Raw genomic sequence first — 72,089 nt, 5'->3', positions numbered from 1 at the left:
TATATGTTAAAGAAGATAAACATTAGGCACATTGAGTAGATGCATGGTAAATACTATGATAGTTGAACAATGTTTGAGATGAAATCCGGATTGGATTAACACTGCTGAAGATGGGACAGATTTGGTGCTGCAGAAGAAACATTTGTGAGCTTGAAGACATAGTGAAAATGAAATACAGGGAGAAGGAAAGTAATGAGCAAAGAATAAGTGAATTGTGGAACAATTTCAGGTGGTTTGTTATATGCATAATTGAAAGGGGAAAGGGCAGAAAAATTATTTGATAAAAATGTATTCCCAGTCCTTTCAAATTGATGAAAACTATAAACACACACCATATATTTAAAACACTCAATGAATCACAAGCACAAGAAATATGAAGGAAACCAAAGCATACTATAATCAAATTACTTAAATTTTTTTAGTTAAAAAAGAAACTGTGAAGGCAGACAGAGGAAAAAAGACACCTTATGTACAGAAAACAAAGGTGAGGATTTCAGCACATTTCTCATCTGAAACGGTGCGAGTGAGAAGACAAAGCAATATTTTCCAGTACTAAAACAAAAAAAGAAACAAATTTTAAAACCTGTCAAAACAGAATTTTTTTCTCCTGTGTGAAATCTTTTTTAAGATGCTCTGGTATTAATATATATTTAATAAGTAATTAAATATTTACAGAACATATACAAACATTTCTAAAACCTGTGGCATAGATTGTCAGTGTATTTGAACAATATTAAATCACATTTGACTTTTCTTTGTTTTCTACTTTTTTACAGCTTTACTTAAATATAATTGACAAATAAGAACTGGATACTTCAAAGTGTACAATGTGAGGGGCTTTTTTGACCTAAGTATGCATTGTGAAATGATTATCACAAACAAACTAACATAACTGTCATCTTACATGGGTATCTTCTTTGCAATGATAACATTTAAGCTCTACTCTCTTAGCAAATTTCAGATATATACTACAGTAGTATTAATTGCATTGCATATTAATTATACTACTCAGTATAGTAGGTACACTAGAGCTCCAGAATTTACTCATTCTGCATAACTAAAACTTCATATGCTTATATCAGAATCTTCCTTTAAAGGTGATTGTGGGACCCTTTGCATGCTGGTTTTAAGGTGGGCAGTTTCTTCCATTAGAAAAAGGAGAAAGATCTAAAATCAACTATCTCAGTTCCCCCTTTGAGAAAACAGAAGAAGAGGATCAAATAAAACCCAAAAATAAGTAGAAGAAACAAAATAATGAACTATCATTAGTTAGATATAATAATGAAGTATCAGTATCACGAAGATACTGATAATAATATATAAGACATAAAGCAACTGAGGTCAATGAAACTAAAAACATTGTTTCTTTGAGAAGATCAATAAATTATAAATTTCTCAACAGGCTGATCAGGAAAACCAGAGAAGATATAAATTACCAATAAGAAAAATTACTAATGACATTTGTTATCACTATAATCCTATAGATGTTAAAGTGATGATAAGAATATTAAAATAACTTTATTCTGATAAATTTAACAACAAAGATGCAATGTACAAATGTCTTGAATGGTGCAAACTATCACAGGTCATTCATGGAAAAATGGATAGTTTGAATAGTTCTATATTATCAAAGAAATTGAATTTATAATTAAAAAGTCTTTCTAAGTACATACAAAAAATCTAAAGGCCTAGGTAGCTTCACTCTATTCTGTTAACAATCTGAGGAAAAACTAATATCAGTTTTACAATCTGTTGCAGAAAATTGAAGAGAAGAAAATAATTTCCATTCATTGTATGAGGTCAAAATCACCCTCATACAAACAGAGATTATTCAAAAAGCATTTACAACTCAAATCCCTCATGAACAGAGGTGGGAAATTTTTATAAATATCTAGCAAATCAAAGCAATTCCTCTGAAGCCTTCAAATGTCCCCAAATAGTTGACTCCATATTCTGTATTAATAAAATTAATTTTGTAATTTTAGTCTCTGCTTATTCAACCTTCTCTACAATGCCATCCGATAATGGGGACTGCTTTTTATTTTAATGATTTATTTTTGCAGTACTGTAGATTGAACCCAGTGCCTTCACACTGAACTCCAACTCTAGCCATTTTAAAATTTTAAGATCTTGACAGAGGATCTTGCCAAGTCAGTAAACTGCCCAGTGTCACCTTGAATACTGTAACCTCCTGCCTCTGCTTTCCAGAGAACTAAGATTACAGACATGCACCATCATGCCCAGCATGGGGACTGTTTTATTTATATCATTTCTAATTCTCATCTTAAAAAACTATTGAAGGTAGATATTATTAATGCTCTTTCTAGACAAGAAAAATGAAAATCAGAGAGATTCAGTCTCACGGTCACATTACTGTGGAATGGATTGATTTCATCCCAGTCTTCTATAATATTCCTCTTGCTAAGGAATAGAAGACCTTTCCTTTGTGAGTGTTCCAATTATCTAACTGCAACATAGTGTGAAATGTTGGCCCCATTCTTTGTCTCTCATTAAAACATTAACATCAGTTTTGTTCTCCATAAAACTTTGCTTAAACCATCTTGTATGGCATATCTCCCACCAAACACAGTAGGTTAACCTTACCTCTAGGCTACAAGACTCCCAGGGGATGTCTGAAATCATGGGCAGCTCCAAACCCCAGATCTACTGTGGTTTTGCTTATACAAACATACATACCATTATAAAGCTTGATTTATAAATTAGGCACTGTAATTTGGTGACAATGGGGCAGCTAACACTAACTAGTGCTTCACACACAGCAGCTGCTCCATCTACACACGTGGAATGGATCAGAATGAAAATAAGAAACAACCAGGGTAAATGGCAAAGCCTTCAGAAAAATCAATCAATCAATCAATCTTGCGTCCAGCATTAACACCTTACCTTATAATTACAAGTAGAATAAGGAGGGCCTGAAAGAGTCCAAATTTTAGGGAGCACGGTAGATATAAAACATTATTAACTGACATTGGAAATAGCAGGAGGACAGAAATTTTCACAAACTATCAGTTCATGAACATTGTATTCCTCTAGAGCCAACTATATGAGGCAGAAACCCAAGAAGAGAAAAATTGTTTCTCAGATAAAAATTGATGTTCATATTTTATTTCAATTACACTAACTTATTTTTCTGGATAGCTTACTATTTGGTCTGATTGAATGAAGAATGTTCAGGCTTCACCACAAAAATATAGATAATTTCCATTTATGATGGTGCCATTTACAATTTTGTTTGGACTTTATCATGGTGTGAAAGCAGCACAATTCAGTAGAACCCATACTTTGAATTTTGATCTTTTCTTGGGCTCATGATCTGGGTTATGATTCTGCCTTGCAGTGCTGGGCAGCCATATGACAATGGAGGCATAAGCCCATATTCTAAGGTGTACTATGTTATCTAGTTTTGTTTTGTTTTGTTTTGTTTTGAGACAGGGTCTCGCTATGTAGCCCAGGCTGGCCTTGAACTCGCCACGATCCTCCTGCCTCAGCCTCCTGAGTGCTGGGATTACAGGTGTGTGCCACCACACCCAGCTTTATTTTTTGAACACAGATAATTCCATAAATTACAGAAGGCATTCAATGGTTTACAATAAGATAGGCCTTGAATTAGATGATTTTGCCCATATTTTCATCTTGCAATGAGTTTATCAGGATGCAGCCTGTATTAAGGTGAGTCTATATAGTTTATGGGGCATGTGCATGCCTATAATGGTATAATAGGTTTTGATAACTTAAACACCACAGTATTGTAGTTACAATATAAAATATCTAAAATAGGATAGTTTTAATCTGCTGGGGAGCAGTTCTTCAGGTGATGAAGTATGTCAGTTACTTTTCTTGTTGCTAAGACAAAATAGCCAACACCCAAAATGAAAGGAAGAAAGGATCATTTAGCTCATAGTGGTTTCAGTTCATAATTGGCTAGCTCTAAGGCAGCAGGGCATGGCGGGGTGGGGGGCATCACAGAGGAGAAACAGTTCATGGCAGACAAAAGGCAGAAGACAGCAAGGCAGCATGCTACAAGTGACAAGTAGTGACCCTCTTAGGGTCGGGAGCACTGACACCCTTAATCCTAGCATCATGTCCTTGATTCCAGAACACCTTAGACCCAGCTACCCCCAAAGCCTCACCTATGACTGCATGAGGCTTTGGGCGCTATCAAGGTACAAGCCTGTGATGGATTTACCAATGGTCAACTTGTAACACTAGGCTGAACTGAGTCCGCGTGGTTCTGGCTGTGGAAGGCCCACCTGAGGATCATTGCCAACAGCATAAAAAGAGAACTGGAGGGGAAGATAGTGTGCTATTGATTCTCCTCAAGAACCTTGTTACATTGCTTTTTCTGGTATGAACTCAGCTATAGCCAAGGATGGCTGCGGTTCTCTTTGGGGCAGCTCTGGTCCTTACCTTGAGCGTCACTTCCTGGCTCCAATGCAGATCCCTCAACCTGCTGGCACAGATCCTTCATCCCACTGGCACAGACTTTTAAGTTTCCAACACTGACCTTGGGACCCTCCCAGCGCAGGTCCTTGATACAGACTTGCATGAGACATTGTCATGGGGTCCAGTTGGACTTGGGAGGACATTGCCCCATGGGATCCAGGCCCTCAGCTGGATTCTTTGGTTCTCTAGTGTGCAGAGAGATCTTCTGCACTCTTTTGCATTTGAGTCCTTGGGTGAATATTATAAAACATTCCTATAAATAATGTGTCCTGACTTGAAATTATACTACAAAGCTACTGTGATAAAATCAACATGGTGCTGGCAACAAAACAGACCTGAGGATCAGTGGAAGTTAGAAGACGTAGACACAATTCCAAACACACTCAGCCACCTTATCTTTGACAAAAGTGGCCAAACATGTTCACTGGAAGAAAGCTAGCCTCTTTAACAAATGGTGCTGGAAAAACTGGCTTTCCACATGCTGAAGACTAAAAATAGACCCATGCCTGTCACCATGTACTAAGCTAAAGTCAAAATGCATCAAAGATGCAAATATTAGAACAGAAACACTAAATCTATTGGAGGAGAAAGAAGGTAGAAATCTTGAAATCATAGGGGTAGACAGAGAGTTCATGAACAAAACCTGACTGCATGGGAAATATTTCAAAGAAATATTTCAACAACTGGGATCACATCTTATGAAGCAGCTTTTGCACAGCAAAAGAAATCACCAACAGAGTGAAAAGACAACCTGCAGAGTGGGGAAAAATGCCCTAGCCAGTTGCTCCTCAGACAAAGGACTTACATCTAGAACATATAAATGTAAACATTCAGACCTCCCAAATTCAAAGACCCAATCCAAAAATGAACATCTGAGATGAATACACACTTCTCAGATGAAGAAATACAAATGGCAAAAAAATATATAAAAGAATGTTCAACATCATTGGTCATTTGAGAAATGCAAATTAAAACAACAGTGAGATTCCATCTCACTCCAGAAAGAATGGCTGCCATCTAGAAATCAACCAATAACAAATGCTGGAGGGCTGTAGGGAAAAAGGAAGCCCTCTCCAATGTTGGTGGGAGTGTAGACTGGTGCAATCACTGTGGAAATCAGTGTGGAGATTCCTCAAAAAATTAGGACTAGGAGTCCTGTTCAATCCAACTATTCCCCTTCTGGGTATCTTCCCAGAAGAATTAAAAACATAATACCACAGCAGTATAAGTGGACTCATGTTTACAGCAGCACAATTTGTAATAGCTAAATCTTGGCAACAACACAAATGCCCATCAACTGAGGAATGGATAAAAAAGATGTGGTATTTTTATACAATGGAGTATTACTGAGCTACAAAGAGGGATAAACCTGAGACTTTTATAGGTGAATAGATGCAACTAGAGAGTATACTCATAGCTAGAAGAAAATTAATTCAGTGAGAAACAAACCTCAGATTTGGCAGAGATGGTTAAATTATTAGAAAAGGGCATTAAAAGGCATTATAAGTATGTTCCATATTGGAGAGAGAATTGAAAGATATAAAATGACCCAAATTGACCTTCTAGAGATTAAAAGAATATATCTTAGGTAAGAGAAGAAGTACTGTGTGTGTGTGTGTGTGTGTGTGTGTGTGTGTGTGTGTGTGTGAGAGAGAGAGAGAGAGAGAGAGAGAGAGAGAGAGAGAGAGAGAGAGAGAGAAAGAGAGAGATTAAGAACAAGTTAAATACAGCAGGAAAAGTAGTTCAGTAGACTTGAGGACACAGTAATAGAAACTATCCCCAAACAGTCTCAGACAGAAAAATGTTTGGCCAGGCATGGTGGTGCATACCTGTTATCCCAGCACTCAGGAGGCTGAGGCAGGAGGATCATCATAAGTTCAAGCCCAGCCTGGACTCCATAGTGAACTCAAGGCCAGCCCAACTACATAGTAAAGAATACTATAAATCAGTGATAGAAGCTCAACAAACCTCAAGTGGAATAAATATCAAGAAAACCACACCATAGGACATCATAATCACATTTGTTGAAGCCAATGATTAAAAAAAAAAAAAGTTGCTGGAGGAGGAAATAAACCTGACTGTACACAGAGAAACGGTGATAAGAATGACAACAAAACTGAAGTCACAAACTATGCAAACTGTTAGAAAGTGGGGGAACAGTACCGAATAAAAATCTTCACCATGTAGAATTTTATACTCAGGGAAAAGATTTTTCAAAACACAAAGGAAAAAATGAAAAAGAAAAGATAAGAGAATATATTCCCAATAGACCTGCACTACATGAAAGCTTAAACGAAATTCTCCTGAAAAAGGAAAATGATAGCAGATGGAAATAGTTTTCTACAAGGAAGAGAGCTGCAGATAACAAATATGTAAAAAGACAATGGTAGAAGTCTTATCTCTATAGACTTGCCATGCGTCTGTGTCCAAGGCGTAGCCTAAATGGATCCACGGCTACTTGTGCAAGACTGAGTTCTAGGCACAACCAGGAGACCTGTTGGGAGCCAAACCTAGGGTCTAAGACTTGCGTCAAAGACTGAGAAGGTGCCATGGTCCTAGTTGTGGATGTAAGTAGAAAACTACAAGCCATTGCTGCTGGGTGTTCTGTTGTTTGCTCCTGACTTCCCCAGTGACATTTTCTCTCTTTTTTTTTTTGTACTGGGAATGGAACTCATGACCTCGCGTTTGCCAGGCAGGCACTGGGCCACTGACTCTACCTGAAGCCTTCCAAGGACATTTTCACCCCCAGTACTAGGGGAAGTAATGGGAGCATTTGTAGCCACCATGTTTCAATGTGGGGTAAGAGAGATAGGGGGTAGGCATAATGTGAATGTATATTCCCTGCCCAGTCCTCACATGCCTCCTTCTAGTTAACCTTCACACAGCGTTGTTCCCATGTTACACATGGGGAAACTCCACAATTAAATAACTAATGGAAAAAGCAAGATGCAGAATGGTATATTTAATACACTATTATGTGACAAAGAAGGGGAAATAAAAACACATATGCATATTCACACATATACATTATTGCTTAATTTGCAAATAGAAACATAGATTTAGTAAGAATGATTGCCAAAGAGAGGTGGATAGAAGTATGTTAAGAATAAGAGTGGCAACAAGCATTGTTAATTCCCTACCACTCTGTTTGTAACTCTGTACTGTCTGTACTGATCCTTTGCTATTTTGTAAAATGTTGTCTGTCTGTTAGTATTTTTCACCTTTTATTTTTAAAATTAAAAAAAAAAAAAGAATAAGAGTGGCAAAAATTCCTCCCCCTTTTTAACAGCTTTGAGTTTTGATTTATATAAATGTCTTATGTATTCAAAACTAATATTTACTTTGGAAAGAAATTGATAAAAGGAAAAAAGCATGCTGAACATAAAGTAATGAATACCATATCAAGCTGATAACCTATAATACAGAGAAAATAATTAATCTGAGTAACAAATTTGCAGCGCTCTGACTATATCCTTGGAGGTGAGTTAATAGTTTGTATCAGGAACACTAATGTTGTAAAAAGAGAAAAGCAACAAAATTATACTACAATAATGCACATAGTGGAAAAGTTCTTGAATAGAAGCTCTATTCTGTTCAATCTGTTCCTTTATAGACAAAGAACTTCCTTTGCAAATCTTAATTTCTTGTGTAAACCAAAAACTTAACAGTAAGAAGAAACATGAGGTATCATTGTAATGACTATCCCCTGAATGGAGAAAATATAATAACATAGTGCTAATTAAAACATTGAAGATGACAATTTAAGTAATTTAAAGGGCCAACTGGCAGAGTTTGGAAGAGGCTATTCCAACAAAGCTGTTCCTATGGTCAGTAAATATGAAATAGTTTAAATTATTTAATTTTTGCTCTGAAACTAGAGAATTTTCAGAGAGACTAACAAAAGAGGAGGGTCCAGTTTTCAATATTGGGTATTTGTAGTAGGTGGGTTATAATTTCATGTTAAAAATCTGAGGAATATGATTGCACTAGATTAGTGGATAAAAGTAATAAAGTAATTGGAAAAAACTTGTGATGTGGGTAATAAATATTTATGTGCTAGATGTTACCACAATCTATAAATATTTAGTGAATAAAAATAATGAGGGCTCTGGAGAGTGCTAAATAATATCTGCCAAGCACTTACCATTTGTCATAGACATCACTTAATTTTATGGCAATTTGTTTATAGTTAGATCAAAGTGACTGGGAGTTTTTGAACTTTGGCATTTTCCATTGTCAGGCATGAATGTTATTTTCCAGAATTTTGAATAAAGTTAATTATTATTGCAAAAAGAAATGTTTCTTATTTTTGATTTTTGAAAGATAGTAAAAGATAAAAGGAATATATTGTGGGTCTTATAACATATAGCAGTAAAATATCTGACAATTGTAACATAAAAATAGGAGAGTAGAAATGAATTTATACTTCCATAATTCTTATACTATGTTATAAAATATTATTTAAAATTAGATGAAGAGAATTTTAATAATTGTAAATACATACATATGTAAAAACACTCATATTTACATATAATCTGTACATACATACACATATTTACATATATACATGTACACCCATATATAAGAAACCCTGGAGCAATCACTGAAAAACTGAGATCAGAGGGTATAACCAATAAGCTGATAATGGAGATATAAAGGGATTGTTAAAATATGAATCCAAAAGAAAGCAGAAAAAGACAAAAATCAGATGGAACAGCAGTAAAAATATACCAAATAGATTGAAACTCTATCATGTTGATGCTTATATTAAATTTGGATGGTTTAAACATTCTGTTTAAAAAGCAGAGAATATTAGATAAAAGAGCAAGACTCAGATATATGCTGCCTATAAGATACCCACTTAAATATAAAGTCACATATTCTTTAAAAGGATAGAAAGCAATATATGTGCAGAAAGGTGTTTGCAGAGACGGCTTTAGGTGGCTCTCCCTAGGCTTCTTGCAAGGCTGGCCTTCAGCTGTATGGAAGAACTTGTATCTGGGGAGTGTTAGTACCATTTTCAAAACTGACAGTGGCTTCCTGAGCCTAAACTATGTATACAACCAGTGCAGTTTATGGTGAACAACTGATTACAATCTCAGAATCTGCAATTTTGACACCCACTAGGCATAGTGCCTATGTGAACAACCAGTGCCTGGACAACACTTGAAACTTTGGATGCTGACTCGGTAATGAACTTCCGCGGCAGGCGTTTTTTGTGTGTTTGCAGCTTATTGCTCCTGTTGTCCTCTTAGTGAATCACTGAAATCAGGAGTTGTTTGGGGGGATACAACAGCAAAACGCTGATCAAAAGAAGGTGGAATAGCTATATTAGCATCAAATCACCAGGAAGGAAAAAGTACATTTCATAATTATCAAAGGGTCAAGTTATAAAGAAGACATGAGAATCTCAAACATGTATGCAACTAGTAACATAGCTTCAAAATACAAGAAGCAAAAGTTGAAATAATTGAAAGCAAAAGTAGACCATCCATCCGTGTAGTTGAAAATATCAACATTCTTCTAATTGTAATACAAGAAGTAGATAGAAAGATATTAAAGAACAATCTGATCACAAAATCAGAAATCAATAATAAAATATTTGAGAAATCCTCAAATATCTGGGAATTAAACAAAACGTTTATAAATTTAAGAAGAGGAAATCACAAGGGAAATTAGAAACTATACAGAATTCAATAAAATAAAATACCACACATTAAAATATGTGAAATGTAGCTAAACCAGTGTTTATATGGAAACTAATAATATCAGATATTTATATTAGGAAAAAGATTAATATGGTTTCAAGTAATTCAACCAAGGAAAAAAAGAATTTCAATAAATGCTATGGGAACAACTGACCACCCAAATACACATTTCATAATGGACTCAAATAGGTATAGGATTATGGGTGCTTTTATGATTCCTCTATAATTTCATAATTTCCAACTTTTCAAAACTAAGAATGTAATACTTTCATCCCTTAAAAAAAGTTGTAACAAAAAGTTCTCAGCCAGATGGCATGCTATAGCAAAATCTGGCTACATGAGAGGAAAACAGTGGGAAAAAATTATTCGTAAGATAACTTCTGATCTAAAATCCCACGATTCTCTGTTCCCAATAGCTAGCTACAACTCAAAGCAAATGAAGTACTGTTTCTATTGCAGGGTACCTCACGCCGCTCTGAAGCTGGTGGCTTTGCATCTCTTACCCAGCACCAACCCCCCTGCTTCTCTCCCATCCATGCCCTTATCTTGAAGAAAGCTGCAGTCTATTATTTAGTCATTTCAGAATGTGTCTTTTGTTATATGAGTTCTGGGATAGTATCTTTAAATACTTGGAAGACATTTTCTTAACTGAGTGAAACTATGAAATATATAAAAGATTCTCCAGCATTATCATATGAATAATACTCTACACAGGATTATCTGGACCAGACATTTTGATTCATTACTACAGATTTTTTTCCAAAAAATTATAAGGTAAAAGTAACATGACCTTTGTGTGCCCTGGTTTTTTTTTTCCCTGTCAGGAATGTTCTTTTCCCTTTTACCCAGATAACCTCTTTCCATCCCTCAAAATTCAGCTGAACCAACACTACCTCAGCAAAGTTTTCTTCACTTTTGAGACTAGATTTGGGGCAGTTAGATGTGCATATGTCCTGGTTCTTCCCAGTACTGCAGGAGGCAGCTGTATAGCTATAACTTCACTCTGTCTATCGGTCTCCCCATAATGTATGTTCCATGGGGTGAGGACTATGTCTGATCATTCACCTTGGCATCCCTACTTTCTTATTCCATGCCTGACACATAACAAGAGTTTAATTTGTATTTATTGAATGGGTAAATGAATTTTTCATCAAAAGCAGGGTGTTGACTTAAGACCATGGTTCTACTGTTATAAATAAGCAGACCATGATGTAACAACATATTCATTTAACCCCTGTGTGAATGGCCTTTGTAATATTTTTCTGCAAATATGTGCTAGCTCCGAACCCATATGCACTGATATCACCAAGAATACATTCACCTTTGCCAGGTCCACCTTTCTACATGAGTTCTCCTTCTTATTGAATGTCTCCACTCTCACTTGTATCTACTTATACTTGCTCTAAGTGTTCTGAATTTGTCTTAACCCTTTTCCTTCTGGACTCAGCCAACAACTCCTGCAGACCTGAGCAAGTTTTTGTTTCTTTCATGTCTTCACTATGTATTCAACACAATAGACAGTGTTTGAGTCTTGGTGGTTGACTGCCATTAATTTATCTATACAATATTCCAGTATACAGTGGAATATTCAAGTTTCTAAACATATAAAAATAACTCAACTATCATGAGTGCACCAAAAAAGAACTGAGTTTGTCTGAGGTGGTTATTTCTAACTTTTGAAGACTGCAGTTTCCCTTTATAAGGAGAAAAGCTCTCTACTTCATGGAAAATGCACATCTATAATTTGCAGATTCAGTGACCTTGAGCTGAGGTTTATATCGAGTGGAAAGCGTAGAATGTAGTATAAAATACGTTTGTGGCACCCAATCCAACAATACTTGTGATACGCTATGACTTTGCACTTATGAGATACTATGTAGATTCTGCCTATAGTGGCAGTTACAGTATTTTAAGTAATTTGGAAAATTAAAAGAATCATTTTGGAAAAGGAATTTAACACTGAGTACCTAACATGTGACTGTATTGTGTTGGGACCTGTGTTTACATCATTATACTTCATGACAAATCAACCCTGGAGGCAGCTTACCTTGTCTCTGTTTCCAGCATTGAGTAGACTGAGGCTCAGAGGGCTAAACAAATGGCCTGAGATAATTCAGGTACTCAGGAATGGAGCCAGGATTCAAGCCCTGGTCTATCTAGCACGTAAGCCCCAGAAGTCTCTCTTAAACGCTAGACTTTGTACATAAATACAGTGGCGCAAATCTCACTTTAGGTTGTTCAGTTCAAGTTTTACTCACAGCTGGTAGTGTAACTTTTACTTTGAACCATTAAATTTTTTAAACACTGGTGACTGAACCCAGGGCCTTTGCACATGCTGCCCAAGGCCTCTATGACTGAGCTACATCCCTAACATGAACCCGTAATATTTTGAGTGCACGAAGGATTAAAAAGTACCGCTGGGTGTTTAGAAATGAGCATTCTTGCAACAAGAATAAGATTTTAAGATCTTAGAATAAACATAAGAAATATCTTATTTCTTTTGCCATTCACCTCAGACAAGGCTGTAAAATTCAACTCTGCTATTAGGTATGCCACTGTGTATTCTACTGTAATATTATGTTATTATTTTCTTATCGTTCAAAAACAGAGAGCAGGTAATACAGCAATTTTAATCCCTATTAGACTCAATAACTTCCTTTAAAACAAAAATTTTGTTTGTCTAAGATCCTGTAACAAAATTTGTACATAACATACCTATATATATAATTTCAAAATAATTAATATAATATATCAACTGTAATATAAAGAAGAAAGCAAGAAGAAATTAATTTACAATGAAATAATGTGTATTTCAATTTGTACTTATTGAGGCATGTCTAGACTGGAAGATACAATAAGCTAATCAGTTTTTTGCACCAATATATAGCATCACACTTACAAATACACGCCAAACCAGGAGTATTATGTAGAAGATTTAAATACCATGAGCAGGGTTGTTAATGAAGATGTCATTTTTTTCTGAAAACATCAATAACTCTCAGAGGAGTTTCGAGTACAATACAATACAGTCTTTTCTAAATTTATGTGAGTGTTGCATTCCTGGAAAATTCAGTGCATACTAAGTCTGTCCAAATGTTACTTTCTGCTTATACGTAAAACAGAATATTATGAATGCAGATAATTGCAAACAGATTTCCCCCTACATCAGCATCTGGTAGGTTATTCTCAAGTTGTGTTGGATATAGGACAATTATTTGCCTTGCAGGGTTGTTCCCTGGACCTTTTTTTACGGTTTCTTGCTCCACTCTAAAGTCTGGTTTTGTCTGCCCAATTGAAAATAAGCACAAACAAATCCTATTCCCACATACTAGATTGCCAAATCCCCCATTATGAACCCTAATCTAAAATGTGCCAGGTACTGTAAGTTACCTGCAAATATCATTTAACAATTATTACTTCCTCTTCAACAAACATTGTCACATCCCCTCTAGATGCCAGACGTGGCTCAGTGCTCTGGATATATAGCTGTAAAGAAAACCATCAGTGGCTCCTGACCACACATGATCTAATAGAGGAGACAGATGAATAATTGAACACAAACAAATATATAACTACAAACCATAGAAAGTATCATGGAGGAAAGAACTGGTTGCTGTGTAGCCAAGTAACACAGTTGAATCTATTTTAAAGAAGAGTATCAGGAAAATCTCTTTGAGCTGATCGATTTAAATCTGATGCAAAGGATGGGAAGGAAGCAGCTGGGCGAAATTATTCTATGCTTTTCCCAGAAGAAGAAAACGAAACCTGGAGAAATAACGAGCCCAGGTCACACTATTTCTAATGAGATGAACCTGGTTGAACTGGAGTTTCTCTAGTTCTGAAGGCTATTAACGTTCCAGATAAAAAGTGGATAGATGATTTTCTCAAGCTAAATGAACTGGCTAACGTTATTAGTCACTAGGGAAATGCAAATCAAAGCCCAGTGAGACACCCCGTATGCGAGAAGGGCTACAATAAGAAATACGGAAATGGCAAGGGTGGGCAAAGATATTTCTGGAGAAATAGGGATGCTGGGTCATCGCTAGTGGGCCTGTAAACTGGTTTAGCAATAAGGAGTCCTCAAAAAGTTAAATGTGGGATTATTATATGCCCCAACACTTCCACTTCTAAGTGTCTGTTCTCCAGATTGAAAGTAGACATTCAAATCCTTTTCCATGAATATTTGTAACAGCACTACTCTCAATAATCAAAGGTAGGAAAACCTAAGTATTCATCAACAGATGAATGGAGGAATAAATTATAGTATGTAATAAAATGGAGTACTATTTGTCAATGAAAAGGAATAATAAAAATTTAGAGACATGCTACAATGTAGATGAATCTTTAAAAGGTATGCTCACTGAAAGAAGGCAGACACAAAAGACCATATAATGTATGCTTTCATTTATATGGAATATCCAGACTAGGTAAATCTCTAGAAAGAGAAAGCAAATAGATGGTTTCCAGGGCCAGGGGGCTAACAGGAGAGGAGGGAGGAGCTATTTAATGGGTATATGTTTTTTACTTGGGAATGATGGAAATATTTTGGAACTAGGCAGAAGTGTTGGTTGTACAATATTTTGACTCTATTAAATGTCACTGAGCTGTTCACTTTAAAATGGTTAATTTTGTGCTTTGTGAATTTTTACTATTTTTTAATGGATAGATGAATCCTCTGGCTTTTTTAGGCTCACCTTCATCTGCTTTGGAAAAGCCCTGACTTGTTTATATATTTTTTGCCAGTGTGCAGGTATATGGCTAGGTAGAGTATGTCACCCACCAGATATTTTCTCTGAGAAAAACAAATACAATGAAGAAGAAGCCACACTTCTTAACCCCGGGCCTTCCTGAGCATCCCTGCCTGGGAGGCTGGAAAGGAGTAGGATCTGGAGCTGCGAGTCCCACTCGCAGGCATGGTGGACAGATAAACAAAGAAGCAAAGCAGACATCTTCATGGGGCCCTCCTAGGGGAGAGAGCTCTGTGGGTGGGGAGAAGGATGAAGAGGGGGCTGCACGGAAGGAAGGCACCACAAAGGCAGTGAGAATGAGCAGGGAGACTGCTCCTTGGGGTTGGTTGGGGGAGAAATGCTGGGATGGATCTGAGAGAAACTGTCTGTGGCTTGTGCTGGGTAAGACTCCTAAGACCCACTCTATAGAAATACCTAAAGTAAAACTCTGTAGTATTTATAAAGATTCGCAATGCCAGACTTATTTTCTTTTAGAGTATAAAGGAACACGTAAGGACAGAGAACTCATCTGATTACAGGTAACAAGGAAAAGGCAAAAGAATATACACCTCCAATTTTCCCTGTGGAGGTGGATGCCATGCTAGCTAAGAGGGAGAAGGCGACAGCCAAAGAGGGTTTGGACAGAGGGCAACCCATTCCAACTTGGGAGGACGCAGCTGAGACTAGGCTCCTGTCCAGTCCCTGTTTTCTAGGTCAGGCTATACTGTAAACATCAGAAACCACACTAGCTATTTTGAGCAGAAAGGGATTCAATGCAAGAATCTGGAGGATTACATATTTGAGCCTGGGAGGACCCAGTCTCAAAATGAAAATAAAGGAGGGCTGTGGATGTAGCTCAGTACAAAGGCCCTGGGTCCAATTCCAGTGCGTGTGGGTGTACACGTACACGTACACGTACACACGCGCACACACACACACACACACACACCAAAAAAAAAGAGAAAAGAGAAAAGAGCATTGGACTAGCGTGGTGGCACATGCCTATAATCCCAGTACTTGGGAAGGGTGATCATGAGTTCAAGGACCGCCTGGGCTATATAGTGAGACATTGTCTCAAAAAATAAAACAGCTTTGGAAGGTTCCAGACACCGGCCTCAGCATGGCCTTGAGGGTCTAAGAATGTGATTGGGATGAGAGGGCTGCCACATCAGGGGGAAGGGGAACTCAGAGGCTGCCCTGGACATACTGCTGTAGGGCCCTTCTCTTGCTTGTGCTCCAGGGATGGGAAACATCCAAGCCAACCAACGATTCCTAACTCCACCAGCAAAGAATGAGTGCTCTGTGTCCTGCCACTGAGGAAAAGACTGAAAATGGGTTGGTGGGGCTGCAGCACATCCCAGCACAGCCTCAGTGGCATTAGTCTGCAGAAGCAACAACAGCGTGGTCCATGCCTTACTTGTGCCTTCCCAGCTTTGTCAAGGGAACTCAGTAGGCCAAATGGAATCATATCCAAAAGCTGAGCTGCAAGGTAGCCCCCAAAAAGCAGGTATCTGCATTCCAACGCTGCGGTAAACACAGGCCCTTTCTGGAGGCAAAATGGACGATGGATCTACCCTCAGTGTCCTTCTCCCCTGAGCTTCTCATTAGGCCTTTTCTTAATCTTAAAAGTATCACAACGTGAGAGCAGATGAAATTTTGATGTGTAGAAGCTCTAACTTGTCCTCAGTATCCTACAAACTGCAGAACCCAAGGAAAGAGAGTCAGTAAGGTGTTGATTTTTCCCTGAATTTCTTCTGGACCTAAGAGGATCTGATAATTTTGGATGGGAAAGGAAATCATTTTCTCCTCACATGAAAGCTGAGGGAAGAAAAGCTCAGAGAAATCCAAGCCCTTGGTTGTTCATATTCTGAATTAAGCATTCAGACAGAAAATAATCCCCTCATAGAAAAATAGTGCTATTCTAGGAGGAAGCTCCTAAAATCATATTTTCATAGGTTTTGAAAGAGCTCTTGGAGTACTGAATCAGATGAGTATCTGAGCAGTCTTTTTACGCCTGGGGTAAGTTCCAAGTGCCCCCTCCAATTTGCCCCCCTAATTTGCCAAACCGTGGGACAACAAGCCTGCAATTAGAGTTGTATTTTTAAATCATCTAAGTTTTATGTGGCACTTTCCCCCCTCTGCACAGTCTCACCAAAACGCTGTTATTTTCAGAGGAAATACAAAGAGTGGGCTTAAAATTACAAGTCACACTGCAAACCAGGAAAAGGAAGTGGTCTCTCTGGGGCAGCCTCCAGGCTGGACACCACACAATTGTCCCAACCTCATGACACCACAGTGGTCAGCACCTGGGAGAGCCATGGCCCGCCCTGAAATGGGAAGGTTCCTGCTTCCAATTTTTCCATGCAAATTCGTGTGTTCCCTTATCTATTGGCCGTGTGCATGCGGGTGTCTGCTTTGGGCTGAGGTTGATGAGGAGGAAGTTTTGGGCCCCAGCCCCATGTCGCTGAAATGTCAGTGTGTTCTCAATGCCTCCATGGGTGACATGTTCTTGTCCATGCCCCCCCCGGGGGGGGGTGATCATGACATTTCATCTGTTCTAGAAATGACAGAAGACAGGTCCCTCTGGGATTCACACGCCTCTGCTGGGATTTTCACACCATTCGCCATGTTAACATGAAGCAACAGCTGGGTTGAAAAGAACTGATAAAAATAGCAACATCACACTGCAAGCATGCTGCGTGGAAAAGAAGGGGTGACAAGTATTTAATGCAGGGTGGCACCGATTTCTTTTTTCTGGGTCCAGAATGACATTATCTCAGGATACCCATTTTTTTTCAGAAAGAGCAAAGCAAGTTTTTTTTTTCATCTAGAAGAATAGGGAGAGGGCCGGCCAGCTCCTGCCCTGCTCCTGTGCCCTGCTCCTGGGCCCTGCTTGTGGGCATCTGGTTGGCCTGATTGTGAACTGGTAGATCAAGCAGCTGGACAGAACAGCGCCTAAGCAAAGAGCTCTGCCAACTCTGGGAACTTCATTTTTAAGGTTTCTGTGTGTTACTGCAGAAACTTCCTGCTGTTACCCTATCTTTCCATTCATTAAAGTGTAGCTTGCAATTGAACATTCTGACATAACATAGCTGAGATTTTTGGCAGTGCTGCTAACCATATTCAAGAGTTTCCTTCAGACGACGTTAAATTTTCATATCCTTGTGAATGCTTGCCACCTTCCTTTAATAACTTGAAAAAACAAGCTTCTTTCAGAACACCATTGTTCTAGTATTTCCCCAGCACACATTCGTCCCTTTTATAAGAATGTTAGGTGTGTGTATGTTTATAGAGTTCGGGTATACATAGGTGGGTTAGAACTTGACATCTTATAAAAAGTCAACCCTCTGAATAGGTCTTAGAGAAAAGTTAGTAGAAGTCTAGTATTTTTTTCATAAGATCATATTTTTCTCCTTCTCAACTATTTAGTCATTTCACCACAAAATTGTATTTTGTCAAAAAGGGCATATTCACTAACTCTCAGCCTTGGGGTTGAAAATAAGTCTTTTACATTGCTAAGGTAAAATGTGTAGAAAAATCCAAATGCAGAGGTGATAAAACGAAGGTTTCCCTCCATTTCTACATAGTGGAAAATGTAGTCTTACTATATACATTTATTATAACAACCTTTTTAGATAGAAAATTAATTGGTTTGACATTCTGGCTATTTAGACAACTGAAAATATTAAAAAAAACATTCTCATTAAAATGCAAAGTAATAAACTATGAAATGCAATGGAAAGCCAAAATGAATTCATAATTTTTAAGTGCCAACACAAATGGGAAGTTTGTACTCTTCTTGGACAGGACGTGGTTTAGTAAGTTCTCCAATTTGAATGCAGTGCTTGTTTGCAGCCTGAGTTATGGCAGCAGGATGACTGCTCCCTCAAACTATATAAAGTATTGTGTAATATAACACAGTGTGGTTAACTGGGATTTTAGTCTGAGTTACAACATTACTGAACCCACTGAGTTCCACTTAAGTTTGAAAACTGAGCTATGGCTGTGGTTTTGCTCCCATTTTATCCCTCTGTGCAAATACGCAAGGACATTAATGACTCACTCCACCTTGAATTCACACCTCAAACCTTACTATGTTACAGATAAGTGAAGCGATGCTAGGAGAAGTTAAGAACCTTGTCTGAGCTAATACAACTAAGTGGGACTTGAGTTCCTGGCTCACGGATGGCAGAGCTGATATTATAGCCCGTCCTCTGAGCTGGCATTTGTCACCTGCACATTTTGGATGCTGCACATTTGGATCATGTCTACTGTCTTTGTGTGAATTAAAATTAAATGGGATGGCTGTTATTGACTCCTTTTCCTGAACATGTGCACCAGAGAGAAAAGAAAAGACCCCAGATGGGTTTCTGGAATATGATTTCTCCAACAAATGATTTTATAAATGTACCAGGCCCAATTCGCTTGGTTGTCCAGATGCTAAAATTGTATCGCAGAAGTTTGGGCAGCTTCTGAGGAAATGGGGCTGCTTCCTGTGTGCACTTGTCAAGTCTTCTGTGGCTTTAGTCCTTCCACCCACCACAGCACATCTGGCCAGAGTGTGTGCTGTAGGCAGATAGGTCAGGCCAGCCAGGCCGGCAGCCCAGCACCAGAGAGCAGGGTGTGGGTACATTGGTTTCCTGGAGGAAAAAAAAAAAAATACTGTGGGAAGTGTAAACCAACAGCCAAAGGCACATAAGACCCGGGGGCCTGGTAGGCAAAAGGTTGCAGTGAACAAGAAGAGAATTATGGGAGGTGTAGGGATGGAGGGACCAAGAGGGCCAGGGAAATGGGGACAGAGGAAGGGGAAAAAAGATGTGATAATAAAACCATGTCTGTACAGGGAAAGATCAGTGACAACCAGCACTGAGGAGCAAAATGTGTCCCATCCAGGAATTCTGGAACCCTCGTCCATGTCTATGTTTCATTTATTTATTTATTTATCTTGGTACGTACTGGGAATTGAACTCAGGACCCTGCCCTTGCCAGGCAGGTGCCTTGCTGCTGAGCCATACCCGCTGCCCATGCCTTTGTTTTAGTGAGGGCACTCTGATTGCAGGTGTGAAGGGAATTGTAACTGCATAATTTTTAGCTAAAATAAGAGAAATGTACAGTCTCCTGCAGCAAAACCGCACAGAAGACAGGTGGGGACCAGCCATCACGGCAAATGGAGCCCAGAACAGCCTAGAACAGATCATCTTCTGGGCTGTTCTCCACAACTTTTCACCTTTCAACTGTGCTTTTTTTTGTTGGTAGGCTTCACTGTCTTAGCCCACTCCACCAGGAGGCAAGAGACGTGGTGCTGGTCCATGCCGCTCCACTCCAGCACCCCAACCAGAGAGGAGACACCTCTCTCTTCCTTCACCACTCCCTACAGGTAAGGGTAGATCATGTGATGAGCCTCTGGAACCAATCCCTGCAGCAGAGGCAGAAGTAGTTGAGGTCCTATGATTGGCATAGACATGATGGTCTTGTGTCCACTGCAGCTGAAGTTCTAGGATTTGTCCAGTTTTGGCTATGTGCTATGGGGGGAGAGAGGCAAAGTCTTTTTAGATGAAAATGACCGTCTAGATCTGTCTCACTGTCCACTTGTTTTTGTCATGCTCTGGCAATGGCTTGACCCATCAGGAGTCAACTGAGAGGTCCCAGGTTGTCCTTGTTGAAGGGTCACATCAGGATCTCAGGAGGCAGGGACAGTTGCATCTACTATATTATATGTTACAATTCACTTTTTTCACAAATTAAATGATAATACTTAATTTCAAATGATATTGAAGAAGGCCACTTATAATGTTTTCATTTATCTAAATGAGGCATGGATTAAAAATGTTTGAGAAACAGCATGATAAGGGGGAGCATCCCCGATGTCCTGCCAGTACCAACATCCAATGTTGTTTGGACAGAGGTTGACTGGGTCTGTGGTTTTCTGTGGGTGAATAGAGGAAGTGGTCCACATGGGCAGTCACATTCAGAGTGAGCAGAGGAGGGAAGGAAGTGTGCATGCACTAAACTGCCGTACATCGTGCACTTCACGGGTACTTTCTCAAAGTGACCCCATTTCATCCTCCTGGCATCCCATCCAGGGGCAGCTACCTAGGCTATTTGTCAGAGGCGGATCGGCTTTAAAATGAGCTTCTTGGCAACTTGCTTAGAGTCCCAAGATGCTTCCAGGTTTGCCTTGTGGATAACAGTGCAGTGTGTGTGTGTGTCAAAATGCAGATGATTAATGAGATGGTGTTGGCAAAGCCAAGAGGTGATGGAGACACTCTTCTCTTCTGAAACCTTATTAGGATACCGAAGAGTTCTTTCAATCCGACATCCGCTAGGCTTTTTAAATCCATACTGCAGCCTTAAAAATGGCCAGCCTGTTTCCATTTCCTGCCTAGAGCCAGCACTCAGCAGAAAGCGGTGGGGGTGAGGGGAGGGCTGGGTGACCACAGGCAGGACACGGCTGGGGCCACGCCGCCCTCACTGTGAAATGGAGGTGACAGTGCTAACCTGCTGGGGGTTCAGGGAGGAACGCAGGAGGGCCATGCGATGTTTCTGGCACAGTGCCTAATGGGCACATGGGATGTGCCGGATGGATACATGCAGCTAGTGTTTCGAAGGGAGCAGAAACATCTGCCAACTTATTTTTATTTATTTATTTTTATCCTGAGCTTGGAGGCCTCGCTTTGCTCAGCTTTCTGGCTGCCAGCCAAGCTAAATTAACACTCTTATCTTCTGGCCCCTGCAGCTGGCAGCCTCCGCATAGGTCCTTGCAACATTCTCTCTAGTCTCAGCAGTGTGTGCTGGGAAGCCATCCTGGGCCATCCAGGCTGAGCCTTCTGTGCTGGGCTCTTTCACCTGCCTCCAGGTGACACGCCCCACCCCCACTCCCCAGGCACTGTCCCTCCCACCAACTGAGCTCAGGCTTTTCTGCAGGCAAAGGGAGGTCCAGGCCAAGGCCCTCAGCTCTGCACACAGTAGCAATCCAAAATATCTTGCCTTTGAGATTGAAGTGGGAGGCACAACATATCCAAAACTTCACCCAATTTGCCGGAGCAGACTCACCTACTGTATTTGATACATTTAGTGCTCAGCTATGCCAAGGGACGCTGCACCCCAAGGGGCTATGTTTCTCAACCACTAAAGTGCATGCAAATCTCCTAGGGACTAGGGCAAATTGCAGATTCTGAGGAAGTCTGGGGTGGGGCTGAGATTCCAGAGTTCTAAGCAGTTTGTATCTGGTGACCTTGAACAGTCTTCCCAGGAGGTGAATAGGCTCTGAGATACTATTAAGCACTGTAGTGCTGGTTCTTGCCACATGTCATTTTGTTTTTAAAGAAGTATTATTTAGTTTTCATTTACTTTAGAATTTACTTACCTTTTTTTTTTGTTTGTTTGTTTTTGGTTTTTTCCTGTACCGGGAATCAAACTCACAACCTCGCACTTGCCAGGCAGGTGCTGTGCCGCTGAGCTAAATCCCCAGCTCCATAGTTTCTTATTTTTTAAAATGTTTTGTTGCTTTTATTCAAAACTAACATATCTTTTAACTTAAATATATGTGTATTGTCATGAAATCACAGCTTTAATGAGTGCACATATAACCATAAAATAGGAAATACATATCTACAGTAAATCTCATGTTCTACCCATAGCATGGTATCATCATGCTCAGGAAATGTTGGTTTTAGGTATTATGGGCAAACCATAGCCTGGACCACCCTGGGTTTTCCTTCCTCTTTAATTTCAGCAGTGTTTTTGCAGGAGCCCCAGGATTATGGGAGGGAGGCAGGATGATTTTGGCACAATATGTTAACTGAAGCAAAGGGTACCTTTCCATGCCCAGAAGGCTATGTGGGAGCAGAACCCTCCCATAAAAAGCTGGGGCTCCTATAAAAGTCAGCAGGCAGATGTGGCCTCTCCTCCAGAGTTCTATCCAAATTGCTTTTGAAGCTGGCCACAATTTTGTGAAAACCTGTGCAGCAACTAGGAAGTAGGAAAATAAATTTTCCAAATTTCCTGCTGACTCTAAGGTGCTTATTTACAAAGTCATCATTTCATTTATAATTAAATCTAATAATAAACCATCATGGCTAAATTAATTGTGAGTGAATTCCATGGTAGCGCTATGTCCTGTGTGGCTTCTGAACAAAAGAGTCTAGTGTCATGCAATAGAACTCATTCAGCCTAGCATCGTGCGATATAACGAGCTCCAGGAGGCTGATGAATAAATACTAGGTATGAGAGCTAATGATCAGGGCCCCAGGAGGCCAGACACCTGCATGTTGTATTCTGGGAGCTTGTAGGCTGTGTGTGGGGTCACTCCCTAGAGCCTGGCTTTCTACTCAGAGCACTAGCCTCTCTGGATAACTCTCATGGAGGTGAAGTTTTCTACTAGCATCTGGCCCACCCTGACCCTAGCGTGGAGGCCTGGCCATTGGTGTTTCTGCACAGGCCCTGTGGTGCTATGAACACCTTGATGGGCTGCATACTTTTACAGATAGGATCCTATTTCACCCCCAGCCTGAGATCTCCGCAAAGGTCTCTTCATTTTATGGAAGCAACAAGTAATCTCAGACCCCCCCCCCCCAGTGAGTCAGCATGCAAGTAGGGAGACTGAGGGTTGGAGTATCCTCCCAGACCCCGTGAGTGCTGACATCCCAGCTCTCCCTGGAAATGGTGACCCCTAACGGCATCCAGATGAGTCCCCCAAGTCTCCTGAGGTTTCTCTGGAAGCTTCTTGCTTTGAATTTCGGATTTTATTCTGGTTCCTGGTTTGGCTGATGATGATTTCTCACGCTTGAATAGAAGTGGTTCTGACAGCTAACTTTGGGCCCCCTGTTCTATGGTGATGGGTATGAGGGGGCCGTGAGTACCCCAAAATGGAGATGCTTTAGGAAAAGGAGGCTGGGATGCCAAGGTCAAGCTGGATGGGGTTCCTTTACCCTTGGGAGAAGTGGCCACGCTTCCTTCCTCCTATGAGTTTGTCTTGTCTGGCAAATTTTCCCGAGTCGTGTTTATGGTTTACTCAGTTTGCCATAGTGTGATGCCGTAGACCTTTGCAGAGATCTGGCAGAAGACCAGGGTACTTGTGCCACGGAAGGACAAACCCTTGCACTTCAAGGCTCCAATGACGTATGAGTCTTAACTTGCACAAGCAGTCAGGACCTGCCTGTGGCTGTTTTCAGCCACATTAGAGTTCTTTCCTGGTGGTATGACTGGTTTGGATTATTAAGATGACCTTTGAAAGAATTCACAGAGCAGGTCTTCTAAGGGCTTCTGAAGTGGTGCACTCTAATCGGGGTTGTCGTTTTGCGAACAAAGAGATTAGATGGATGATAGCGTTCTGCGTTTCCTGTTTGCTGGCTTACACCACGGTCACCTGAGGATCTTGGCCTCTCCGACCCAGACAGGTTGTGTCGAAAGGCAAGCACAGAGCCATTGGTTGGCAGATTTGGAATCCTGGGGAATGAACACTGTGAGGCGATTTGCCTGTGTTGGGGCCTGGGGAGCGTGCCATTTATGTTCCTGAGCAGGATGTCATTTCTAAGCGAATAGCCTGGGCACTTACCCAGCCTTCAGTTTGGCTCCAACTGTGTGTTAAGTGCAACTAACATCTCTTTGAAATGCTCCTAAGAACTTCAGTGGATGGGAAGGTTCTGTTCTAACCCACCAGAAGTTGGTGGCATCATTTAGGGAGCAACCCCCTGGCTCACAGTGGCTCTAAGAGTTACACAAAGGGGCAGGAGGCGTCTCCCCAGCCAGGCTAATTGATCGATGCATCCCCAGTGGTGGGAAATGGCAAGAACAGTGTCCTGAAATATTTATTTCCTTTCTTGTCGTGCTTCTTTGTCATCTGGTGGCTCGCACCTGACGTTTCCAACAGGCTGCGAAATAATAATTGCTGCCTAGAGGAAGTGGCCTTCAGATGGACGGGCTATACTTGGGTACAGAAGGCCACAGGCAAAAGGTCACCATGTGGGCCAAGAGGAAGCCACCTTGCCTTCCTTGCCTATGTGGAGTGGTTCTCCATCAGCCTCAGACCCTGCCCCTCTGTCCCCCCAAGGATGAATGGCAGGCAGTCTCCGACATCCACAGCCAAAAGTTCTTCCCTTGTGCCTCTCACCATGACTTCAGTTCAGCAGAGGTGATGCCACCTGTGTGCTGCACTCCTGCGCTCATGGGAGGCAGGTGGTGCCACTGAACAAGCCCGCTGTTGATCATCCAAGCACTGCTGGTCCCCATGGTTCCTTCTTTCAGCTTTATCCCTTCTTCCAACACTCTTTGCAGGGAGGGGCTTCTCTCCTCCATCCCATGATCCCTGCTCAACAGAGAAAATCTCACAGTGGATCTCACCTGTATGATAACGCCCCAGCTCCCTGATCTTGTTCATGCCTTTGCTCAGTGACTACTCCTGGTCACTGCTCTGCCCCTCTTCCCAGTGGTTCAGTCCACCTCTGTGGCTCCTCAGCCTCCTACATACTGTATAGTTTGGGTCCTTGGATGGGGTGTCTTGAATACCATCAAAGAAACTCTCAGCACCCTCAACCCTAGGTGTGTTTCTTACAGGAAAACAAGACCCTTGTCTCCCCACCCCTAGCGCTGGAACCTCTTTATTTGGAGAATTTCCATTTTATTTGGAATCTTGGCGAAGAGCAAAACCACCTGTCTGGAAAGCATTATGATGGTCAGACTTTCTTTTCCCAGCCTTTTTTGCAGCAGGGGCTCAAAGTATGGGGCCTTGTCTCTGCCAGGCAAGTGCACCCATGCCAGGCCCAGGGCAAGCGACTCAGGATGGAGGGGCAGTGCTGGTCACTGGGCGGTGGCAGCCACACACAGCTCCTAAGGCGAGGGTGTTTGCTGGCAGAGGTGGGGCTTCTCCATCAGGCCAGTTCTGTGCTATTGTTTGACTCATGGTTCCTTAAAACTCAGCTTAGAACCTGAACCCTAGTTTTTCACCAGATTTTGCTAGTTACCTGATTTCCTCTTAACAGAATCCCTTTTTCCCAGTTTAGACAAAATTGGGTTTTTTTTGTTTGCTACCCAGAACTGTGTTGCAAGGAGCATATCCTAACCCTAAAGCACATAACGGTTCTTATCTGTTGGGATTTCTCGTCTTCATCTTGTTTTCCTTGTGGATAGCATGCTGTTGCACGTGCAAAGCGAGGGGAAGTCTTTGAGTTTCTGAACGGATTTTTAAAATCACGTAGCAGTAGTACTCTGAAAAGCTAAGGGTTTGGCTTTTTCAGTAAATAAACTAAAGGGGAGCCGGCAAGAAGACAAACAAACCTCTCCGAGTAGCCCACGCATTCCATGACACCAGAGTAGCATTAGCCAGACCACGGAGGGACCTCCGCAGATGGGCCTGCACGGTCTCTGAGAGGCCCTAGCATCCCAGACTGCCACAGCCGATGATGCTATGCCAAGGAGGGAGCACAGATGTGCCTGGGGACAGGCTGTGGAGCCACGGTAATGGGATACAGAGGCACAGAGCCCCTGCTTGGATCTGACTGCCAGGTAGGCCACAGCCAAAGGAGCAGTAGAATAGGTGCCAGTGTTCTGGGGCCCATGAGCATTGAAGACCTCAGTCATAGCCACACCACGCCTTCCGGTCTATGGTGCACTATACTTAACACCTGGAGAGAGAGGCAGGAAGAGGAATGGAAGCCCACACCATGCCTTCCTATATTTTACAGTGCGTTATACTTAACACCTGCAGAGAAGGGAGGGAAGAGGAATGAAAACCCCGTTACTGGCACAATTTTTACCCAGAGGATACTGAGACAAATCTGGTAGTGACCAAATGCAAATGAGAACTTGAGAACCTACTTAGGTTCAAATGGAAAATTCAAGCAAATTACTTGCCTGCATGAGTCTTTACTATTTATACCTTCCTTACCTTCTGGGGTTACCCCAGCTTTGATAAGTGCTAGGTTCTGGAAGGGGTGGAGATTGCAAATAAAAACCCCCATATTCTAACTCAGCTTTCTCTTTAAGAATTCCAGGCTTAGGATGGAGAGCTTAACTCGGTGGTAGAGCACTTGCTAGCATGCGTGCAACACTGAATGTAATCCTCACGAGACACATGCACACGTGCACACACACACCACATGCACACACACAAGTAATTCCAGGCTTTCTGAACTTGTTGTGGTTACATCTCTGGATTTAATGGCAAGAGCCATTACTTCTGCAAATTGGCCTTGAAACGTGCTGCCTACCAGCAGGTCATACAGAAAAGCCTGAACTGTTTTTTGCGGGGAGGGTGGATTCTCTACTTTCCTAAGAAAATTGCCGCAGTGAATGAAAAATGAGGTAAAACAAAACCAAAGGAATCGATACACTTTCATCTGCCTTGCTGCTTGAGCCTCTGGTTTTGGAAGCTCAGACTTGGATGTTGTTGAGAGCTTGCAGGAGATGTTTTCCAGAGAGCCCAGCATTCTTGGGTCATTGGGTCTGGCTCTGGAGCCCCAGTCCCTTTGTGGCAGGACCCCTGTCTGTGCCCCTTACGTTGTTCTGAGCAAGCGTTACTGAGTAGATTGACCTCACCCCTCCTTTTGCTTTAATGCCATGTTTCCTTGGATTTCACAGCACTTGGGATGATGGATGCGTCCTCTCATGTACACTTGTTACTTGGTGTCATCTACCTTTGGTAATAAACAACTTTCCTATTGCGACCTTCAGGTACAGGTTTTGATGTATGCCTGGGCTCTGTTAGTATGCTCTTGAAGCCTCACTTTATGCCATATTCAAGACACTGTCATGTGCCCCATCCTTTGCATTCGACAACTTGATGTCTTCAAAAATGTTACACATACTTTCACACCACCGAGACTTTAGCCACACTATCTTCTCAAGTGAGGAGCCTCCCTGCCCCACGCTGTTCCTGTAAGACTTTGTGGGTCATGGAGGCTTATTGTGAGATTTCAAAGGAGAGTCTGGGAGCCAGGGAACACGTTGCAGGGTCAGAGTCCCTGCACGTAGCCATGATAGAGTGATGTGTGGAACTGTGAAATGAAACCAAAGCTGCCTTAGACACCCTAGGAAGGAAGAGGTGCCAGCCACATGCAGCATCTGCTGAGGGCAGCTACAGGCAGCATGCAAAATCTGCCTGGGAGAGGCCATGTCAGCTACATGTTTTCTTAGGCTCTTGGGAGCTCACATTCTACCAATGTGCCCCAGATGCAGAGCTATTGGATTCATTATTTCTCCTGTAGGGTTTGAGTCTTAACTTTGATACAGCCTCTCCTTATTATGTTTGTATTCCTTCCTTTTGGAATAAGAATGTCTACTTGTGCCTGTCTCACCATTGCATTTTGGATTTATGTAACTTGGCTTTTGATTCTTACAGAGGCTCACAGTGGAATTTGCCTTGAGTCTCAGAGGAATTTTTGAGCAATGCTGGAGTAGTTGAGATGTGGGGGACTCTTGGAGATAGACTGAGAGAATGTTGCATTTTGAGGTGGACATGAAACTTCAGGGACCAGGCATGGAGTGTGATAGCTTGGATCTGGGTGGGCTGTGTGGTAAGGACTTGGCCCTCAGCGTGATGCTATCAGAAGATGCTGGAATCATGAAGAAGTGCTCTCAGTGGGATGTCTTGAGGTCATTGGAGGCATGACCTTGAAGGGGCTAGAGGAAACCTAGTCCCTGTCTCTTCTATCCTCTACTCCTGGCCATGAGGTGAATGGCTGTGCACTCACACCATGCCATCTTATCTCACCAAGGCCCAAAGAAATGGGTCCAAGCAGTCCTGGACTGAAGCCTCCAACATTCTAAGACAAAATAAAACTTGTCTGTTTATGAGTTGTTTATCTCAGGTACTTGTTAGAGTGATGGAAACTAAAGTCCCACCCACTCTGATTCCCTCCATGCTGCAATAAAATATTCTGGGCCTTCCTATTGAAAGGCTAGAGAAACCAGAGCACTGAAAGTGTTCCTGGTGAGGTCTGAGAAAGCATTGTGAGCAAAGATCAATCCGTTTATCTGAAATGAGGCTGTGAGCCACAACATAGCCTAGGCACTGATCAAATATGTGACAGTGATGGATCAGCAATTTCCTGGGCATCTGCTTTCTCATCTATGCACTGATATGATTGGATGGGTGAGTCTTGTCTATCATGGTAGCCTGTCACTGGGATTCTGGACACTTTTCTGAATGGGTCACTCATGTGGCTTTCTACAGGAGGCCTCAGTTGTTTGCTACATAGACTTCTCCATAGGGCTGCCATCCTGAACTCTGGCTGTCACAGGGTCTATCTAACTTTAGTTAGGTTAACCTCTTGGTGATTTCTTAGGAGTGTCTGCTCTTGGGGTCTGTACCCTGTCCTTTGTTGCTCAGGAATGGAGGGCTGAGTGTTAGAGAAAATCCTTGCATGAGGTAGACCAATGCTGGGTACAGCTTTCAGAGATGACATGAGCCAAGAAAGGGGTTGGAGAGCCTAAGGCCCTGGATATCAAATGCAAGAAGGCCCAGTCAGAGCCAAAGCTGGAACTGAATGAAAGAATATATGACTTTTTTTGAGGAGAAAAATAAGTCCTTCCTAGTTGGTCTTGAATTGTGTTCAGACTGATGCCTCGCATTATGAGTGTCCTTTTTTTCCATCTCTCTATCTGTGGTTTCCCCCACTTAGCCATGGTATCCATTACCTTCATGAGGGATATCTGGGATGAAGGAGAAAGCAGAACTGGACCAAGGAGACTGTTCAACTGCTGACATCCAACCTAGCCCGGGAATAGTAGGACTAAAATTCAAGCTTTCAAATGCAAGATCCAGGCCCTTGAAAGAAGGGTCTCCTAAATTCAAAGAGACTTCCTCAAAATATAAAAATCACGACAGACAGGCAATGATTGCTTCACACCATAGAACAAGGAAGGATGCACAGGATAACATAACCAAATAAGAGTTCCGTATCCCACAGGAAGGGGAGTAGCCCTTCTTGGGCTGGGATACGGAGGGAGGCAGAGAGAGAGGGGAGATTTTCAGTAAAGGAGATCATGGCATTAAGATGCTATATGGAGGGTGCAAAAAGAGATTATGGAAGTTTCAGGGAGGACCCAAAAGCTTATCTCCACTTTTTGCTGAGTCCACCTTGTAGGCGGAGAGACTTCAGTAAAGGAGCAAGGCAATGTGGCACACTTCGACAGAGAGGGAGCCTCAGATAGTATGAACCGGTTCCTTTGGGAGTAGGTGGGGCTTGGATGAGATCTAGAACTTTCTGTGTGAGCTGAAGAGCAGTAGTGCCAAGAAGGTTGGGGAGTGGTATCTCATCAGAGGCAAGATTCTACACTGGAGGTCAGGAGAGGTTTATAAGGCCATCTCAAAGATGACCCCCTGACACCAGTAAGGAGACCTCCAAGTTCCACCCACATAGTCTGACTTGAAGCTAAAGGACAGATAGTAGGCCAGGTGTGTCTACTTTGTGACACTGCAGAATACAAACTGCTTTCTGACCATTCTGTGGGGGAAGGGGAGGACCTGGGAGAATAGAACTCTGAAAGAGACTTTCAACACTTTAATCAACTAAATTCAAGTCTCCATTGCCTAAGTAATGATGCAAAGGCAGTTAAGTTTTTAAATGAGAGAGACTTTACCTCAAAGCAGTCGGATTAGTTGTTTTTATCTGTTCATTTGTTTTGTTATCTACTTTCACAGGAAATAGAATCTCATGAGTTTGATTAAGTAGAATTTAGCATTTTAGCTATTTGGATCATAGAATATTGTAAACCCAGTACACCAAAGGGATACAATATGGGGTAGGATAGAAGGGATGGCAGTTATTCTGCTTAGGCGACAGTAGTATGACCAGGGCCTCTCATTTTCCTTTTAAATACTTTACCTTTGTGGGTCTTGAATGTATAAAGAAACGTCTACAAATCAACAGCAACAACAAAAAAGATGAATTGCCTAATTTGTTAAATAAGCAAAGGAATACAGCAGACATTTCACAAAGACTATATATACAAATGGTCAATAAACACGTGAAAAGGTACTTAATATCTGTAGATCAGGGATATGCAAATTAAAGCTACAATAAATACTGTTTCACATTCCTTAAAGTGGGTAAAACAAAACGTAATGAATGTTGGCAAATATGTGGAGCAACTGGAACGGTGAGTGGAGGAAATGAAATATGGGCCCATTGTGGATAATGAATTTTTCAGCAATAGCTTATACTGGTAAACACACATCTACTCCATGACCCAGTAAACTCTTTGTTATCAACCCAAAAGAAATGAAAACATATGTCTACACGGGAACTTGTTACAAGAATATTTGTAGTAGTCTTATTCATAGAACACTGGAAACAACCCAAATGCTCGTTAATAGAACAGATAAACAAAATATGTTCTGTTTATTCAGTGGAATATTACCCAGCAATACAAAGAACATCTACCACATTTACATAATGTGGTTGAATCTCAAAAACAAACATGCTCAGTAAAACATTATGTCAGACATCAAAAAGTATGTACTATATGATGCCATGTCTGTGAATTTCTAAAACAAGCAAAGTCATTCTACATTGATGTAAGTAAAAAAGTGCTCAGGGGCAGGAAGAAACTTTCTGCAGTGATGAATGTGTTCTGTATTTTGTTTTTAGCTGTTGTTACATAAGTACATACAATTCTCAAGCCTCATCAAATTGAACTGTGAAAAGTTACGGACATCGTAAACTATACCTTATTTTAAAAAAAAATTTAAAGAAGAGTTTTGGCTTAAGTTCTTAGAGCAGATCAGCCTGGAAAACAGAATTTATACATAAATCCCTAGAAGAGACACTCTCTCTGTTGAAGCGTATACACACTCTTACACACACTGCACACTTGGGAAGTGTGAACACACTCACCCACTTTCACACCCTGCCAGCATGTATCCTGGCATATGCAGCCTGCAGGAACAGCCCACCTCTGTGCTGCCCCTCTGCCCACCTTGCCCACACCGTGGTCCTCCCTCCAGTGGTATCTAACTATGCTGGAGTCATCTGCAGTTCTAAACCTCAGCATACTCTAAATCATAGTTGATGTGTGTGTGTGTGTGTGTGTGTGTGTGTGTGTGTGTGTGTTTCAGTGAAATACGGATGCTTTTGAAACCACTTTCCCCTCCAAAGGCCTCATCCTTCTTTGTTAACTCCGGGCTCAGCTGTTTCATAAATAATGCAGCCCCCTCTCTCATCTCGATTACAAATGTTAAATGTCTCTCTCTCTTTCTCTCTGTGTGTCTATCTGTTTCTCTGCCTCTGTCTCTCTTTCTGTCTGTCTCTTTGTCTCTCTTTCTGTCTGTCTCTTTCTGTCTCTGTCTCTGTCTCCATCTCTGTCTCTCAGTCTCTGCCTGTCTGTCTCTTTGTCTGTCCATCTGGCTGGCTGGCTCTCTCTGTCCAGCCTTTCTCCAGCAGCACCCTTGTTTCTCAGCTCTGGCTAGCAGCCACCCTTGCCTTGCCACTGGGCTGAAGGGGTCACCCTGACCTCTCAGAGGTTTTGTCTTGCAGCTCAGGCACTTTGTAAAACTGTGCTCATTCCTGTCTGAATTTCTTTTGCCAAAATCTGTGTGGCAGATCAGTTCTCCCCCTGCAGGTGTGGGAGGTCTCTCTGTGTATACTATTCCCCAAGGAGCTGCTCTTTCTATGGGACCCAGGCACTCAAGGGACAAATGCAACTAATATCACTGTCCAAGTCTCAGTGGTTCTGAGCTCCTGCCAACGTTTCTATAGGAATTCTGAGACTCATGTTCTCCAAATATTTACCGAGCCAACACCAGTCAGACCCACAGACTGCGTCCTGCTTAGCAAAGCTGCAAGTCCCCAAAGCCAGGCCCTGGCCTCACTGCAGCTCTGTCCCCAGAGCCAACTCTACTGATGGCCTTGGTGAGGCTGGGTCTGCCTGGGCCTTGAGGTCCAGCTCCATGCAGTGATGCCCCCTCACTGCCCAGTTTGCAGTGCTCCAGCTGCATGGCTAATGGTCAAGAGGTGGTGGGCCGGGGGTGCAGAGGAGCTCTTGGAGAGCCAGTGGTAGCTTCTAGGCAGACCTCGCAGCAGTCTCCTGGTGGGAGACAAGGAGCTCCTGGGGAAGAAGTGGTGCATTTTTTCCACTGGAAGACGCAGGTCACCTGTGGGATGAGGCACAAGCAGGCTGGCAGTTCTGTGTCCACAGGTCCAGCCGTGAGCGCAGGTGATCATGATTGGTCTCGGGAAGCTAATGCTCCATATCTGCAGGGACTCATTCACAAGACTCCCAAGGACACCAAGATCCACAGATGTTCAAGCCCCTTATATAACATGATGTAGTGTTTACATATAACCCACGCACATACCGAGGTATACTTTACTCATCTAGATGACTTACAATGCCTAAAACAATGTAAAATGCTATTTGATAGATGTTACACTGTATTGTTTAGGGAATGATGACAGGATAAAGAGTCTGTACACGCTCAGCACAAACACCTTTTTTTCTGAATATTTTCAACTCACAGTTGGTGGAATCCATGGATGCAGAACAGAGGGCCAACTGCAATCTGATGTAGCAAACAGCATGTCATTAAAATCTGCCCTGCCTTTTGGTAGTCCCCAAAGTCAAATTTACAGAATAACACATTTCCCTGTTCCTTTGCACCTTGGGTATAGACTGGAGGCGGGGGAGGGTGGGTCCAGCCTGTGCTTCTGGGTTAGCAGGGAGCAAAGCCTCAGCCCCTGGCACCTGGGAGGCTTGTGACAATGCGGCAGCAATGGCAGGTCCCTGTGGGCACAAGGATGAGCTGGCCCACCGAGGGAGAAGGACACTCCAGCAAGCCATACGAGCAGAGTGAAGGTATGGTGACCTCAGTGGGCAGAGAGGTCCTTGGTGGTTGAAGCTGTGGCTGGCATAGAGTGAGAGGGATGCCATGGCTGAGGCCGCCCACTCCATCCTCCTCTGCCTCTTCCATCTATTTGACCCTTTCTCCAGGTTTGTTTTTAGGGTCAAAGCTTGTGCCTGGCTTTCTGAATATTGCTTGGAATGTGGCCTGGCCCAGCCACAGCACCCTTTGTGGGTTTTTTGGGTAAGCCTGACCTTCCCAGGAGCTGCTAGCTCCTTCCTGGCTCTGGAGCATCTAGTGTACAGGAAAGTCCTGCAGGGAAGTCAGAGATGAGATGGGGACAATGAGGAGTAGTACCTGAGAAGGTTAGAAAAGCAGGCAGGATTACAGAGAAGTCAGAAAGTCATGCCAAGGACATTACCCTCTTCCTTGAGGATGGGGAAGAGACACCCATGGTTGCTGACTGGGGACTGCATTAGGTCTGAGTTGCCCAAAGATGCCGTGGGGCCATGGCTATGGGGGATCAAGGCTGAACAGGCAGGACCTGTTTCCCAGCACCGAGGCTGCCTTGCTGTCCTGGCTGGGGCTCGCTGTCATGGCAGCCTGCTGGCTCTCAGACTCTTCCAGCCTCTGCCTTCTCTTCCCCTTCCTGGTTTTGTGTCCTCTGCTGCTTTCCTTCAGATCTGTCTTGCTGCATAATCTCAAATAATCCTCAAAAATCTCTCCAGAACCAGCTTAGTGGCACCATCCTCCCCACTTTATATTTCCTACCTCTTTGTTCTGCTCTGTTAGAGAATTTTTCTCCCTGAGATCGCTTTTGTTTGACTACATACATTGGAAGCAAAATCTGGATGCAATAAGTCACCCCCTTCCCTGTCTCTCTCAGAGTGGCTGTCTGTGGAAAGCACCCTGTCTTGACTACTCCCTTGTTGGATGCCCTTGGCAGATGGGCCTGCCCCACATCCTAACTTTGCTAATTCTGGAACAGAGTTAGTGTTGTGTTAAAATTTCATTCTAGTGTTATGATGGCCATTACCCTCTATTCTAGCCTTGTGTTATGGACTGAATATGTGTGCTCCCTCCCTTTGATAAGTTGAGATCCTAACTTCCAAGGTGATGTATCAGGACGTGGAGACCCAGGAGATAATTAGGTCATGGGGCAAAGCCTTCATGAATAAAATTAGTACCCTTATTAAAGAGACCCCAGAGTAGTCTCACCCTCCTTCCACTGTGTGGGGTCACAGTGAGAAGGTTATAGTCTATAATCCAGAAGACAGCCTTCACCAGAATCTGACCATGCTGTCACCGTGATTTCGAACTCTGACAGCCAGTATCTGCTGTTGTAAGACCCTCATTCTATGATGCTTGTTTATTGAGCCCAAACTAAGACACTTTATCCGTAACTGAGGTGGTACATTGGGCTCCACCTGTCTTATTGCATCTCATCTGCTTTAGAACTTGGGTGGGAAGGGAGGATGCTATTTGTTGAACTCTCTGAAGGGTCCTCTACTTTCCTGGAGAGACCAGGATCCATTTCCTCACTTGTTGTCTACCTGGTTATTCCGTGGTTGTGTTCCCCCGCTGAAGTTATGAAATGTAAAGGAAAGGACTTTCACTCCCCAAGAATAGCTGGAGATAGTATCATGCAATGTTGCTGCAGCAAACAGAGAAAAAACAAATCCATTAGGAAAATATGGGTGCAACTGAATGCAGAAAAACTAAAATATGAGGCAAGGTGGATCCCATCTGGGGGCTAAGGAGACAGAGACCTGCTAGGTATTCAATGAAGTGTCTAGAAGAGCCCCACCAGGAATGAATTTAACTAAACCTGTGTCCTGGCCCTGACACAGGCCTATTTCTCAAGCAGTGAGGTACTCCACCCTCACCCAGCTACCTGGGCAGCAGAAACAGTAAACCTTCTACACCCTGTTGAGTTCTTTTATACACAATGTCTAGCACATGCTAAAAAATTTTGAGACACAAGAAGAGGTAGGAACATGTGACCAAGAAAAATTTTTAAATAGACTATAAAATGATCCAGGACATTAGAGCTAGCATTTAAGGATTTTAACTATGAAAAATAAATTAAATTGAAAACTTTCAATCAAAATATGTCATGTACCAGTACAAATTCCCTATGACGAATATGATCATTATGTATATCTAAAATGTACCAATGAACTTAATTTTAAGAAGGAAGCTTTCACTTCTAGAATTGAAACCTCTGAAATAAGAGCTGTCACATGGATTTAATAGCCACTGGATATAGCAAAAGATTGGATGAATGAACTAAACAATCAACAGGAAATTTTCAAATGGAAAAGAGAACAAAAAAGAACAAAACAGAAAGTAAAAGACACATGGGAACCATCAAAGGCTTAACATCATGGGAGACCCAGAAGGAAAGGAGAAAGGATGGCCAGGAGCAGGGTTTTTGTTTTTTTTTTTTGAGGTGCTGCAGATCAAATCCAGGGCCCTATGTGTGCTATCAAAGCTCTCTACCTATGTACTATGGCCCTCACCCACCAGTTCTAGAAACAATATTCAAAGAGATAGTCACTGAGGATTTTCCAAAACCAATTAAAAAACACCAAAGTACTTACTTTAAAAATCCAACCAACCCCAACCTGTATAAATACAAAGAAAACCAAACTTGGGCATGTCAAACTGCCAAAAACTCAAGACAAAACCAAAATCTTATAACCTCTTATTAGAAAGAACCACATTACCTGAAAAATGGCAACTGGAAAATAAATAGCAGATGTTTTCATGGATGTTACGTATGGGAGTCAGGATAATGATCCCCCAAAGATGCCTAGACTCTAATCCGTGGAACCTGTGACTATGTTACCACATGTGACAAAAGAGACACTGTGGATGTGATTAAGTTAAGAGTTGTTAGGGACAGAGATTGTCCTGGAGCATCCAGGGCTCTATTTGAGAGCGAGGCAGGAGAGCCAAAGTCAGCAAAGGAGAGGAGACGAGGGAGGCAGATGGCAGAGTGGTGCACCTGCCGGGAAGGAACCATGCCAGAGAATTCGGATGGCTTCTAGAAACTTGAACAAGCAGGGAGGAAATTCTCCCCAGAGCCTTCAGAGGGAATAGAGTTCTGCTGGCACCTGGCGTTTAGCCCAGTGAGACCCATCTCAGAATGTTGACCTCTAGAACCATAAGAGAATAAATTTATGTTCTTTTAAGCCATCGATGGTAATTTGTTGAAGCAGCAGAAGGAAACCGATACACTACTGACAAACCAGTAAACTGTGCAATGTCCTCTTTCAGAGCTGAATGGAATGAAGAGTGAGGTGCCATACTTGCATGATTAAATAGTTAGCTCCCGCCTTGGTCGCAGACTCCTTACCTCTCTCTGCATTCTTAAGTTTGGGGATGCCATCAGCTAAGGACCACCCGCACGCTAATCTTAAGAGACAGATGAAACTCAAATCTGTTGACAAACCCCAGCACTTCTAAAGCATACTTGTTGAAAATACAGTGATACCTTGGTTCATAAACTTAATTCTTTCCACAATTCAAAGGTGACGTTCAAGGTTGACCTTAGGGGGAAATTTGATTCCATTCTTGTCCAATTTGGTTTGTGACCAAAAACGTGGAAAGAATTACAATAAGTTTGTGAACTGAGGTGTCACTGCAGATAAACCTAAAACTAATTAAAAAGATTTTCTTTATTCACACTTCCTTGTCAGTGATCTACTTTAGCGAAGGAAAGATTAAGATTATTATAGCTGAATTAAAAAGAGAAAGTGATAACATTTTTTTTCGTGAAATCCAGGATAAGCTACTGAAATCCATTTCAGGGACAAGTTTTTCCATTCTGTCAGGGACTTCAGAGAGAAAAGTCTTCTAAATCCTAAAAGCTTCCCTTGGCTTTGCAGACGCTGCTATCCTCCCCTTTAGTTGTTGGCTGCCAACCACGGTCAACCCCACCATGTTCTTCACCATCGCCACCGATGGTGAGCTGTTAGGCCGCGTCTCCTTCGAGCTGTATACAGACCAGGTTCCAAAGACAGCAGAAAACTTTTGTGCTCTGAGTACTGCAGAGAAAGGAATTGGTTATAAGGGTTCCTGCTTTCACAGAATTATTCCAGGATTTGTGTGGCAGGGTGGTGACTTCACACGCCACAATGGCACTGGGGGCACGTCCATCTGTGGCGAGAAATTCGATGACGAGGACTTCATCTTGAAGCACACAGGTCCTGGCATCTTGTCCATGGCAAATCCTGGGCCAAACACAGACAGTTCCCGGTTTTTCATCTGTGTGGCCAAGACCGAGTGGCTGGATGGCAAGCACGTGGTCTTGGGGAAGGTGAAAGAGGGCACGAACACGTGGGGGCCATGAGCGCTTCAGGGCCAGGAACTCCAGCAAGAAGATCACTATCACCGACTGCGGACAGCTCTAACGCATGTGACTTCTGTGTATCGCCTCCACCAGACCATTCCTGTAGCTCAGGAGAGTCCTTTGTGCCCCACCTGCTCAAAACGCCCCATCACCTCTGCTTTTACTGCTCTTCTTTGGGTCCTATATTTTCCTTGATCCCCTCCAAATGTCACTGGATTGCAGAGTTAAGTTTATGGCTGTGAATAAAAACCAAGTAATCTCTAAAAAAATAAAAAATAAATAAAAGCTCCCCTTTCCTATCGAGAACCAAGCAAAGAAATTTTATATGGAGTTTTGTTTTTGTTTCATTGTGGTAAAGTGCATATAACATGAGATTTTCCATTTTCACCAATTTTTTTAGTGTAGAATTCAGTGGCATTAAGTACATTACATTGTTTTGTAACCATCACCGCCATCTGTCTCCGGAGCTTTTTCATTTCCCAAACTGAATCTCTGTACCCATTAAAAACTAACTCCCACTCCCCTCCCAAATCACATTCCATTTTCTGTCTCTACGAGTTTAATGGCTCTAGGAACCTCAAGAATAGAAAGTTTTGTTTTTCAGCTGTAGAATGGGGACAGAGCAGGGTGTAATAGAGGGCAACTGCCTGCTACGCTGGAATGTGATACATCCCATTTCCTGGACTGGAGGAAGAATATAAAGAGAGAGATGGAGTAAAAGGTTTAAGGCTCAAATGAATGGCCTCTGCACCCCTGTCACTGCAGAAGGCATTGGAAGGGTCCCCAGCAGGTCAGGGGATAACAGAGTGCCGAGGTGCTCACCTTGCATCCTAGCAAACGGTGGCCGGTACGACAGCCAAAGCGCCTGGCCGCTTGCACAAGGCAGTACCTGGACATTGCCATACTCCCTCCCTTGTGCCACAAGAAGCACTAAGCATTCCTCCAAAGTATCCAAATTCCCCCAAATGGACAAATTTGTAACTTCATTGTGACCCCATCCTCCTGGGTTTACAAGGTTTCTTTTTTTCCCTCTACTGAGTAGAAATAAGACTCTTCCACAAATTGAGTTCAGTGGGAGAAATTAAAGGTTATATTTCTGTGCATCTGAGTCTGAACTGTAAATTTTATACCCAGGACAAATACCCTGGCCCAGGAGATTCCTTTCTATCCTCTGTGGGGTTCAAGGCCAGCAAGTGTTCCTTGGCTCCTGAAACTGTTTGGCTCAGAGATGGGTGCGGCCTGCACGCAGGAGCAGCAGCTTCATGGAGAACGCTGTTTTGGATTTCTCCCCGGGCAGTGTTCACACACACAGGCTGTAATCACTGCCAGGAGCCTGGCCCAGTGCCTGGGTGAGCCACTCAGCTCTAGGCTGCTCAGACCACTTGTAACCCCCTTCTGCACCTATGGACCTCTCTCTCCTGTTCCAGGAAAAACATTTGGACATGGCCCATTCCTTCTGTCATGAAATACAGAGGACAGCGGACAGAGCGGGGTCTGTTGGTGCCCAGGTGACTGCAGAGCTGTTCATCCATGCAGCCAGCCCTTTGGGACATGGTTGCATACCTGCATCCCTGGCATTGCCAGGGATGGTGCCGTGGATTTGAAGGTTCAGTGAATCTGTAGAACTGACGTTCATTTTTCCAACATTTCTCCCCTTTACCATCTCTGAGCTTTGAAGACAGGGCTGGTTATTTTGAGAACCCCTATCTCATCTGACTTTGCTGAACAAACCTCTTCCTTTTGGAGTGCCTCCCCTACTTCTGCCCCAGCCCCCCCGTTGTCCTGTAGAAGCTGTAGAGTGGGATACAACTCAGAGAAGTTTAACTCCACAATCAAAAACTAAGTCAAAAACAAATCCTACACTCTCCTCACATTTCCCCCAGAGATTTTAGACACAACAATACTCTCAGTCTCTGTGGCACTTCTGTCTCCTTACCTCATCCCTCCTATCCCTGAAATGGTCAGGCCAAAATGGCGCCTCACCTTCCCCAGGCCTTCCTTACCGTCCCATTCACTCCTTCTCCTTTTTATCGTGTATGTTGACTTCACTACCACCTCTTACCTCTTGGGTCCCAGCTTCCCCTACCTACTCATGACTGAGACTTGGAGCCTACAGAACATGTTCTCCAAGGGAGAGATGACACTCATGTTGTCACGGGTAGGTTTGCTTCTTTCTCCAGTGCACCCCTTTCTTCAGAACCCTCACATCCATCTGGCCTCCCTGCTCAACATGGCACCCACTACCACCTCATCCATGTTCCCACGCTACAAACATCCTCACCAACAGCCTAACATGTGGTATCAGGTCCAACTCATGCACTGTGAGTCCCCAGAAATGCTCTTCCCAGGAGTGCATGGAGCACTTAGAGGCAGCACCCACAGGCACTGAAATGCCTAGACAATGGGTGGTCCATTGTAGGGTGTTTCAGTGAGGCCAGCAACGTGTCTAGCATGAACAGTGTGAGCCTTTTTACTCAGATGGCGGCAAAACTACCAAGGTAGCTAAGGAGGAGGGTGAGAGATGGGTAACATTTGCCTTTCAAGTTTCACCCCTTGGTATTGGGGGCCTTGTTTGTTTACTTCTGCTTTTGGGGGGGTCTGTTTTTTAAAATCTTCATTCCATCAAGTATGTCATTAGAGAAGCTCTGGTCCCCTTTTACTATTACTTTGAGTATGCATTTCAGCCAGCACTGCTACTCTAAATAGCTTCACCTTTTAAAGCAGTGAGAACAAATCTATACCCTCGCATCACTTGTGTGACTGAGGGTTGTGAATACTCACAGAGGTCTGCTTCTAAGGCCTGCGGTGGGCCGCAGAGACCCTTACCAGCAAGGGCCCCAGGGTGCCCTCCCATACCTCGCTTCCTTATCAGTGAGCCAGGAATTATGGTACCATTTCAGATAGGCTCTTGGGTGTCTATGGAAACTTCAAACAATGGTAACTCAACATATTTTAATGATTCTTGCGTGTGAGGTTCCGTTCTAGTTCATTTAACTTTCACAGCCCCCTCATGAAGTAAGTGCTACGATATCCCCATTTATAGGTGAGAAAGCTAATGCCCCGTGAAGAGAGAGCAGCTGTCTGAAGTCACGTGACACATGAGAGGCAGAGGTGGGACTAGAGCTCTGGCTGGCTTTGGCCAGCTCTCTTGTCCATGCTCAGCTGGCTGCGACTGAGAAGCTGCCCCTCAACTGCGGGTGACCGACTGTTACCATGCAGGAAAGAGAGCTCAGAGTGTGAGACATGCCAGTGTTTCAAGAGAAGCCAGAAATCTGGATATTTATGTGAAATTCCAAATTTAAAAATATCATTTGCTAATTCAAACTTTTTCAAAACCTTCTGTAAGGAAAATGGAGAACAAAACGCCCTATCTGCAGGCCACATCCAGCTCCTGGGTGCTTGTCGATGGCCTTGTGGCTCAGGTCCAGGACGGCAGATTGGTTTGACGCCATTCCACTGGGAGGGGCTATTGGGAGAGCAGCGTTGAGGACTGAGTGAGTGTCCGAACTCTGTGAGGAGTGCAGCAGTCCGTGCCACCACCACAGGTCTGCCACCTGGGAAAATGGCAGCCTACATGCGCTGGATGGCCTGGGCTGGCTTAAACACTATAGAGTGAGCTAGTGTTTGATCCCCAACCCTCGAACACCTGACTCGTTTCCCTGCTCTACTCCACCCCACTGCACCCCTCCACCCCACTGCACCTTCAGTTCCGATAGGTATTCAATATGGGCATGTTCCAGTTACTAAGTGCTATGGCTAAGTACTAAGTACCTTCAGGCTGATGGGAGGGAGGGAGGGTGAGGGAGAAAGGGGAGGTTGCTTCATGTGACTATGTCAACTCCTCATCCTTCACTTTTGCATATTTCTAACTCATTGAGGATTCAGTGGTGCTTGGTGAAGGCATATAACACAAGGAACAATATTTTTTCCTAGAAAAAAAAAGCTTATTCTCCAAAATGCCTGCTTTCTTGCCCCACTATGGGGTTCTACCTCTGACAGGCCCCATCCCATCTCTGTCATGGTCTGGCCTTTCCTCTCTGAGGGTTTCCTTCGGGAAACTTCCAGCCCCATTTCTGAGCTAGCCATCAGAAGATGGTGACCTGAGCACACCCTTTAGCCTCTCTCCTTAATGTAATTTCCTTCAAAAACATTTGTTTTCAACAAGATGAGTCTCCCCTTAAGGGAAGGTCTCATACAAGCCAGTAACAGAAAATGGAGCTCCAGGGGCATCATAATGTCTCTAATGCCATATAGAAAAAACCTTGTGGAAAAAAAAAAAAAAAAAAAAAAAGAAAAAACCTTGTGGAACCTTAGACATGTGACACAGTTGTGAGACACTTACGACATCAACGTACCTTAACCATGGACTGTTTTTTTCATCACCGAATCCATATTTCTTAGTTCCTTTTGCCTGCTTTATACCTTCATCTGTTCCCCTTGTTTTCTTTCTTTCTCTCTCTCTCTTTCTTTCTTTCTTTCTTTCTTTCTTTCTTTCTTTCTTTCTTTCTTTCTTTCTTTCTTTCTTTCCTTTCTTCCTTTCTTCCTTTCTTCCTTTCTTTTCTTTCTTTTAGTGAAATTGATTTTCTCACCCAAATGATGAGGTCCTCGAGAGAAGATCCTTCTATTCACTGATTTGACAAATATCACTGGAGCCCTTATTGTGGGCCAGACCCTGTTCTAGAACCAGGGTCTCCAGCACAGACTAGAGTGATTTCTTTTCCTTCTCTTTGAGTCATGTGTCAGTGGTTGTCCACAGACACTGTTCTGGAGGATGCGTGAGGTTTTGTCACACTCTTGGAACTTGCCCCAGCTTGCACTGGCTCCGTGCAGTTGGCTTTGGTTTCTTTCTGTGAGGCCTGGTTTTTCTAGCTGTGTTGAAAAACACCCAGTAAGAAGACCACATGTTGATCCTTGATCCAATGTGTGCCTCCCGGGCTTGTTTCTCCACCTGTAATTTGTATATGCCAGGGCTGTGGTGAGCTGGAAGTGGGGTAAAATAGCTTGGCACAATGCACATGTTTCTTATTATGTTACATAAGTATATTCAGAGAGAGACGTTCAGTATCCTCTGTCCATCCTTCTCAACCTTTCCTTATCATCCCCATTCTTCCAGACATCTTTCTTTCCTGGGGAAGAGAGGATGCAGAGAATATACAAAGAGCAAGGAATCCAGTTCTTGACTATTGAATTTCAAAATTGACTTTTTAAACTTATAGGAGAGAAAATAATCTTGCAAAGCAAGGTTTTTGATATGCAAGGGCAAGGCTTTGAGAGAGAAAGGATTCACTGAGTTTCAAAGAAAAACTAAAGAAGGAAAGGAAAGGGAAATGATATATATATAAATATACACAAGATAGTTATACTACTAAATGCTATTAGTTCATTGAAAAGAAATGTTTATGCCTCTATTGTTTGATCAGTTTTGCATGCCTATATCTTGAAATATGAGCAAGTACTTTGAAGATAACAGCATGCAATGTACTAGCCATTGTTGCTCTCCTACTACCTTGTTTTGAAATTTTGTACCATTGTTTTTATTGGGTTTTTTCCTTTAAAATAAAAAAAGAATACCTGCAGAACTCCAAATAGCAGTTTTGAACCTAAAGTTTGTTTACCAAATACAGTAGTAGAATGGGAAAAGGACAGGAAAAAAAATAGGCAACATGCTGTGTGGACCGGATCTATGTTGCCAAGGCAGAGGGAGAAGGAGGTGGCCGGGAGAAGTCTGTGATTCTCCATGTCTTACCAAGCTGGCACAGGACCAAGAGAAAATAAAGAAACCTCTAGATGAGTTTGGAGAAATCTAAAGGTGGGAGAACTTTGCACACTGTTCTTGGTAGGAAAGCAACTGAGAAACAGGAGCGATGGCATCAGAGTGGAAAAGCCTAGACTGAGTCTCCGCAGATTTGCGAGAGGAACCAAGGTACCTATTTCCCTGAGATGGACATAGTACTTCACAGAGCATAAAAAGTGAGTGGCCCAAGCTGGTGGCCAACTTTCACATAGCAAGAGGACAAAGTAATCAGTGGCTTGGTAGGCTGTGCAAAATGGAAGCACATGAGAATATGTCCAGTTGTATGGACACCAACACAAGGAAGTGCTGATTGTTTAAGCACACGCCTGGGGGGATCAGTGTTGATAGTTAGTGCCTAACACTGTGAATCTCACTGGCAGCTGACACAGGTTGACTCTTGTTATAGTCAGGATAGGATAGGTTCTGCTGTAGTAACACACAAACCCCCACACTCAGTAGTTTATTTGTCTTTTATTGTGGTTTCATCCATTGCATGTCTGGAGGGTCTTTTAAGTAGCTACTTTCCAAGCAATGACTCATTTGCTTCATTTCAGATTTGACTTTTAGAGTGAAAAAGTCAGTAGAAGAAGAGAGGACTGGAAGGTCACACAGAGGCCTTCTTGCTGCCTTAGCAAGGAAATGGCACATTATCTTGCTCTACAGCCGCTTGGCAGGAACTAATCATGACCCTAACCAATCTACAGAGGAGGCGGGAAATGTAGTCTTCCACATCCCTAGGAAGAGGAAAGTGGGCTGAGACTTGGGGAAATAACCTATTGTTATCTCTGCCACCATCATGAACTATGTCCAGGACACAATGATCCATAAGTCGTGCATGGAACTAAGATGTCACCTTAAGGAGAAAACCCTACATTTCAGTGAGTGTTAATCTAAATCAAAGGCTTATTGAATTCATGTAGGTTTTCATAGAAGTGACTTTTTTCTCATCAGGGGAAAATGGGAGCTAAAGATAGGAAGTAGGTTTGGACAGAAAAACAAGTGAAGTGGAATTTTTACACATATGAGACCATGGGCCATGGCATTTGTGTCTTTGGCATTATTATGGGTTATGTATTATTGCAGCTGGACAAAATCTTATAGATTTTTTAGGTCAGAGGTAGGCTAGCCGTGGCTCATGGGGTCAAATCTGAGTTCTGTGCCTTGTTGGATAGTGTGGACAGTAGATGGGATCAAAGATGAAAGTGCTCGGAACTGTGCCAGATACATCATACATGTGCATCAGACAGTAGCACTTGTGAGCAACCGCTGCTCGAATTAAGATCCAGGGATCTGAATGACATCTCTGCTACTTCCTCCCTACGTACCAAATCTCTTCTTACCATTACCTCTACCTCTAAAATTAATGATGATAATAAGGATGAGTAGGAAGAGGAGGAGAAGACAAAAGAATAGAGGAACTATTTGCTATAGTTTGGACAAATGTCCCCTAAAGACCTGTATATTAGGAGCTTGGGCTTCAGCTGGTGGCACTAATAAAAAGGAGTGGAACTGCTAAGATGTCAGGCCTGGTGGAAAGTCTTCTGGACACATGGGGTGTGCCCTTGAAGGGGATCTGGGACCCTGTTCCTTCCTCTTTCTCTCTTTTGGCTTTCCAGCCACCATGAGGTAAGCAGCTTTTCTGCACTGCCTCATCACAGGCCCCAAAACAATAACGGTGGCCAGTGATGGACTGAATGCTCCAAAATCATGAGTCAAAATAAACTTTTCCTCTTTTTAAGCAGATTGTCTCAGGTGTGTTATAGTAATGGAAAGCTACCTTACATGCTACCATTGATGGAGTTCCTCTGACATGTCAGGCATTTTTATATAACTTACCTCATTCAATACTTAAAATTAGATGTCATTACCATGGTTCCCTGGATGAGGCAAGCAAGGCTGGCAAAGGTTAAGTAACTTGCATAAGGTCTTTGGAGAGGTTTTAAAACATATCCACAGTGAGATCCAACATTTGCTCTGCTCTTCATGAACAGTTGGGCCCTGGGAAATTTACCTAACTAGTCTGAGATTTGCTGTCTCTGCCTATAAAAGGAGAATAATAATAGTACCTATGGTAGAAAAAAAGTCTACTAATTCTTTGACCTTCCCCCAACAATAGATAGGATCTCTGGAACCCTTCCCTTACATCTAGCCTGATCTTAGTCACCTGCTTGCAGCTAAGTGGAAGGCAGCCTAATTCAAATCTTCTCAGCTAAGACCATGTGACTTGCGCCTGTTCTTCACAAGACAACTACATTTGGAGCCCTGGGTTGTTGTTAGGGGTTGAGTTGTGTGATGGTCCAAAGTTTCTACATTGGAATACTAACCCTCAATACCATAGAGTGTGACATTACTTGGACAGAGGATATTTACAAAGGTAATCAAGCTAGCATGAGGTTATTAGGGTGGGCCTTAATCCAATATGACTGGTATCCTTATAAAAATAAAAATTTGAATGCAGGAAGTTTGGACACAGAAGACACAGGAAGAAAACTGATATGACAAATTAAGGAGAAAGCCCTAAAACAGATGGGACCAATCCTGCCAACAGCTTGATCTTAGATTTCTTGCCTCAAGAACAGTGAGACAATAACAAACACAGTTGTTACGCAAAAATCTGACTACCTAAGACCTCCATGCTGTGAGGAAGCCCAGGCTACACGGGGAGGTCATGTATACATGGTACCCTCAGTTGAAGTCCCAGCTGAGAGCCAGCATCAAGTGCCAGACAGTGAACTAAGATGCCTTCAAATAATCCCAGCCACCAGCCACTGAGTCACTCCCAACCCACATCTTGAACATTCGTGGACATGAGGCAAGTAAATTCTCTGTACCCCATCTAAATTCTGTACCCACGGAATCTGTGAACATCAGAGTTAGAAATAGGTGTTTTATGGCACCAAATTTGGGGTGGTTATACAACAAAAAGAACAGGAATGTTCTCACACCTGGTGAAAGTCAAAGCCAAGTTCTGAGCCAAGGTATGCAAACTCTGAAACGTGGCCTCTTCTTTACTCCCCAGTGCCAGATCTGTAGCTTCAGAAGGCACTTGAGTAGGAAGATTTTCACCGAGTCTTGTCCCTGAGGAAGCAGGGCTGGCCTAGATGGGCTAGACCCTGGTTAATCAACAAGGACCACAGCCTTCTCCAAGCGCAGAGGCCTGGCAAGGCTCCTGAAGGCAGCCCTCAAGTCTGATGTCATCCAGGCCTCAGCACTTGTTGACTGCTGGAAACAACAGGCTTTGCTTGAATCTGTTCCCACAACCATCTTGCTAATGGGTTTGTATCACGCTAGAGCTGCTGGGAGGCAGAATATTAGCTGAGTGTCTGATTGCCCGGGTTTAAATTCTGGCTGTGCACCTTGTTAGCTTGGCGGCTCCAGAAAGTTATATAACTCTCCTAGATGATGTATTCATTTGCAAAATGAGAAAGTAAGAGCACCCAGAGGATTTCATGGAGTTTAGTCAAGACATTCTCAGGGGAAGCATTGAGCCGGGGCCGACCTAGCACATAGTCAGTGTGCGAGCTTATGTCAGCCACTATTGCTATTTATCAGCGTTAACAATTGCTCGGACAGATCCGTCTGTTTTCCACAGTATAGATTATTTTAGTGCCTGGAAACTTCCCTGCAGAGGGGGGGAGTCACTGAAACCCAAGAATGTTGGGCTCTTTCAAAAGTGAATTTTTTTAAAAAAAAATTCCAGACAAAACTTAGGTAGCGTAGTTATTACTGGTTTTATTGTTTCTAGAATCTTTGACAAACTCGGGCTTTGAAGCTCAGAAGGGTAGCAATTAGTCCTCTGGTGAAATCACTGGAGAAGTAACGTCTTACCAGGGGACTGAGCTTCGCTTCTTTCCCCCTTTGTGGCCACCATGTACGCCTGGGTCTCCCACCAGGGTCCAAGCAGTAGTGGTAGGATGACGGCCGCATGGGTTCTGCTTCTTCAGGACATTCTGCCTCCCACCTTGATGATTCCCAGAAAGAGAAGGCAGACGTGGGGGGCGGGGCTCAAAGCGAACCCTCTCCTCCCCTCACCCACGCCCCCCACCCCGCATGCTTCTCACTGACAACCTCCTCTTTTAAGAGCTAGACTGAATCACAGCTCGGGGCCCTGGGTGCTCCCGTGCTGGCCACGAGACTGACTGCAGGGTGCCTTTGTGGATCCAAGCTCATTCCCTCCCAAGCAGCAGTCTGCACCACAGCGGTGCTTTGTCAGAAGCGCTTTCTGGGCTTGCTGCTGGCAGGCTGCTAAGTCTTCATCCCGCTCCGCGCGGGGTAAGGCTTGTCCAAATATTTGGCTTCATCCTGCTTTCTGATTCATCATGTGCAGCAACCTCTGTAATTTCATCTACTGCGTGACTCAGACTAGAGCTTAGCACAAGTGCTGTGCACCCGAGGCCTGGAGCCTGCACAGAGGCCGGGCCTGCCACCAGAGCCCGCTGCTCCAGGCCAGCCTCCTGGGCTTGGTGAGAGATGCAGGCATTCTCCAGACCAGCTAGCCTGAGATTAAATCTCTTTCGTCTGAGATGATTAATGGAGCCCCAAACACGCCTCAGCATAGGGTGTGAAGTGCACTTTGTTCCTTTTCCAAGATTTTTTTTCTTTTTAAATGCTAAATCCATTTGCATCTCATAAATTATATTGGCTTCAAAATGAAGCGCTCCTGACAGCAGCAGGCAGGGTGTGGGTTCCATTGAAACATTTCCCCCTAACGTCCTCCCCCCTCTGAGACCCTAGGAGAAATCCTACTTTTAAAGGAGGAGGGAGGAGAGGCAGAGAATGACCTAGATTCCAAATCTAAAGGACAGGTAGAGCCAGCTTGCTCATGCATAAGGTTCCTGGGTTTGGGAAGGAACCAGCAGGAGGAGGCTCTCTTGTGCCCCTGCTTATGGGTGACAGAGTCATCTTCTCCTTTGCTTAAGAATTGTCACAAGTTACAACGGCTGATGGGGTCCCAGATCCCCCATGATTCCCCCAGTGATGTTACCTGGGTGGGTTAATAGGCGGTGATTGATAACAAAGGCAAAGAATCCCTTGTGGAGGTGTGAGGGGCAAGGGAGAAGGGAAAAGGACCTCTGAACAGGGAGTGAGGGAGGTAGTTCAGATACTAGAGTCTCCAGCAGTAAGAAACAGTGGGGTCTAAACCCTCCTTCCACCGTGTTCTAGCTCTGTGGCTTTGGACAAGTTGCTTCTCTCTCTGAACTTCCGTTGTCTCATCCATTTCTGTTTGTCATCATTTCCTGAGCATTCCCTCTGGGTCAGACCTAGATGTCCCAGTCCCCGTTCCTATGTTCTAGACACTGTCCGGTGAATACAACCGTGCGTACCCACAGCTTGCCAGGCGGTGGTGAATATGAAGCAGGAGGTAGAGTATGCTGCCATAGGGACATCAGTGAGCTTCACCAAGGACTGGAGGAGAGGAGTCCAGCCTGGAAGACCCAGAAAAGCAGGAGGAGCCTGCAAGGTGACGGTGCAGCAGGAGCGGGTACAGACAGCACATCCACTGTGGGAGCTCCGGGCATGTCGTTGCTGCTGTTACTCTTTGACCTCTGGTGGTGACCATAGAAATGCATTTGGGAGATGCTGAAAAGAAGGAAAAAGAAAAGCTGGACGGGAAATGTCGTTAAGGCCAGAGTAAATGGCACAGCCATATCTGTCCTGTCATTTCTCGCCACTCCATTCCAGGCCTCCAACTACAAGCAGGCTTCTCACCAGGCCTGAAAGGTCAGCAGGCTGGGGTTTCAAAATCTGCGCCCCAGCCCGGGGCCTGCACAGAGGGCACTCTGTCCATGGTCACCTCCCTGTTCCTGTCCGGGAGCAGCTGCCCAGGGAGCTCTGGCCCATCCTGGGGCCTCAGCAGCTGCCAGGTTGGGGTGGGGCAGGTGAGAGAGGAGAGAAACCCTTCCTGGGCCAGCTGTCTTTTCCAAAAAGCTGTGAACCGCACTGAGGCCAAAGCTATGGTCAGGTTACTCCAGGAAGGTGTGTCTGTGTGAAGTTTTATGTATATATTTTAGATGTCATTTTATTTCATTTCCTAGGATCTTAGCAGATGCGGCTTTTTGGCCCCATGGGATAAGCAAGGAAAAATGAACTCCAAAGAAACATAGGCAAGAAATAGGCAGCAGGACAAACTTTCAGACCCTCTGTTGGGTGCCGGGAGGCAGCGGCCAGCGACCGAGACAGCCATGTGATCCAGGCTGTGATAGGATCTCGTGCGGGGTGTGCAGGATGGGATAGGGAGGTCCTGACGTGGAACCCAGGACCTCGCCCATGCTAGGCCAGTACTCTACCACTGAGTCACACACCCAGGCCAGCCCTGGGGTCCTCTGATCACATCTCCTTATGCCCCATTGAAGGAAGTGAAGGGAACCCTTTGTCTCCTTGCTTAAGGTTCAAAGAGAGTGAACAGAAGGGGCTGGGGTTCACACAAGGTCCTCCCTGGCCTCTCTCCTGGTCAGGCGATGCTGCCATTGTGGCCCTGTCTACTGCCTGCTCCTTGGGGAAATCTACAAGCAGAAGGCCCCCCGCAAAGACCACACTCAGCACTTCCTCCCCCGCTTCCCTTCCCCTTTCACTTCCGGACACTACGGGGCTGTGTCTGCCTCCTCCAAGGGCACAGTGTGCCTTCCCCCCTCAGGGGATGTTCCACAGTGCCAGGCACAGCGGCCTCCCCCAGGGGCTCACTCTGGGCTCACCTTTGTTTCCATAAGGGAGAAGAGAACTCTTGGCAAGCCATGGCCAGGGCGTAGCTTGGACAATGTGTCACCAGTGTGCAGATTCAGCTGAGAAACACAATCCTGCCCAGGCTTCTGCGGGCAGAGGCAGCCGTGCAGATTGCTGTCAAGCGACAGAGGGAAAAACAAGCCTCGGCCCCAGCTGCTCAGCCCTCAGCCTGCCATGGAATAATTCCTGTGAGGGGAAATTGGCCTCTGGGCTCACTCATAAACTGGGGATGCCTTTTGGGTAGGGCCGCAGGAGTTTTGCAGAAATAAGGGAAGTACCCTTGACATCTTGGGGAACTGGAAAGACACCCAGCAAATGAAATCTATTTTACTTTCCTGAAAGGCTAAGGTTGGCCATAATTCTCTGCCTTTGTTCCCCTCCTTTGTCTTGGTTAAATGTTCCTGGCCATACTGTACCTGCGGTTTTATTGTCATCTTTTTTGGAAATGGGCAGGGTATAAATCGGTCAGTGAAATTTTAAAACATACTTCTTTGGTCTAGCATCTAAGCAGACAAAGAAGAAACAGGCACTTAATAAATGCCCCTGGAGCCTGGTGATTTGCATGGGGCTTCTCATAAAAGGCAAAGGCTTGCTTTGAGGTTATAGACACTGCACCCAGGGTGGTCCTCCAGGGTCTGGCCACAGCATGAGCAGTAGGGGTGCCTTAATCTACAGCCCAGGTGCATGTAGCTGCTGGGATCATCTGCCCCCATGGCCACTACTGGGTCTTAGCAGGAAAGGGGAAGGGCCAAGTTCCTGTTCCTCGCTGCAGTCAGTTGTTGTTGCTCCTTGGTCACTTCTCTAGGCAGGGAGGGAGTTTCTTGTCACTCCTGATCTCCTCAAGTCTTCCCTCAGGGCTAAGCCGGTGTCTGTCAACATGGGGGAGTCAGGGCTCTTGCAAGAACTCCCCATTTAGCTACGCCGGTCCCCACTGCTGGACACAGGGAGCTGCAAGTGACTGGGCTACAGGGATAGGTGGCAGCAGAGTAAGCTGAGGCTTTGCTGTGGCAGTTGAGGGCTTGTCAAAGCCTGTACCAGAGTCAGCGGGTCCCCTGACTTATGGAAAAGCCCCAAGAAAGGACTATAAGATGCTGGCCGAAAGATGTTAAGAATGCTTCACATATGTGAGACCAGTTGTAGAGAGAAACAAGCATTATGACAAACCACTCCTCTGCAATCCCTGCTCTTATTTGGAAGGGCAACCATGATGAAAAACTTCAAAAGAAGTCAAGGTCAGTGTGCTGTCCTCAGTCATTAGCCATACACAGATTAGTAGGTTAATACAGAGCTGTCTCAACAGATGAATTACACCCAGAAGCCATGTATGAGTCCTTGGGGTTGACATTGAAAGGTTCAGCTATCATACAGAGAGTGATGCCTGCTTAATTTTGCTAGCACTTCATTATTGTGATAAGTGTCCATTGGAGTTAACTCTTTCATTGCATCTTGTGTTATGGGCTGTGTTTGTGTCCCCCCAAACTTCTTATATTGAAACCGTCACCCTCAGTGGAATGGAATTAGAAGGGGAGGTCTTTGGGATGTGATTAGGTTAGGTGAGGCCAGGAAGGTGGAGCCCCATGATGAGATCATTGTCCGCACAAGAAAGGAAAGAGAATAGAATGAACTCTTTCCACCGTGTGAGGATGTGAAGAGAGGGCGCCATCTACAAACCGGAAAGCTGGTCTTCACCAGACACTGGGTCTGCTTCCACCTAGATCTTGGACTTTTCAGTCTCCAGAAGTGTGAGCTATCGATGTTTGTTGTTTAAGCCACCCAGTTTGTAGTAGCTTAATAACTGTTCAAACCTCCTATATTAGAGTTCTTCAGAGAAACAGAACCCATAGGATATATACAGATATATGAAGGAAAGTATATTACAGGATTTGACTCAGGTGATTATAGAGGCTGAGGTGCCACCTACAAACTGGAGACCCAGAAGAGCTGGTGGCGGAATTCGGCTTGAGTCCAAAGGTCTGAGCACCATGAATGCCCATGGTCCAAAGGCCTGAGGACTAGGGGCTGGGAAAGGGTCCTGGGTAAGTCTTGCAGTCTGAAGGCGAGCAATACACATGTTCAAAGTCAGGAGAGGATGAATGTCCCAGCTAATTAAGGGCACAGCAAAAGTTCATCCTACTCAAACCTTTTTTGCTCTTTTCAGGGGCTCAACCAGTTGGATGATGTCTGCATTGGTGAGGTGGACCTTCTTTACTCCACCTACTGATTCAAGTGCTAATCTTTCCAGAAACATCCTCACAGACACACCTAGAAATAATGTTTCACTAACTATCTGGGCATCCCTTAGCCCAGGCAACCTGACACACAAAAGTAACCATCACAGACACCCAGTGTCAGAATGAAGTTCTCAGCCTCATCTGGATATAAGAGGACTGATCCCTTCTTTCCACAAGCCCTCTGGGATCCTTGGGGAGAACTCTGGGGGTTCAAAAATCTACTATTTCAAAAGGATATATCCTCATTTGCATGGCTTGTCAGGACGCTTTTGGTCAAAAGTAACAACAAACTACTGCAATAAACCTATAAAATTTATTGGGAGGAAATGACTACTCTTTTGAAACCAATATGGAGTTGTACAACTGACCTCAAGAGAGATGGAAAAAAGGCCTAGAAGATGTCAGAAATCCAGGAAGCTACTCCCTGTCTGTCTCTTGCAAAATCCACATATGTTCTTGTTTCTGTTTCCGTTAACCAGTCCTCTGTTCTGCTCTGTGCATGTGGTGGGCAGAAGATGATCACAGCACAACTCCTGAGTTTCTATCTCCTCTCTATAGAACTAGCCAGATCCACCCAAACACTGATTGGTCCAACTTGGATTAGGTACCCAGCCCTAATCCAATCAGCTTTAGGGAGACAGGGCTGTGTTGTGTAGATTACAGCTGCTGGGAATCTTTCTGTGCGGGTTGGTGGGAGAAGAGGCTCAGAACCAAAAGAGTACAGTTACTGTGAGCAGAGAAATCACTCTAAAAGACATGGTCTGTTTCTGAGATCAAATGATGCACAGCGAAGGAAACTATTGATATATGCAAAGACAAATTTGTAAACCACATACCTGATAAAGGGTTAATATCCAAAGTACACAAGGAATGGCACAAAATCCACAAAATCCAAATTAAAAATGGCAACGGACCAAAACAAACATTTCTTAATAGAAGACATACAAATGGTCAACGGGCATATGAAAAGGGGCTCAATTATCACTAATCATTGGGGAAATGCAGATCAAAAACACAGTGAGATATCGACTCTTCTTAGAATGGCTACTATCAAAAAGTGAACAGTTAACAAATATTGATGTGCAGAAGAAGAAACTGTTGTAAGTGGATGGTGGGAATGTAAATTATCATAGCCATTATGAAAAATGACAGAGTCTTCAACAAATAAAAAAATAGAACTACCAAATAATCCAGTAACCCCAGTATTTGGTGGCGAGCCCAAAGGAAGAAAATTAGTATGTCAAAGAGCTATCTGCATTCATATGTTCATTGTACATTATTCACAATAGCCAAAATAAGCAAGCAACCTCAGTGTCCATCAGTGGGTTAATAGATAAAAAGTGTGATATTTAGCATAATGGAATATCATTTTGCGCTTAAAAGGAGGGAAACCTTTATGAAAACTTGGATGAACCTTGAGGACATTATGATATGTGAAGTAAGGCACAGAAAGACAAATATTGAGTAATCTTACTTATATGTAAGTTCTACAAAAGAGAGGATGTATAGAGACAGTGGTAGAGTGTTTGCTTAACATGCACAAGGCTCAGAGTTCAATCCCCAGCAACACACACACACACACACACACACACACACACACACACACAAATTTGGAGCTGACCAGAGGCTTGTGGGGAGGGGCTTTTGGGAAGATATTGGTCAAAAGACAAAAAATTTCAGTGAGACAAGAGGACTAAGTTTAAGAAATCTACTGTACATTATGTTGGCTACAGTTAATAGTAATGTGCTGTGTGAAAGTATACTTTCAATATTGCTATCACATAAAAATGGTAAGTATGTGAGGAAATATGTAAGGTAATTAGCTTGCTTTAGCCATTTCACAGTGATATGCATATATATCAAAATGTCATGTTATGCTCTATAAATACATGAACTTTTATCTGTCCATCTAAAAACGTATCCCCAGTATTTCCTGATGTGAGGGACAGCTTGATGGCACGGCGGGTGGCAAAAGGTCTGGCCTTTCCCAACCTTATTTTCTTGGACTCATTCCGTATCTATTTATTATAACTTGTTCTAGTGAAGGACCAGGTAGTAGTCACTGCAACCTTATTACTTAGTATGCAGGGCAAAGCTTGTATAAAAAAAAATCACACAAAAAATTTCAGTGAGACAAGAGGACTAAGTTCACGAAATCTCCTGTACATTATGTTGGCTCTGCAGAGACTGTAGACATCTGCGCTCACGCTGCGCAGCAGGACATGGGTGTTGAGATCGATCCCTTTCTCTTCTCAGAACCTCCCTTCAGTGGTGTCACAGTGGTATGGTGGAAAGTACATGTTGTAGTTTAGATCTGGAATATTCCCCCAAACTCTCATGTGCTCAGAGGCAGGGCTCTGAAGGTGGTCAGACGGGAGTGCTGTACTCCATGGATTTACGCGCTGTTGAGTTCAGAAGACAAGTGTGCTGTTAGGAGGTGGAATTGTCGGACGGAAGCAGTCACTATGAGTAAGACCTGAAAGGGTGTATCTCCTCCACGGCTCCTTCTTCTCTCTCTGCTTCCTAGCCATCATCCCCTTCCGTGATGCTATCTCTTCCTTGGTGCCACACAACCATGGACTGAACTCTCTGAGACTGTGAGCCATAATAAACCTGTCTTCCTTTAAGTGGTGGATGCCAGGTATTACATCTCACTGAAGAGAAAAGTGACTCAGTGCTCAATTGGACATCAGCTACACCTGGATTTTTACCCACACTCTGCAACTGACCAGCACCTCATCTTTCTAAATCTTGGTTTTCTTATCTGCAAAATGGGGATTATAAGTGACATGTGTCCCTCAGGGCCATCATGAGAACGGAACATTCTTAGTTCAATGGTCAGCACATAGATGGTGCTGAACATACTTCTATCCCTCTAATCCCTCCTCCACCTCCAAGTCCCCCAAGGGAGACACCATTGTTCTTCCTACACCTTTGCCCCAAGAGCAACTCGTAGCTAAAGTCTTAATGGCAATTAACACCGTCCACATGTAGACTTAAGTATCATGACCCAGGGCTGCTCAAGTACAGTACTTGGGAGAATTGGGTCAACACTGAAAGAGGCCCAGGCATTTAAGATAGTGCAGCAAGACAGCTTGACCCAGAGTCTGAGAGGGAACAGATACAAGATTTCCTTGAGGCTTCCACCAGAGAAAGAGACTGTAGAGTTGAACGATAAAAGCTTTTTAACTTTTGAGTTATGTTCGTTGAATGAGTCAGTATTTGTAGATGAGTCGGCTGTGCTCAGATCCCCTAGAGACAATGAAGAAAGAAGCCCACCTGCCCTGGGAGAGTTCTAAGCAAACTTTCAGATGATTAGGACAGGGAGCGAGGGGATCCCGCCTGTCCTCAGCCTGCCAAAGTCCACCGTGCACCAAGGTATCTGTCTCTAAACTGCAGGCAGGAGCTGCAGAGAGAGGGAAAGTCCTTGGTTTGAAGAGAAGGCTGGACAGGCGTGTTCAGGAGTCTGCAGCAGTTAGATGACTCCACCAGTTCTATTCTCATGTGTCTCTTCTCGAGTCACAGTCTCAGAGCTAAAGGTATAGATGGTGAAGCTAGGGTTGTGGGAAAAGGCCCTCTGTGATGTCACCAAAGGAAATGGAGGCCTTGTAACCGGAAAGGGAGACGAGGCTGCTGGGCAACCAAAACACAACAAAGTTGCCCTGTACCAAGTCCTGTTTGCTCTGTGTACAGATATGTACACAGAAATCATTGCACACATTCATTCTTGCTGCTCCATTTCTCAGGTCCCTGGCTTATCCCATGGGGACTCAGCTACTGTGGCCACAGCCCTCTAACATTTCTGCATCTCACCTGCTTCCCCTCACCTGGCACCAAAACTCACACCCCAAAATACACATCCACCACATGACTCTCGCATGCACGTATCACCCGTGGCTCCCAAGGGCCTGCAGGTCCCAGGGTCATGGTCTGGCTTCATGTTGCACTTCTGGCCTTCTGGCCAGGCAAGCTGGTATCAGCCAAGGGGACCCTGTGCTTCTAAGCCATTGTCCACACTGATCCTTTCTCTTGGAAGCCACCTCTTCCTGCCTTATCCTGCATGCTCTTGCTTGTCCTTTTTAGGTCACAGATGGCCTCCTCTCTGGCTCCCCCAAGGCTTCAGCAGAGCCAGAGACTCTCTGAGCTGTCATTTTGGGATCACACTGCACACTGGTGATATGACTGCGGTTGGTCTCCTGCTGGATAGTGAGACCCAGGGAGATAGTGCCCTGTGCATGTCTGTGCAGTACTGGACGTGTGTGAAGTCCAGATTCCCCAACCTTGCCTATGCCGGTGCTGCTGCACCAGGAGGCCGGGAAAACCCCAGCCGGCAGGGTTTCCTGTTCTCCACATCCGCACAGGTCTTCTTTGTCCAAGGCTCTTCCTCTCTGGAGAGCGCTTTATCTGCAGCTCCCAAGTACATAACAGCAACAGGCTGGGAGGGCCTGGCTTGCCGGTTTCCTGCTTCAGCCTCAGCCTGGATCTGAGTCAAAAGGTCTGGGTTTGGAGCCAAGCTCTGAAGCTCTTCCCAGTTTAGTAAACTTGGCCATGGTTTTCATCTCTGCTAAGCCTCAGTGTCTTCATCTGTGAAATGAAATGATTTTGTCGTTGATAAAGTTGTCGCAAGTTTGCACTGAAACCTAAAAGTGTGCCTCTTAGCCGTTCCCTTTCTCCCAAAGAATCATTGTTAACACTTTCTAGTGTACCTGTCAGATCCTTTCCTATATTTACAAGCATACTTCAAATTGATCTCCTTTTGTAGCCAAAGAACCACACTACATGCACTTCTGTGCCTTGAAAGAACACGCTAGCTGCTGCTGGGAGTGGGGGAGTCAGAGAGGGAGGGGAAAGAGAAGAATTTCTTAAAAAGAGAGAGGATTGAGGAAAAAAATGGAAACAAAGCTTTTGTTAATGGAGGGGAAGTGGAAAGGGAAAAAAATGAATTAAGATATGTTATACCCAGGTACAAATCTCCATGATGAATGTGATCATCATACATGGCAAACATGTACTAATAAAAGTAAATAAATACATTTTAAAAATTGCCAAAGCACTTTCCAGAGTAGCTGATCAATGTTACGTTCCTATCATCAACATCTGAACGATCTGGTTTTTTCACTAATGTTTAGCATTGTCTCTGTCTTCTATTTCAGCCATTCTGTTCCACATGGATTGATATCTCATTGCAGTTTCAATTTGCATTTCTTGAATGCCTAATGTCTTTTTACGACATTTTGTAATTGGCTTATTTATGTTTTTTTTTTTTTCCCTAAGTTTTGAGAGTTCTGTAGATATTCTAGACACCAAACTTTCATTGGGCGAGTGGCTTACAAACATGTGTTGTCTTTATATTTCCTTAACAATTTTTTATAGAACAAAATTTAAAGATTTCATGAAGTCTTATTTGCCAGTTTTTCCTTTTTTATGGATTGTGCTGTTAGTATACAGTTCAGGAATTCTTGGCTTAACTTTGTAAAGAAAGATTTCCTTCTCTTCTTTTTTCTAAAAGTTTTATAGTTTTACACTTCAGTCTGTGGTCAACTTTGAATTAGGCAAGGATCAATTTTTGTATATATGTTTCCAGTACTGTTTGTTGCCAAGACCCTCCTCTCTGCATTGAATTGTTCTTGCACCTTTGTTAAATATCAGTAGGGCATTTTGGGGAGGTCTATTTCTGGGTTCTTTGTTTGTGATATTGGTCTTTGTATCCACCTCTCTGCTGGCACTGTAGTCTTGATTACCGTAGGTAGATAATAGGCCTTGAAATCAGCTGGCCTCATCTTCCCACTTTACTACTCTATTTTTAATTATAGCTCTTCTAGTTCATTTGCTTTCCTGTATAAATTTAGAATAGCTTTGTCAATATCTGTCAAAAAATCTTGGTAGTGTTTCAGTAGGAACTGTGATGATCTTGTCTATCAGCAAGGGTTCTACTGTGTTGAGTCTTTCAATCCATGAGCATGGTTTGTCTCTTTATTTTTCTAGATCTTTGATTTTTCATCTGAGTTTTGTCATTTTCAACATATAGTCCTAACATGTCTTTTTAATTTGCATGTATCTCTCTTTTTTCAATCATTATAAATTATATTTCATTGTTATTTGCTAGTGATCCTTGTTATACTATAGAAATACAGTTAATTTTTATATAGTTATCCTTGATCCTGTAACTTTACTGAACTCACTCATTAGTTCTAGGAGGGTTTTGTTTTGGTTTTTGCTTTTGTTTTGCAGGTTCTTTAGAAAATATGTCCTTTGCAATTAGGAGTATTTGTATTTCATTCTTTCTTTTTTGTTTTGTTTTTTTTTCCAGTACTGGGAATCAACGCATGACCTTGCGCTTGCCAGGCAGGCACTGTGCCACTGAGCTAAATCCCCAGCCCCTGTATTTCCTTCTTTCTACACAATATACCATTTATTTCCTTTTCTTGCCTTATTGTAGTGTTTAGAAATGTTAGTACTATGAAAGTGAACATCCTTGCTTTGTTCCTGATGTTAGAGGGAAAATGGTTTTTCAGGATTTAGCATAATGTTAGCTGTGGGCTTTCTGTAAGTATTGTTATCAAACTGGGGAAGTTCCTTTTTATTTCTAATTTGAATGGCTGTTATATTTTCAAATGCTTTTTCTGAGTCCATCAATATGATCATATGATTTTTTTCTTCTTTAGCCTGATATGATGGATTATACTGATTCATATTTAAAATTTTAACTAATGTTGCATACCTGGGATAAATTCCATTTGGTTATGGTGCATGATTCTTTGTCTGTACGGCTGAATTCTATATGCTAATATTTTGTTAATAATTTTTTTCATCTATATTCATGGAGTATATTGGTCTGTAGTTTTATTTCTTGCATTATCTTTTTGTTTTAGTATCAAGGTAAGACTAATTTCATAAAATGCATTGAAAGATATTCCCTCCTCTTTTTCTTCTGGGAAAGGTTATGTAGAATTGGTGCTAATTCTTCTTTACAGTTTTGTAGAACTCAGTGGTGGAATCGTTTGGGTTTGGAGATTGCTTCATGAGAGAATTTTAAGATTACAAATTTATTTTATAAATATATGTATTTACTCTCTATTTCATAATGTATGAATTATAGTATTTCTACTTTTCAAAAAAATTGATTCATTTAATCCAAGTTTTCAACTTAATGTCTGCGGCATTCTTTGTGGTAGTCCCTTAATAACCTTTTGGTGTCTGTAGGTTCTGTAGTGATGTTTCCTATTTTGTTCTTGATATTATTCATTTATACCTCGGCTCTTTTTTCTTTGTATATCTTGCTAGAGGTCTGACAATCTTATTCTTATTTTACTGACTTCTTTCCTTTGCATTTCCTTTTTGAATGTCACTGAGTTATGCTCTTAAGTATTTCCTTTCTTCTCTTTGCTTTAGAAGAGCTCTTTCCATTGGTTTTTGTATCATAGATTATTTTAACTTTCCCCCTTGACTGTCTGTAACCTCCAATTGAGGAACTCGGCTCTCAAAATTCACCATTCATTTGCTTAATAGTTTGAGTTCAGTAAGCATGCTTAGCTGTTTCAGAATTAAGGCATACCCTGTGGGAAAGACTTTATCAACTTGGGTATACTAGTGATTATAGCACTTCCCTTTGCCTTCAGTCTTACAGTTTGCATTGATTTCTACAGTTACTTAGGTCAGCATCTTACTCCCCAGGTCTTTTGGGGGAGGAGGTTTGCTCACAAATATGTGCATTTGTAATACTGTAAAACATTTGTCACAGAGAATGTTCACGGCCCTTGGAGGATGGTGCTTTTAAAACTGGGGATGCTGGAAATATTATGGGGAACATAGTGAGAGGTATGGGGTGTCAGGCAGGTGACACCCCTTCCCTCTGTCTTGTCATGCCCATCAGCTTTAGGTAAGACTTCATTTGAAAAAGTATTTCCATAGCTAAAAAGAGAGAAGAAAGATCTTTGGAAACCATGGTAAAAATGTCTGAGCTTCTTTTGATTTGTGTAGTTTTGTGATAATGCAGAGTGTAAACCATCCCAGTTATGTTTTCAAGATGATGTGGGGAAGAAGCCATGGACTTGAGTGTAATGAATTGAGTACTTTTGAAAATAAAGAATTTACCATCAAATTATCTTAAACTGAAAACCACCTTGGTGCATTTAAAGCAGTAAGTAATTTATAACAAAACTAATTAACACACAACATTTTAGAAACATATCAATTATGTGAAGCAGCGTGTACCTACATTAAAATTCCTTGGTCCACCAGTTTGGAGAGGACCGTCTGTTTAGATGGTCCTTTGGAGAACAGCGATAAATTTGAAAGAAGGGACAGGTTAGGGACTCCCAGTGGAGGAGGATAGTTGCGAAAATGTTCTGAACTATAAAATAAGGATCACCTATTTTCAAAAGCTCTCTCTAAAACATCCCTCCTCCTGGTCTCCTGTCCACCGCTTCCTCCTTGCATGTGACTCTCACTTCTAGTGGGAACTGCCTCACGTTCAGCTTGGTGACACCTTTGCTTTGCTAATAAATGCAGGTTGGAACAGTGTTCTGCCCATGGGGACCAATTTCGTTTTCCATCACCCATGGCTTCTCAATGTGAAATAAAGTTAGGAGCAAGTAATTGCAGCTGATAGCAGCTCCCGAGGTTCATGTGCTGCTAAGGGACCTAGGCTGTGTGCCTTTGTCTCTCCTGCCTCCCGGGCAGGGATGGAGCAAAGTGTGAAGTTTGACTTGCAAGAAGACAGCCCTCCAGCCAGAGCACAGCTCTCCGAGCAATGCTCTTGGGAAACCTCAAAGCCAGCCCAGCCAGGGGCTTCCCTAGGCCTTGCCACAAGTGCAGGGTTCGGAGAAGACGGAGCCAACTCTCTGTTCTAACTCAAAGCCATCAGTACCCCAACCCTGGTGGGCAAGTTTGGAGGAGAAAGCACCTCCTCCTCCTGACTGCAGGTTCCTCTCTTGTCAAGGATGTGATCATGCCTTTGAACCTGAGCTAAGAAAGGATGGAGTTGCTAAGATGTCTACAGGAACAGTTTTAAGTGTGGAGATAAGGAGTGTGGGGAGGAGGCGGTTGGATTTATGAGCCTGTTTAGAGGAGAGGGCTGGCCTGAGATACTAAGACGGGAGGCACTAGCCAGCCAACTTGCACATTCCTTCTCCAACAACTTCACACCTGGCAAAGCCTTGCTTTCCCCTAAAGAGTCAGATGCTCCCCCACTCTGGGGCCTGCCCACCTGTCCCCTTCCCAGTGGCAGAGCGAGCTGGGTGGCAGCGGGCAGTGTCGACCGCTATTCCCACCAGCTGGACTCCTGGGCTGGCGAGGTCTCTGTGTGCTCAGGCCCCACAGGGTACAGCCTCCGATAAGATTCCCCAGCGTACTCATGGTTGCCCACCCACAGCAGCCAAGTGTCATGGAAGGAATGTGGTGGCAGCTGGGCCCAAATCACAAGACAGAAACACCCGGGACACATACGTCAGGCTGGGAAGTGCCTCCTGGAAAGGAGAAGCCCGAACAGGGGTGAGGGTGGGGGTGGGGGGCTCAGAGGAAACCAGGGCGGGTGACTCAGCCTGCGATTCTGTCCGATAGAGTGTGCATTGCCAGAGAAAACAAATTCCTCCAGCAGGTTATCTCCTGTGGAGGAGGCAGAATCAGGAGCACGAAGGGCTGCACAGCCTGTGCCAGGGCCATCTGGGTCAGCCAGGCCGAGCGGCACCTGGTCCTGGGGTGGAGGCCTCGGGTGGGTCCCGTGCTGGGGAGAGTGCCCCATACCACACCAGCCAGCTCTGTCCCAACCCAAAGCATCCTGCAGTTAGTGGCCACAAGGAAGATAAAGCTCCTGCAGAAACGACAGGGGCAAAGGGAGGCAGTTAAAGCAAATGCAGGCATAGAATTTCTGAGGCACCATGTGAAAATCTCCATGGAGACACACTGAGCTTTCAGCAGGAGGCCTGTTAGTCTTGGCAACACAAGGTGGGAGGAAAGGGGCACAGTTCACGCCCATGTGAATGGTGGCATCTGGATTTGCACGGTGTACGATCTGCCCAGCCATCCCCTGGGCCCTGGCTGTGAGGACCCACTTCTTCATCCACATGGCTGCAATTATGCTGGAAGAAACAGGTTCCCAGCCCCAGCAGGTACATTTGGGAGAACCTATCCCTGGAGAGTTAAGTGGAGCAGTTTGGAAAATAAGACCAGATGGGCCTTGGTTTTCAATAGGGTAAGTCAGGCTTCAACAATAGTATGTGGGACTACTTTTGCCTTTTCCTCTACCCTTGCTCTCTTTGGATTTCATTGGTATGGATTTTAGCCTGGGCATCAGGATTTTTCCAAGTGGAAAATGTTTCTGGAGTGCTTGGCTCGGAGTTTCCACAAGGCCCGGGCTGCCCTGACACCTTCTAGGGCTGACCCTAAGTTTAGCTCCGCTGGGGATGAGTGCTTGAACTATGGTGTGCACCAGAATCATACCAGGCTGTTGGGGGTGTCTGACCATACAGATTTCTGGGTGCCTTCCCTAGTGATTCCAATTCAGGGCTGGAGTAGGATCAAGGAAATGTGTCCTTGGGAACCGTGTTCCTCACAGTTGGTATGTCAGAGCCACTTGAGCAGTAGCACCTGGGTCTCAATCCATCACTACCACCTGCCCATAGCAAGTCACTCCATCAAGCGTCACTGCATGTGTCACTTGGGGGGGCCGCATGCACCCTGGCTGGCTACCTCAGCACTGTCCTGAGACCTCATAGAGATAGTCCTGGACGGGCATCCCAAGGAGGTCAGAGCAGACATAAGGAGTGTCTGGACTCTCCTGTCAGCCTACAGCGGAGCTTACGCAGAAGTACTTACAAAGAGTGCCTGGCAGAGGTGACAAGTGTCCTGGCTGAGAGGCAAAGGCCAGCATGGGCAGGCATGGCTCACAGCTCCTGGCAGTCATGGTGCGGTGGCGTGGGTCAGAGCCAGGCTTTGTGGTGGTTGGGGAAGGAGCAGGTCCCAAGGTCCCAGGGGCCAGGGGTGACAAAGAGAAGCCAAGGCCAGCCAGGAGCGTCCTCTTCTCTGACCCTTGTGACTTCACTTTCTGTTCAGCCGCCCTAGTCACAACTAACCACCGCCACTTAACCTGAAAGATGTGGACAGGGTGGGCGCAGCTAGGTAGGGACACAGTGGGGACTTGGGCTCCCTTGAGCTCCTGGTTCTGCCATCCCCAGCATTGCCTCTGTCTTTAGAGACACCAGATGGCCACTCTGGCCAGACTCAGCTTCTGCATTCAAGCAGGAAGTAAGGAGGAGACGGGTGGTGACTGTCTGCTTCGCCACACTCCCCCAGGCGCCCCAGCGCCCGATCACGTCATCTGGATCCCACCCAGGTCCCAGCTTCCTCTGCACGGAACCTAGGTGGGAGGAGGAGGTGGGGCAGGAGCACAGCTGATTCTGTGCTGGTCACGATGGATTTGGTTGCCTCCGGGACTGCTTGTCCTTGGGTGCTCCACTGCAAGGTTAAAGTGACCCCACTCCCAGACTAGCAGGGGGCAGAATAGGGCCTGCTGCTCTTCCCCCTGCCCTCACACTGGCCCCAGGAAGCCAGAACATACCAAGATGGACTGTGCTCAGGAGGCAGCACCTGGCTGGGAAGACTCACTTAGGTGACCCGGGATGTGCCCTGTGCCCTGAGCTTACCCGTCTCTTGCTGTTTTTCTCACAATCCTCCATTCAGACACAGCCTCTGCTTGGGATCCCCACTCACACCCTGCTCACTTCTGCTGACTTGGTGGGTGCTGGTGTCACCCTCCAGCAGTGCCTGACTCTGGGGCCTGGGGCCAAGGCCTGTGTGCCCCACGTCTTCCCAGGCTCTATGTTCAGGTGTCAGCACCGGGGCCTCTGCTGTGCACAGGGCTTTGAGGGCGTCTGACCTTGGGTGGCCTTGTGGCCTTTCCCGGTCAGCACTTCACCTGCGAAGGGGAGATAATGCTGTCGCCTCCACTCGCGCGGAGGTTGGGAGGGAAGGCAAACAAAAGACCCAGCTCTTGGCAAACTGAAACAGCCCGAGAAGTGCTTTCTAATCAAAATGTCTTTTCCCTCCTTTGAAAACAGAAATGGAGGGAGAATGTAAAGGATCGAGAGTGGGGATCAGAGTCATAGCCTTGGTGGGAGGAAGGGAAGGAGAGGGTTTACTGCAGGTGCATGGGGAGAGGGCTGGAAGCAGGCCCTCTGCGAGGCCACGAGGCACGCCCAAGTGACAAGATGCCAGAGGGACCCTGCCCCTCACTCGGCTGGCAGGTGGCCAAGGGATTGTGTTACTTTCAAAGGGCTCCAGGGGTGAACTATCCTCCTCTGGACTGCTGCTGGAGAGCAGGGAACTGTGGTCATGACTCAGTTTCCTTTACTGAAGCTGGAAGGGGTCAGATAGTGGCCAGAGCCTCCAGGTATTTAACTGGGGTTACCACAATACTCAACGCCCCTGCTATTAGCGACTTCCTGGTGTGACCCAGAGGTTGGGCCATGGAGCCTGACTTCACCATGACAACAGAGAGGTTCAAATGGCATCAGTGAGACAGCAGAGGCATCTAAAGGCCCGCCTGACCTCCCTCATGGAGCAAGGCCTTCCCCAGCAAGCCCTTCTCCTTCCAATGTGCCCGCCTGCTCTGGCTCTGCGGCAGGGAGTTTCCAGCTTGTCCCAGAGGGTCGTATCATTTCCTTGGAGACAGATGTCAGCGGCTCCTGTGGGGCATCCCTGTCACTTGAGGGGCAGAGTGGGCAAGCTGGGCTTGCGGAGGCAGAGGTGATTACACAATGCTTGAACCCTGGAGGAGTCTGGTGCTTTGATCTTATCTAGGAGAAAGGCCCAAGGGGTGGGGGTCTGGTCATTGTCTTCCAGCGGGTGAGAGCTTTGTTCTCACCGTGACTTGTCCTTCCTGTGAGCAGCTGACCTCACTGGGGAGAGGGGACGGGTAGAACAAAGCAGGAGAGACTGGACTTCCATACTGGGAGTGGTTTCCCGGCTGACAGGGCAAGAACAAACCACTTGGTGCAGGCTGTAGAGAAGAGGTGCTAGGTGGCGCCGATCCTGGGCCAAGGGTTATTTTTATCACCGATTATTTAAAAAATTACAAAGCCAATGCTTGTGCCTGGTGTCAAAATTCAAATACTGCAGCAGCGCTTCTCAGAGTGAGGTGCCCGGACCCACAGCAGGGGCAGCACTTGGTAGAAATGCGCCCGCTGCCTCCTCAGCTAGACCTGCTGAACCGTGCACTCCGGAGGTGAGCACAGCAGTCCCTTTGTGAACAGATGCTCCAGGGGGTCCCCATGCACCCTACATTCTGAGAACGCTAAGACGGAAAAGGAGACAAAGGTCAGTGACTCACACTTGCCACCGCTCCCCAGGGAATATTCATTCATGTTCTCACACGAATGGGGTCACATCCTGCTGCATACCACCCAGCATGCCACCTTTCCTCGGATAAATAGATGCTAAATGCATACCCTGCCCCAGTGCCAGGACCCATGCACTTCCCTCCTGAATGGCCGTGCTGCTGGCACTTATGCTGTTTCCAAGTTTTTACTGTTTTAAAGGCAGGTGTCAAGAGTGCTCGTGTTACAGTCTGTTTGTGAGGCGCATACCTCCTAGTGGCATTCCTAAGTGCAATGACGTTCGCGATGCCAATTTTATTTAGATACTCCCAGATCCTGATAGTTCTGAGACAGCGTCCCACACACAATAGAATACCACTTGGCCGTAAAGAAGGATAAACTTGAGCCATTTGTAGGAAATTGGATGCACGTTGAGGCCATAATGTTAAGCGAAAGCTCAAATCTTGCTCGGTTTCTCTTTTACAAGAAAACAAAATCATAAATAAAGAGCAAAAGAAAAGATTGATAATGGGCAATAGGGAGAAGTGGGGAGGGGTCCAAGAGATGGAGGGAGGGGGGAGGGCGGGAGGGAAGGAAGATGAAAAAAAGAATTAAGATGTGCTATGTCCATGTACCAATACCCATGAGGAATGTAAACATTATGTACCAATAACAATTAGAAAAACTGCTTCCCCAAATATGGAAAAAATTCCCTTTCACCATCCTCTCTTCGGTGCTAGAACCGTGAGTCTTTCTCATTTTGTTACTCTGACAGGTTCAAATGGAGACTCGGCATCTGGATTTGTATTTCTCCAACTTTAAAAGTCTGAGCAAATTTTCAGGCATTAGCAACCACTTCTATCCCTCCCATTGACTATCTGTTCACAGCTCTGCTCCACTGCTGCCCTGCTTCCCTTTGAGCTGTTGCCCTTTGCTATGGTTGAAACATTGTGTCAACTTGGGGAGTCTAGAGGTTTGGCTAAGCGACTCAGCAGGAAGCCAGGGTGCTTACTTTGTATACATCCTGAGCCTGTGGAAGAGGAGGGCATGGAGATTATGTGAGAGCTACACGCCCCTTAGGTGGGGGTAGCCTGTTTACAATGTAAGGCAAGGAAAGAAGCTGTTTGCCGCCATTCCTCCGGTTTGCTCTGGCTGTTTGCTGTTCGGCTGCCGTTCCCCCCTTTGCTCTTGTTGCTTTGCTATCTTCTGCCTCAGAGCCAGCCAAGTATGGACTGAAACCTCCACAAACTGTAAGCTGGATAAACCTTTCCTTCCTTCATTTTGGGCGTTGGGTATTTTGTCTCAGCAATGAGAGAAAAGTAACCAAGACACCCTTTTTCTTGTTGATTTGGAAATGCTCATTATATATTAAGAAAGTGGTAATTGTTGTATGTTACAAGAGGGCTTCGCTGGCATTTGCTTTGATTTTCTTTCCCTCTGAGATGTGGTGAAAGTCATTACCATTGCTATCATTGAATATGAAGGAGTTTCTTTGTAGCATGTTGAATTTACTAATTTTTTACTTTAATGCTTTGGATTAAAAAGATCTCCCTGTCTTAATCTTTTAAAAATCTCCCATGTTTTCTTCAAATTTATGATTAAGAGATGAGATTCAGACCAGATGGCCTGGATTCAAATCCCAGCTCTCCTGCTTATTTATCACTCTGGGCCCCACTTTTCTACACTGTAAAATGGGGATAAGTGCATCTGCTTCCTTTTTTTTTTTTTGGTACTGGGAATTGAACTCACAACCTCATGCTTGCCAGGCAGGCACTTATGCCACTGAGCCATATCCCTGGCTGCATCTTCTTCCTAAAGCCAGGTTGGATGTGCTCTACTCTCAGCGATTCCACCTGAGGCTCACAATCTGAAAAGATTAAAACTCCAGCTGACTGGAAAGATGAACTAGTGCTGCGTTGGAGTGGGATCCTGACCCGATGGTCTTCTCATTGTTTGTGAGATGAATTTCAAGGCTCAGGGCTTTCCCTGTGCCTGGACATGTGATTGCTTCCTTCACTGCTGGTCTACAAATTAAAAGTGGAGACTGCTCAGGAGTAGGGTGAGGGTTGCACCCCAGAGGGTACAAGCTGTGAGTTCCTAGGGTGATGTTAGGGGCTTTTAAAGCTCAAATGTTGAAGTCCTAATGCCCAGCACCTCAGAAGGTAAACCATATTTGGAGACAAGGTCTTTGAAGAGGTAATTAAGTTAAAAGGAGAGGGTTGCTAATGCAATCTAAGAGATGATCTTATAAGAACAGGAAGTTTGCACACACACACACACACACACACACACACACACACACACTTGAGGAAGTAGCATGGGAAGACTCCGGGAGAAGACAGTCATCTGTAAGCCAGAGCAGCTTCAGAAGAAATCACCCTGTCAACATTCTGATTCTGGACTTCAGCTGTCAGAACTGTAAGAAAACACACTTCTGCTGCTTCTGCTGTTCAGTCCAAGGTCTTTCTTTACAGCACTGAGCAGACTAACACAGAGGCTCTGGCGGGGCCTTCTGTGGACCCTCCCACCCAGGCCCTCCACCTCAGGCTCTCTGGACTGCACACTGGGGTGAGGGGTGTGTGGACTATCCCGGCACCTCCGTTTACCCCTTCCCTCATGCTGACGGCTGTGCTTGGTGTGTGGATGGCTGTTCTTCTGGCTTTCACCTTCCCTCCATGGTCACCGAATACTTTGAATACCATATGTGAGGCTTTGCATTTGGATTACGATCAAAGCCAAAGGACAGGTGTCCAGGCACGCTGTGAGGACTTTTCCTTCACCGGGTGTGGACAGGGCCATCCACACGTGGACCTCCCCAAAGCCCAGGCAGACCCTAGAGGCCTGCAGGCCTGCAGACAGCTGCTGCAAGAACAGGTGTGGGGGCCCACAGGAAGCCAGAGTGGCTAGCTCAGTAGGGTGCATGGAGGTTATGGTGGGGCAGGGATGAGAAAAACAACCAGTCCCGGCTGGCCAGGCTGTGCTGGGCGGGGCCTCCTGTGGTGCTGGGGACTTGGTGAGTATCTCTTGGCCTCTTCTTCCTCTATCAGGGAACTGAACATCTTGGCCCCTAACTGGGAGGGAACTCTGAAAGCGAAGGAACCAAACTAAGGGAACCAAGGAGGAGTGGCAGGAGGATCTAGGGGAACCGGAATGCAGTTGTGAGGCTGACTGAATTCAGGGGACCGCCCTACCCCGAGAGATTGTCATGCCTTCCTTCACTGTCCTGCAGACCCTGAGGAAAGCGCTTCACCCAGGGCACAGCAGGGCAGGGTCTTCTGCAAAACTGGAGGCCTGCTTCTCTAGGATGCCTGGGCCTCTGCCTGGCTGGGGAGTCCCTACCCACCCTCTAGGACCCAGCTGCTTGGGGCTAGGGTACACCGTTCCTGCGAGGAGCTCCCGAGGTCCACACAGGCCCGGGCTGTCTCCCATGCAGCTCTGCCCGCCGGCCAGGCCCTGTCTGCTAATGAGCCAGCTGCAAGGAGTGGCTCCCAGCAGCTGCCCTGGCCCCACCAGGTGTGTGAGGCCCGAGGCCTGCAGACAGCTGGGCCAACGAGTACCACTCTTAAAGGGTAATAAACCGCTGTGCAGGAGCCTCGCCCCGCCCGGCAGGCATACGTGATCTCATTAGCAATCATGGGGAAGGTCCGCAGAGGGCTGCTGCACCCCGGGGTGGGGGAGGCACACACGCCACGGAAAGTGAGCTGACCTCTGCTCTGGGTGCAAATGGGACCACGCGCCAAGTATCCTGGGCATAATGGAGGAAAGGAAGGGGGAACCCAGCAAACCTGACAAAGGAGAGAGACTTCTGCAGTGCTCCCAGTTCGTACAGACCCAGGCTGTGCTAATTCCCATCTCATTCAGGCTCAGTCCCCAGCGGAATCCCTCCATGTGCACCGGAGGAGCCCTCCCTGCTGGGCAAAGCTCTCCTCCAGGCCACGGTGTTGCCTTCTCTCTTCTCTACTGGCATGTACAAGATGGGGCACTGGGGACCTTTGGAAGGAAAGATCAACTCCCAACGGCTCAAAGTACTGGGGTCTGTGATTCATTCCAGGTTGTGTCTTGCCCGGTGTCCATGGATTTGCTGAATCCTGCTCTCCTAATCTCCTGCACCCCAGGATTATTAAATTTTTTTTCAGAGTATGAAAATTTATTGAGAACCCGGCGAAAGCTCTGGACCGCCTTCCAGGTACTTGTACATATGTGCAATATCCATGAATCCCTGCATTCTTTAAAACCATCCATAGATCCTCAAGCCAATGATTCCCAAATTTATGTGAATCAGCATCGTAAGGGGCTTGTCAAAAACGCAGACGTTCAGACTTTCCAAGCTAATCTGGGGCATCAGTGTCCCAAGTCATTCAGGTGCAGGTTCAGAAGCACATTTTAAGACACTCTGCTCCACGAGACTGTGGAGCCCAGGAGAGGACCCTGTGGATAGCCATGCGGCAGGGTCCCCTCCTGGGCTCTGTGATCTCCTGGAGCAGATTAGCTGGGAAAGTCTGAATGTCTCCGTTCTAAAGGAAACTATCTACACAGTGCATAATCAGTGTGGTCAGACTGTTTCTCTTTCTGTTGTCAACGCGACCAAACAGTGTTGTCCAGTTGTGATAAGGTGGGATTCCATCCCTTCTCCTCTATCTTCTACCATCAGGGATACCTAGCGCTGTCATCGCAAAGGTAAAATTAAGCCCCAGGGCTTGTGGCTTTTCTGCCTGGCCCCACAAGCTGTATATAAGCTGCGGGCATTTTTACGCCTCTGTTAGCTAGTTTGAATTTGGAATGCTAATCTGATTGACTAAGTAACTTTTACTCTAATTGGAACAGTAGGGTTTGTTCTTAATCTGCAACCATTTAATCTTCCGTCTCATTAATTGTACAAAGGTCTTTATAAATATGTAGATTGGGGAAGGAATAAAAGATTATTTGACCTTGAAGAAACACATAAAATAGGTGTACAGTCTCCCAGCCTCCTGTTTTCTTTTATTATGCAGATACAAAAATTGGTAGGGCTCCAAATCAAGCTATTGTGAGTAATTCGCAATCTCATAGCCAATTAAGGTACAGCATTCTGATGAACTACACAGGTTTAATAATTAGTATGGTATTTATATGCGAAGCTCTAGCTGTGAATTTGCATGTAAATAAGAGTGTGGCTATCCAAACCAGTCAGACACAGCCTGCTGATGAAAAATGTCAAAGTAACAACCACAAAAAAAGACCACGCTCGTGAAGGGTTAAATGTCTTCAAACTTCAGTTTAGGTCTTTTATAAAGATCATTCATTTTAAGGGTAAATGGCCTTCTAAATATATTTCACAATTTTCCTTGAGCTAGTGATGATTTTTCCTGGGGACACGAAGTCAGACAAGATGGTTAGCTGGCTAGGATCCTGACCTTATCACCCACCACTTGGGGCTCTCAATTGTCTCATCTATAAAATGGGAAACAACCCACTTCCCCACAGGCCTGTGAGGCATAAGTGAGATGAGACTGCATATGGGATTCCTGGTATACAAAGACTGTCCATAACATGTCTGTTTATCCTTATACTTAATTCCTTTCTTCCTACTGACAGTATACATGGAGGTTAAAAAGAAAGTGTTATAATTATAGCCAGTTATCCCTCAGAGAAAGGACTTATATCTAAAACATATAAAGAATTGAAAAAAATTAGCCCCCCAAATTCAAAGGCCCAGTCCAAAAATGGGCATCATGTATGAGATGAATACATACTTCCCAGATGAAGAAATACAAACAGCAAATAAATATATGAAAAAATGATCAACATCACTGGTCATTTGAGAGAGTCAAATTAGAGCAATATGGAGATTCCATCTCACCTCAGAAAGAATGGCTATCATCAAGAAATCAATCAATAACAAATGCTGGAGGGGCTGGAGGGAAAAATGAATCCTTCTCCACTGTTGGTGGGAGTGTAGACTGGTGCAACCACTGTGGAAATCAGTATGGAACTTCCTCAAAAAATGGAGTACAGGTC

At 44.2% G+C, this 72,089-nt stretch overlaps 1 long non-coding RNA gene and 1 pseudogene across 1 annotated transcript; one reads left to right on the top strand and one right to left on the bottom strand.

Moving 5' to 3' along the window:
• The first annotated feature begins 37,623 nt into the window (after positions 1 to 37,623).
• On the top strand, positions 37,624 to 38,034 carry LOC102004812 (annotated as a pseudogene).
• Positions 38,035 to 47,550: 9,516 nt separating this feature from the next.
• On the bottom strand, positions 47,551 to 50,722 carry LOC106148129. Its single transcript, XR_001233295.1, has 3 exons — positions 50,521 to 50,722; positions 49,153 to 49,408; positions 47,551 to 47,789 (listed from the first exon to the last, which is right to left on the bottom strand). It is a non-coding gene; the product is annotated as an uncharacterized LOC106148129 (long non-coding RNA).
• Positions 50,723 to 72,089: the final 21,367 nt, after the last annotated feature.

The sequence above is a fragment of the Chinchilla lanigera genome, unplaced genomic scaffold, assembly GCF_000276665.1.
Source record: "Chinchilla lanigera isolate Chin_1 unplaced genomic scaffold, ChiLan1.0 scaffold00015, whole genome shotgun sequence".
In the NCBI taxonomy this organism is placed as follows: domain Eukaryota; kingdom Metazoa; phylum Chordata; class Mammalia; order Rodentia; family Chinchillidae; genus Chinchilla; species Chinchilla lanigera.
Note: the sequence above shows the minus strand (reverse complement) of the source record. Positions and strands in the feature narration are given on the sequence as shown.